Raw genomic sequence first — 72089 nt, 5'->3', positions numbered from 1 at the left:
TTTTCTCTAAAGAACCAGTGAGACAAGTCTTTGCTAACAAATCTGCACACACAAAAAATGCTAAAGGGAGTTTTAGTCTAAAAGAAAATGACCAGATGGACACTCAGATCCGTAAGAAGAAAAAAAAGGAACACTAAACATGGTAAATATACAGGGATGTGCACAAAGTAGAATTCCTGTATTTTAAAAATATAATGCTACTTTTAAGAAACAATTATTATATTGAATTATGAGGTTTTGCAATGTGTGTAGATATAACATATACAACAGTTAAAGTACTATGAAAGGGACATAATAAAATTGCTTTTACAATTTTACATTTTATGCAAGTTTCTTACATTTTATAGTGAAATAATACAGTGTTAACATTAAATAGTTGTGATAAATTAAGGATGCATATTATGATTCTGAGAGCAAATCTAAAAGAAATTGCTTAAATATAAAGCTAAGAAGCTAACAGAAATATTAAAATGGAATACCAAGATCATGTTGAGCTCAGAGTATGTTATAAAATATCTTCTTAATATCAAATAAATAATTGATTTATCATGCTTCACATTAGAATCTCATTAGTAATATTACGTATAATTCAGTGTGAGGCTCTTTCATTAATAATTAATTTCATTAATAATTTCAATAATAATTAATAATAATTTCCTAAATAACCAGGAAAAATTATAGAGAAATTTAAAGGACAATGATAACCTTCACACAAATATTTCATTTCTTTAAAAGTAAGTGTACTGTTTTATTTTAAAATTATATGATTGATAAAATTGTATAAAAATAAAATGAAAATTAGAAATTTTCTAATATTCTTCCCCAAACCTCCTCTAGGGAGGGTTCCTTATGAATACACAATACATGTGGTGGGAGAATCTGAGAAAAGATTGAGATAACACATTTAAGAAATCATGTGTGTTTATGAAGTGAGGGAAATATTGTAGAACAAGAAAAAGGAGACAGAGGTTGGCATTCAGGAAATGCCATGTCAGAAAATGTTGAAAGCTTGCCATTTAGCTCTTCAAACACCAGCCACTTGGGCCATTGAGGAAGTATGGTTCCTATTGGATTTTAAGAGATGGTGTACTTGCCAATAAAATGAAAGGAGAAGGCACCCATGGACTGATCCTAGGAATAGGTGAAACAACCAATATACTTTTATTTATGGTATATCTGCAGAACACAGATCCATGAATTGAGATTTGTCAGAATGGAAGCTAAATGCAAAGGCGTTATTCAAATGACCTACTGAATAAACTGGAATAATCTGACTTTGCCATACTTAACATTGCTTCTTCTTAGCTTATAAATATGAAAGATTTTAAAAAATAAAACAGGACAGGTTCAAGCCTCTTGACTATGTCTCATCTCTTTCTATTTGATTTTTATAGTGTTCTGTATAATTACAGTAATTCACTCTCATTATTACTAATATAAGAAATTTAAACTTAAAGATTTAACCCCCAGTAATTCTATTTCTTTCTCTTTTTACTTCTGTATAATATAAAAAAACCCTGCATTTTCAATTTAAATGTATATCTAGAAGAATATGTACAAAAATAAATTTATTACTTAAGAATCCAAGTAGCAACAGAAATGGAACAGAATATGATAATAACAAAAAAACTAGCAGATAGTCCCATATTTTTATCAGATATATGATCTCTTTATGTTTCAGTTTTTTATTTTGTAAGATAGAATGAGAAGTTTCAAAGGAGGGGCTTTTATGAGAGATGGGAATTGGTAAATCCACGCCACTTAACTCTCCCCATTCTGTGTCTAGAGCAGTCACTGTTAATTGATAATAACACTTTTCACTGATATGTCATAACTGTGACTCGAAATTTTTATACAATGTTCTGGGCCATCATTATCAATATTTAGAGCTTCCAATAAAGATGAAACTTACTTATTACTTATTGATGAGTTTTATAGTCTCTTTGTGGTATCTTCCAATTCAAACACATTATCCTTAATATATAAAAGTTATCATCACTCAATAAAAGCCATTTATTGAGATGTATACAATTGCCCAGTGTCACATAGGTAGTAAGTACCAAGACATGAAATCAATTTAAGTTAATTCACATTAAAAGTCTGTGCTTTGACTTATACTACCAATCTTATGTCTCAATTTGGTAGGGCTAAGGGACCCCAATAGCTGGTAGAACATTTCTAGGTATGTCTGGAAGGGTGTTTCTGGAAGAGACTAGCATTTGAATTAGTAGACTGAGTAAAGAAGGTGGCCCTCACCAATGTGGCTAGGCATGATATAACTCAATGAGGACTTGAATAAAACAAAAAGGCATTAGAAAAGGTAAATTAGCTTCCTAAGCAGAGACATTCTTCTTCTCCTGCCTTTAGACATTGGCACCCTTGGGTCCCAAGCCTTTGGACTCAGATTGAATATCACTGGCTTTCCCAGTTCTCTAGCTCATAGATGGCAGATAGGATATCTCCTCTGTCTCCATTATCGTGTGTGTCAATTCTTATCATAAATGAATACATTTATATTTATATGTGTATCCCCTATGGTTTTGTTTCTCTGGAAAATCCTAACAAATATACTATCCATTTTACCTTCTTTAATTATTATAAAGTTTTAAAATGACCCAAGATAAAATTAAAGTCATAATGCTCTATTTTTTCCTTAGGACCTCTAATTATGGAAGTTTTTATGGTAATCTTTGAGTATATATTCTCCGTAAAAGAATCCTCTAAAATAGAGGAGTATTTCTGTCTTTTTAGGAGGTCTTTTTTTCTTTTTTAATTCAAGGCTGTTGCCATCTGTACGCAGCATTCAAATATTTCCTCATCCTTTCTAATATTTCCATCTTTGCTATATGTCACTTGAGGGTTTGGAGAAATACACATTAATCCTCTTTTTTATTTTCTGCAAGTGTTTATAGGTAATAGCACTAAGAACCTCTATGCTTCATTAAGCGTTCTATTTAATTTTCTCTACAAATTCGGATGATCTGAGCATTAACTGTCTTCTGAGACTTTTATGATTGGGAGTTCAAACCATCAATAATAAGCTAATATGACTGATTTTCACAAAGCTGCCATCATAATTCAGAATTCAAAATTAGAAGAAACGATTGTTTTTAGTGACTTAATAATTAAATTTAATAACAACATTTTTGTTGGCTTCCCTGCTACAACTCCTTTCCTCTTGAAGTTTTTTCTATACCTTACACAGATATTGATACTTCATAATCACTACTCATTACTGAAGAAGTCAATTTTTAAACGACATGTCTATTTTAAAGCTTCCAGCCAGTTTTTCTGGCTCCTGCATTAATATTTTCTTTAGCTGAGTTTATGAATTCAACAAAACAACTTATTTCATTATTGTAGAGTTATAATTAGTATGTAGTTTTGGTTTTTGTTAACTTGAGTCTCCTTTGGCTTTTGGAAACTGTTCTTATTCTTTCCATTTTTATGGACCCCTCCCCCCTCAAAATTCTCTAAAATTTATTTAGAAGGATTTTGGTTTTCCCCCCTTCATGGGTTGCACAGTTAAGGGGATTCTAATTTGCAGGGAATTTTTGCATAATTTGCGATTCACACGATCATAATTTGTCTCAGTTCAACTTTGTATTAAAGAAAGAAAAAGTGGTTCGCAGTGGCATCTGAGTGATTCTTTTTCTTACTTGCTGTACAAAACTTGTTAAAAAAAAAGGGCGGGTAATTCTCAAACTGTATCTCCAGCAAGCAAAAAGGTAGAGACAAGGAGATACTAATTGATTTTCTATTTCTTTTTCTGTTTTTTTGTTTGTTTTTTTTTTAGGTTTTTTTTTGCAACCCATTATTCCATTTCAATAATGAACTTTTGCAGCCATTGTTTTTGGTGCAAAGGCTTCAAGTGTCCCCAGAAGTTTTCTGTAACTCCAAAAATAAAACTTAAATCCTAAAGGTAAGGATTGTAAAATATTTTTAACACTCTCAGTATTTGAAATATATAAAGGAAGGTATACTGAAGAAAACTTGTTGGATGATGAGGGTTTTAAAAATGCATGTATATTTATTTTATTCATATATGGCTAATACACTTTTATAATATTCTTCATAAGGGCTATAGCTTCTAAGTATATGTTTGAGCACATACATTTTAGAGTGGTTATGCACATGAACTAGGAATTAAAAGAAGTCTATTGGAACCAATAATATTCAGTTGGTATGCCATCTTGGGCAATTTACCTAAGAAGATGAGAAAACATCTAGAGAAAATAACACATGAGGCAAATTAATTCTACTCTAGTTAATGATTACCAGCTTCAACAAACTATCAAAATGGTGATTGTACTATATTTCTCATTTACTTTAATCTCCTATTTTTCACAACATGTATCTCAAATTTATCCATTAAATCTCTACCCCCTTTTCCATCCTCATTCTAGTAGATGTTCAAACTTCCAAAATTATGGAAAATGTAATTTGCATAAGCCTAATTTATGGAAGCAAAGATGAGGAATAGCTACCTATGATTGCACATATCTTAACATACTCCTCTCATGACTTGATAGCTGCCCTTCCTCCAACTAAATATAGAAAGTCCTTTAAGACAAATGACACATCTCATGTCCGCTTTTGGCTTTATACAATTATAAAGGCTCATCAAAGCCAAGACAAGAATGAGATTTTTCTCCTATAATACAGCAAAGAGTACAGGTTCAAGAGAAGTGGTGAGGCAGTATACTCTATAGATTAAGGGCTCCAAAAGAAAAACAAGACAAAACATGTGAGGTTTTTTCTTGTCAAATTTTACCTACAAATCTTATACAGAATAAATGCAGTAAAAATTTCCAGGACTTTATAATATTAGAAATTCTCAATTTGATGTATTTCAGCTTACTAATATCTCTCAATGAGTGTTATACAAAACTGAATTTACACATCTAACTAGGTTCTCAGAGGCTTAGACAAGATCTATACTCTACTTCTTCCTACTTACACCCAGCCAATTCAGTAGAGGAAAGAGTCCCCCACTTGTATGCTCAAGAACTGAGAATATTCCTCTCTTTCACTCTCTGAAAACATATATCCTGCATAGGCTTCAAACTTCCTAATGTTTTGCAAGAAATCGCCTTAGTTCTTCATGTACTATTTTGCATTTAAAAATATTTCCTTTAGGAGAGAATTATATAGGGGCGCCTGGGTGGCTCAGTGGGTTAAAGCCTCTGCCTTTGGCTCAGGTCATGATCCCAGAGTCCTGGGATCGAGCCCCGCATCGGGTTCTCTGCTCAGCGGGGAGCCTGCTTCCTCCTCTCTCTCTCTCTGTCTGCCTCTCTACCTATTTGTGATCTCTGTCTGTCAAATAAATAAATAAAACCTTTAAAATAAAAAAAAAAAGAGGAGAGAATTATATAATTATACAATTTCCTGGTTGCAATGATGACCCTGACAATTGTTAGGCATTGGCTCCCTGCCCCTTGTCAGTGGATTTGCTTTACAGATGACACTAACCTGAGTTCTGAATGCCTGAATAGTCCTGATCTTCTCCTTACTGAAAACAGAAACTTCAGTTCTTAGCAGTTTGGGTGAACTTGTCACAGTGAATTCTTGGATGGTGACACAACTTGCTTTCTTGGTAGGAAAAATCTCACATAGTGAGGGAGGTTTTGAGATAATGAAATTTTATTTGTTTTTATTTTCATTTTTTACTAACATGAAACATTATAAAAATTTTGAAAAAACTGATTTATGCTTATTTAACCTAATAAGTCACATAGATTTAAGAAAACTTTATTGATAAAAATCTTCTATGATTTCCTATAAACTCTGTTCTTCAATAATACCTTCTGCAAATTTAGTGAAAAATACTAGAAACACGAATCCTTATTTTATGGCCCATTTAATCCTTGACCTCTTCGCTTACACTGTCAAAAATGTCAGTTATAGTCAAATATGTCAGAGGCTTTTTTAAAGTTCTCCTTTTCAGTAAGGTTAGAAGAGATTATTACTTTATGTACATTGACCTTGTGCCAAACTGTCATACCTCCTGAATATGGAATGATTAACGATATGGCCCATTATAGCTTTCACTTTAAATAAAATGAAATGGAGATTATGGAGACAGATGTTTTCAGTTTTAAATGTGTTTACGCAATATATATAATCTAGTATTTACGTGTGTCTTACTTAAATTTAAATAAACCATTTATTTCTTAAAGACAATTGTGTACACAGGCACACTCAAGAGAACTAGATTGGTATTATTGGCAGTAACCTAAAAATGATCAGGAGGGTAGAGAATGAATTAGATTTAAGAGTACTGATACAACAGATGAAGGAAGTCAAGTTCTGTGTGTTCCTGTGTTAGAGGTAATTTCAAAGCAAATAATGGATCAACAACGACAGGGACATTATCACACTTGCTGAACCCTGAACAAAAGGCTCCCACCATTTTATGGACCCAGGAGTCAAGAGGAAGAGAAAGGTCAGGGGCGGGAGTGGAAACGCACCAAATGAGAGAAGTATCTTAGTCAAAGCCAATAAGGGGACCTCTGAAAGGAGGCACCAGGTCTGGGGATGCAGATATGCAGATGAGGATATCTGGTTCTGGAGGTGAGGCTGAGTTCTTGATTGCTGCTGCCTCAGAGACTGCAATGCCAGGGCCCTGCACTAAGCTGGGGTGGGATAGGCAGCTCCTCCCCTGATGTCTGCCAAGCAAAGTGCTTGTAATTACCTATGGCTAGGCCTGAACTAGGATGCAGGATTTTGGCCTCGTTACTTCTTTATAGATTTGAGATGGGTTTGGGGTCTCTTTCTTCAACTATGAAAAAGGATATTACCTACTGTGTAAATTGGATACGAGATTGAAATTAAGTGATGTATGTAACATTTCTTAGCATGGTATATATTCTAAACTAAATAAAGATTAGCTATTATTGGCTTCAAAAAGCTGGAACTTTTCAGAATACTTCACTAAATATTAAAGGAAAATATAATTTTATATAATTACATATGGATATTAAAAGAAAGAAAACAGCTGAAAGAGTAGAAGTTTGAGTACCATAATAGTTGGCTTTTGATTGGATATGACACTTTGTATCTTAGTATATTTATGTTGTTGTTATATTTGTACCCTAGGCTAGTGGTTAAATATAATTTTGCATGCCCCTTCTCTTATATCAGCTTTCTTCAATATGTATGTTTTATCTTTAGACCCAGAATTGAAGAACTGATTCCAAAGCATTTCAGGATTTTCATGGTCAAAGTAAGAGACAGATTTTTCTTTTCCACTTTAACCAGTGCCTACATTCTCACTCTTAAATCTCCTTATTTATTTTAAAAGACAAAACATTTCTCCCACATGATTACTATTGGGAATGGAGAAATTCTTTAGGAAAATGAAGCTATGAACAGGCTAGCTTCTATTCATAGGTTTGTGGTTTATCCTTACAGACATAGTAAGGTGATACTACCTTAATATGATAATAGAGCACTTACTATTAAAAAAAAAATACAATAGCACAAAGGTTTTGTTCTTTGTAGCATCTAACTCGACAAAGCAGATGATTGCTAGGATGTCTAAAAGCTTAGATTATTTTATAGAAAACAGTAGTTCTCACTAAATACTGAAAATCAAGTTTTTTTAATAGTATAGCATACTATTATTTTTGCATACAGAAATATAATATTGCTTACCTTCCATTAGAGATCAATTAACTACTTAAATTATATAATATATATCTTTCTGAGCACATTCTTTTTTTATTAACATACAATGTATTACTTGTTTCAGAAGTAAGGTCTGTGATTCGTCAGTTTTACACAATTCACATTCTTACATAAAATAATTGAGCATTTTTTTTTAAGAGGAATCCTTAACAAAATACTAGTGAGTGAAATTTAATTAGTAACTAAAAAGTTCATCATCATTAACTGAGGTTTATTTCAAGAAATCAAAGTTAGTTTAACATGTTAAAATTAATGAGTATGCCTTCCCAAATTCATAGATTAAGGGAAAGATCATGTAATCATTCGATACATACACAAATATCGTTTCTCCAAATTCAACACTAATATTGATTAAGAAATAAAACACAAAACTCTCAGAAAATTAGAGAAGGAGCATTAACCATCACACCTCATTTCACACTATACACAATAATTATATCAGAATAGATTACAGACTTAAATTTAAAGATTAAAATCTTAGGTTCTAGAAGAAAACATGGGAACAAATCTTCATAAACCCAAAAGGGGTGTGATTTTTTAGCCAAGACACAAAGTACATGAACTATTAGAATTTATCAAGTGAACAAAGATTGCTATTTGAAAAGCATTGTTGAGAAAATTTTAAAAAAATTACAAGTTATAGATTGAGAGAAAATATTTTCAATATATACAATCATTGATTGATATCTATAATATATAAGAAGACTTTTATAGATCCATAGTAAGAAAAAATGATCCAATAAATATGGAGAAAACTTTGAACAGACACTTCACAAAAAACATGCTACTAAGAAGACATTGTTAAAAAATAAAATGTTGATGTGTAAACCTAGCGATTCACAGACCTGTACCCCTGGGGATAAAAATACATTATATGTTTTTTAAAATAAAAAAAATAAAATAAAATGTCGGACAACAGGCTGGGAAAAATATTTGCAAAAAAGTATCTGACAAATGATTTTTATACTGAATGTATAATTAACTGACAACTCCATAATAAGAAGACATCCCAACTCAAAAAATAGAGTAAAAGATTTGAGCATATACTTCAAGTGAAAAGATATATGGATTACAATAAAAGAATATGATAATATATTCAACATTATAAGTCATTAGGGAAATAAAGCTTATAACCACAATAAAATAGATTTCACAGTCATTAGAGTACTTAAAGTTCAAAAGCTGACTATACTTTGACAATGCTGTGGAGCTAATAATATTCTATATATTGCTAGTGGAAATAGAAAATAGTAAAAACCCTTTAGAAAATACTTTGACAATTTATTTCTTGGTAATCATCTGAACAAAGAAACCCTAAGTTATTTATATATGCTAGTAGTTCAATTACTAGGTAATCAACTATAAGAATTAAAACCCCACATCAACAGAGTCTTATAACAATATATTCATAGTACACTTATTCATATCACCCAGCATTTTAAGAAGAGGCAAATCTAATCTTAGTGAAAAAGAAAGCACACCAGTGATTGCCCAATCATAGTGGATGAGGCAGATAACACATAGATGGGGACAAAGGAATATTTTAGGCTAATAAAACATTTTGACCCCATGGGTATAACATATGACTCAGAACTAATTCAAATGTCTATTTTAAATGTATTTTATTTTATGAAGTTATACCTCAATACAACTGATTTACAGAAGTATATTGTCTAGAATAAGAGCCAAATTATTGCCCATTAGAGGAATATTACGTTAGAAGCAATTTTCAACCGATTGCAATTAATATGTCTTAGTTGATTGTTCCACTTGAAATTAGAGATAATTTTTACAAATTATGTGGTCTTAGAAAAGAAACATGAATGCCATCACACTTATTATAAATAGAAATGATTTTATGAAAAGATAACTACATTTTCTAAGCAAAACTAATAGACAATTTGCATGTCCTAATTACTTGGACTTTTTGTGGTGAATGGATAACTTATGATGGCTTTGTTACACATATGGTCAGAATCCCAAGAAATAATGAACTAAAAACCAATAGAGATGCATTTTTTCCTTCTTTATTTGTGTAAAGCTGAGCTTCTGTTACAGGTACAATTGAATTACATAGTTATTCCTTCATTATCTCAACAATGTTTGTTTATAGACTGTCTATCATGCAAAGAGATTGCTAATAATGATGGTTTCAATGTAATAAGTAACAGTAGATGGGTTATATAAACATAAATATATTAATAATGAGTTCACATTCTTGTTTGGAGTTTCCAAATGAAGGTTTGTAGCTGGTTCCTGGTAGCTTGATGATGAAATCCCAATATACTCATTCAGTGTGAAATATAGCCCTCAAAAAAGTTGATTCAGGGACTTAAAAATGAAAAATGATTTGTGCCATCTTGCTACAGAAAGGGAAAATTTTCTTTGCATACAGTATAATGTAATACAGAGAACTTTGGATTTGGTGTCAGAAAGTTAGGTTTTGGGGCTCCTGGATGGCTCAGTGGGTTAAAGCCTCTGCCTTCGGCTCGGGTCGTGTTTCCAGGGTCCTGGGATGGAGCCTGCTTCTCCCTCTCTCTCTCTCCCTGCCTCTCTGCCTACTTGTGATCTCTGTGTCAAATAAATAAATAAAATCTTTAAAAAAAAAAAAAGAAAGATAGATTTTGTGTATGGTCCTTTCAGAATGGTAGCTGTTTAGATTTGAATGAATAAAATAAAATCAATTGTTTCATCTCTTTTGTTATACTCCCTCACTTTTAAATGTAGGCATAATAATGGAAATTTAACCTATCTTATAGAATTTATTCATAAATGAAAACCCTTTACGGTCTGTAAGACACTGTCAAATCCTTCTTGCATTTTCCCTGCTCAGGGTTGGTTTCTGCAATACATAGTCCTCAAGGCACACCTGATTCCACCAAGAACATGGTCCTTAAACTTGGGCAAGTTACCTAACCTCAGCAATGATGTCTGTGAAATAGTGATTATAATAGTATTAATTCAGAGGAGTATTTTGAAAATTATACAAGCTAATTCAAATAAATTTTTATCAGGGCATTTGGTGCATTATACATACTTATTAAACATTATTGACTATTATCCCCACTCATCATTACAAATATCAGAATTTTCATTTTAACTCTTCTGTTATCCAGCATACTTCCTTGCACACAAACATGGATTAAAGTTAATAAAAACCAGTTTGGTAGAGGAAATAATACTGATTTTTGAATTTGCATGTGTCTTTGATATATTGGAATGGATGAATATTTTAGTCTTGGGAATCAATTATCCCTCAATTTTATTAGCTGAAAGTTGTAGAGATTCTTCTTCATAATTTTATTTTGGAAGTTCACTTGCAACAGTCATTAAAACCATTTTATCAGGATAAAAACTCTTAAGGGAATAACTAACTTTAGCTAGTCTTTAAGATTCTTAGCAGTAGTACAGACTGATCAACAGTTAGAATTTGGAAACTTAAATCTTGAAAAACAAAACAAAACTATTTCATCAAATACCTCTGAACTCACATACTATCAGTTCACATAGAAATATCCTTTTCTCTTGATGATCATTTGCTCTATCAATATTGCAAGAGCTGCTAACTCAGTGGGTATGCATATATTTTTCAGTATTGAGACTTTTTTCTGATAATAATTTCTGAAAAAAATGAATTTATGCATTGTTAAGATAGAAATACTAGTGGATTTAATGTAACAAGAGTGTAAAATACTTGGGAAATAAATGTTAAAACCCTACATTTATATGCAGACAATTATACACTTTTTGGAATAAAATTTGATTCAAGACTATATATGCATACATGACATTCATCTTCCAGTGTAATTATTAAGAAAATGCTGAACTTCAGACAATTACTAGTTCAGCTTGTAAAGAAGAATTAATGACAGGCAGTTATTTAAGTGAAAATATGATAGACCAAATTGTATCATTATTTGGAGTTGTTCCTTTTAAGAAGGGCCTTGGATCTTTATGACCTTTTCAATCAGTGATAGGTAGCAATTTACTGCTGAATGTGCTACATTGCAGGTCTACTCATGTACAGCAATAATCACTGTATTGCCCCTGACACCAGAAATTGTAAGATGAACTATTGTAAGATGGTGCCAGTGATTGTAGGAACTCTTAGAATGTGAAAAGACTTGCATCTTGGAATCAATGTCATGGTTGGTACCAATAAGGTAGTTGTTGCTGCAATGTAGCTAAACAAGCAAAGTGGGGGATTTGTGAAATTTGTTTAAAGGAAGAGGAAAAAATAAAATAAAGCAAACAGAAACAAAAATGAACTACCGCCACCACAACTACACATAACAATTTCAAAGCATCTTATTAATTCTCTGGGATCTCAGATGTTTAGCTATGCCTTATATCTTATGGTTTACCTATTTCTGATAGGTATTACCTATTTCTGATATATATAGGTATTACCTATTTCTGATAGGTATTACCTATTTCTGATATGGTTCTAATTTGAGCTCAAAAGCAAAAATGGACTAATATTTTAGAAATAATATGACAAAAAATTGTAACCTGATTTATCTAAACTTTATATTACTCTTCTTTTTTTAATTTTTTCAATTTTGACATCCCTCCTGTCCCTTTTAGAAATGAATTTTACTTTTTTCTGAAATGGAATATTTTCTGTTTTTCTGATTTAAAATCAACTGATTTTCTTAATTAAAAGTTTTAATGGAAAGTTTTGAAAGAAAAAGTAGACATTCTCACTGACACTTTTACTACCAGACATCTCCTATTAACACATAGCTTAGTGTTTTTCATGCATATGCAGATATATACATATAAATACCTATATTTTCAACAAAATGAAAATCAAGTTTGACTACTCTAACAATCCTAAATTTTTGCATGTATATTTAAAAAACATTATTTTTTTTACAGTTATTATTCTGTAGATTTGAGTTTAGTCAGGAAAAATGGGTGTTTTAAGCTGATGGTTTGCAGCTCTTGGAGTAGGAGTTGGAAAAAATTCTAAACTTAAAATTTTATTACACATTGAATTATAGCATTTGCATATGAATCAGAATAAGTTTTCTATTGCTTCTATAGAGGCAATTTTCATGCATTTCTCATCAATTTATAACTTTAGAACTATAGATGGTATACTTTCATATATATCATTAGAGGAAATATTACATAATGATCAAAGTATTTCTAAGTATTTTAAGGCACATATTTTTATAACAGAGTTTTAAATAAAGTGAAAAAGTAATATTCTGTAACAATCTCATTTAATTTAAAATTAAAATAGATGGTTATTTCTAGGGCACCTGGGTGGCTAATTTGGTTAAGTGACTGCCTTTGGCTCAGGTCATGATCCCATGGTCCTGGGATGGAGGCCTGCATTAGGCTCCCTGTTCAGCAGGAGGCCTGCTTCTCCCTTTTCCTCTGCCTGCTATCTCCCTGTCAAATAAATAAATAAAATCCTCCCGCTTGTGCTATCTCTCTGTCAAATAAATAAATAAAATCTTAAAAAATATATATATATATGGTTATTTTTAGAATGTAATAAATAGGGCTTAATATTAGTAGTCCCATACATTATAATATGTATTTTACATACATTATGTGATATGTATTATACCATTATATACGTGTATGTACATGTGATGTCTTTTTTTTTTTTTTTTTTTGAGAGAGAGAGAGAGAGTGGAGGGGATGGGTGGCAGAAGGAAAGGGAGAGAGAGAGTCTTAAGCATACTCTGTGCTAGGTGTAGAGCCTGATACAGGGCTCAATCTCACGACCCTGATATCATGACTTGTGCAGAAATCAAGAGCTGGAGGGTTAACTGAGTGAACCACCCAGGTGCTCCACTTCTATGCATTTCTGAAATCATATTTTACAAATAATTTTGAAAGTTAGTACCTAACAACTTAACTGAGAAGGACCAATGGAAATCTCAAGGAAATTCTCAAAATCATCAGCCAGTTCAACAATCAGAACTAAACAACAAATATAATTGTTTGAAAATGATTATAAAAATAAAGCTTATTCTTAGGAAAGATTAGAAATCAAGGGGGAAAAGACAATAGAATGAAGGAAAATAAGAGAAGAAAGCAAGGTGTAAATAAGTGTAGTGTGGCAAATGCTGTGGGCAATTGTATCAGAAAGGGGCCCAGGCCATCAGAAAGGATGAATATCAAACATTTACATTGACGTGGATGGAACTGGAAGGTATTATGTTAAATGAAATAAGTCAATCAGAGAAACACAATTATCATATAGTTTCGCTCATATGTGGAACATAAGGAATCGTGCAGAGGACAATAGAGGTGTTGTGGGGGGGGAACTGAATGATAAGAAATCAGAGAGGGAGACAAACCATATGAGACTCTTGAGTCCGAAGGAAGCAACCTGAGGGTTGCAGAAAGGGAGGTGGGTGGGAAGATGGGGTAACCTGGTGAGAGGCATTAAGGAGGGCATGTGATGTGATGAGCACTGTATGTGATACAGAACTGATGAATCATTGAACATTATCTCTAAACCCAATAAAAAATAAATAAAAATAAAAGTAAATAAATAAATAGAGAAAGAAAGAGAGAGAGAGAAAGAAAGAGGACCATGTATAGAAATACTGAAGTTAAGGTCTGGAGTTCAAAGTCTGTGGAGAAAGTGAGAGCAGGAGCAGACACAGAGCTAGGAAATAAGTAGTAGTGCAAGTATAGGAAAGAGGTGAACTCTTTGTCCATTTAAGTTGAATGGAAGAGAAGAGAGAAATATGTTTTTCTGAGGAAGGTGTTCATGGGGACATTTCTTTATGAGCGTGTGTGGATGTTTAGGTAATTTAATGTGAGAGCGGTATGTAAAGAAACAACACATACTAAAATTTGTATAGTAAATAATTTGAGCTTCACAGTAACTTTTTGACTAGGTATAAAATTGTATTTTGGGTTTTTTATGATTATATTATGCCCAAAGGATTTGGGATATCTGAATCTGATATATAATATCCTGAGTTTCTAACAACCTGTCCAGTTTGCAAATAGCAGAAGTTTTTCTTACTGGGGCCATGAAATGTAGACTGTTATAGAATCAAGAGTATATGCAATGAAACTGTCTTTATTCGACATAGGGTACTATTTCCTCCTTGATGATGTTTGAAAAGGTGAACTTCTTGTTTGTTTCCTCCTCACCACTCAAATGGATGATCACCTGTTTGCATCCAGGTTCTGAGAAATTTGGATGACTGTAGCTTCAGTTTATTATCATGACTATCCAAATGGACATCTGCCTTCCACACCTTAATTTACTGAGAGAAGCAAAGGAGTTTTTGATTGTCTTTCAGTAATTCCAAAAAGAAAACAAAAGGACAGCAGCCCTTGAACTGATCTCCTATGTCTCATGTACCATTCAGAAATTGCACTGCAATCCTATGAAACTATACAGACTGCCAGCTGAAACTCAACTTTCTAGATATTGTAAAAGAAATTTCTGAGCCAGTGTAAGACTTTGGTCTGATTACAAACACCATGATTTTAGTCCACTAACTTTCTTTGCTCTCAGTAGACATACTATTAACTATGGACTTTTTTCTTAGTCATTATATGGTGAGGTGTATGATGGCTACCCTGGCTTGCTCTCCACGGTAACTAAGCTGGTTCTTAAGCCTCACCATAATTTGACCTCTTTTGATCAAGGAAAATCAAGAAAACAGAAATAGTGCAATACTCAGGATACTGGGATATCAGGCCAGATCTTTGGTATTATTAATTCTAAAGCTTTCAAAGTTTGGATTTTAGTTAGATTTAGGCCCAGACGTTTTTGATCTGACAAAAACAAAAACAAAAAAACTTGGAACAATTCTAGTTAAAGTAAGTGGAATTGGTGTTTTTTGTTCATTAAATTCTTTCTGAAAAAAAAACAACTTAAATCCTTTTCTCAAGTTTAAAAAGTAATAGAAATAGTGAAGATTTTCTAGAGTATAAGAAATTGATATGATTTTTTTTTAAGATTTCATTTATTTATTTGAGAAGGAGAGAGAGCATGAGTTGGGGCTGAGTGGCAGAGGGAGAGGGACAAGTAGATCCTCAAAGTGAGGCTCGATCCCAGAACTCTGGATCATGATCTGAAGTAAAGGCAGATGCTTAACTGACTGAGCCACCTGGGTGCCCCAAAATTGATACAATATCTGATTTAATAATGAACCGGGCAGAAGTTTTATGTTTCCTGACCAGGAAGTCACATTCGTGTTTGTGAATTAAAAGCAAGAAAGATAGATGAACAAGTCTTACTAGGGGATTTTTTTTTCAAAGAATATGAAATTCACAATTTATAGTATCTCCCCACTATCCCACAAAAGCCTTATTAACTCTGCAACAACATTCTAGCATAAAAGTGGAGTAATCATGAAAGACTAAATTAAGTTTCACAACATTGTTTAAGAAGCCAGGGAAGGCTAATAACTGAAAAATATTTCCCTCAGAATGTTTAAATTTAAGAAGTGCTACTTAAGTCATTGAACTTTAGTTGCCAAACAATTGAATTTTCTTATAGACCCAGGCCCTGACAAAAAATGGTTAAGGAAAAATAAAAGGCACCAGTGAATGGCTATGTGCTCAGTGTATTTATACTTTATATATGATATATACCCTGGGTAAAGTAGGTTCCAGAAATGGAAAGACAGAATTGAGAGTGAGAAAGATCAGAAATGTTTTTCTCAAATGGCCTGGCCTATAGGAATGACTATGGAGCATCTGTCTAGGAGAATCTGTATTTTTCCTTTTTGTCATTGAATAGAGCACAGTCTGCATAAAGACTATGGAATTCTGCTGGTGCTAATTGTGCTCCTCTTATTTGCAGTTTGACAAATTATTGGCATCAGTGGAAATGGCTAAAATTCTCTTCTTTTAATTAAAGCAATCTTATTATTTCTCTAGAGTTTCTTTTATTAACTTTCAGACATAGATAAATGTAAAGAATTAATCATGCAATGTGTCTTGGTTAGCACATATTCTTGATTTCAATAATTTTTTTAGGGAATCTAAATTATTTTAATAAATGCAGATTCTACAATGATTAAAAATCTATTTTTAATCATTTGCTACTTGATAGTTAATGTAATATTTTTTTATATCAAATTGTGCATGTCCCCAATTGACAAACAGCTAATGACAATGTGATAGATAAATATATTAAATAATGTTGAAACTAATATCTTAACCTGGATTTTTTTATTATCAATTAAAAATACCATGAAGACATATAAATTATACAGCTTTGAATCTAGTACATTTGAGTGTTTCTTGAGGCTAGATCAGCATCTATTCTGACCCTGATTTAATAACCATATGGACAAGAAAGCCAAATTATTTTACAGAACTGTTGAAGCAAGAAGTAAAGATGCTATGATAGAGTTTTTAACTCAGTGTGTGAACAAAATTTGAAATGTAGCAGAAAGATTTGAAGGAGCAATTTAAACATTTTAAGCATCCAGGAACAGTATCTAATTAGGGCACTACTAACATGCATGTTGAAATTTGGATAGTAATAATTTTCTAGGTGCTTCTTTCAAAAACATAATTTATTTCTTTTTTTCTGTGAAATAAACATTTTGAGACAACATGTTTTTTGAGTACTGTTTCTAACTTTTTTTTTTTTTTTTTTTTTTTTTAGAAGTAGTTGTATTTGGTTTTGTTAGAAGGTTTGGTATATTGCGGTTGTCTTTATTTATTTTTTCTTTTTAATTTCACTTATTTATTTGACAGACAGATCACAAGTAGGCAAAGAGGCAGGCAGAGAAAGAGAGAGGAGGAAGCAGGCTCCCCGCTGAGCAGAGAGCCTGATGCAGGGCTCGATCCCAGGACCCTGAGATCATGACCTGAGCTGAAGGCAGAGGCCTTAACCCACTGAGCCACCCAGGTGCTCCCTGTGGTTGTCTTTAAAGCATTATTAAAGTGTCAAGATATTTAAAAGTATATGTACTAACTCTTAATATAGCACATTAAGGGATATTTATAATCAGCTTGCTAGAAGGTGATAAAATTGGTGCAAATATTAAAATATGAGACACAACAGTGCAGAGGATGGCCTGCTTAAAAGAGTGAATATAGTTCTTTAAATGGATAAATAATATCCAGACAACAACTTGGAAAAGGATATTGCCTACTCCTTTTTATTTATGAACAAATTGATTTAGTAAAAAGAATGGATTCCACCTTAAGTAATGATTTCTACAAAATGAACATGAGGATTTTATATTATCTTGTATTATATATTGTGTTCCATTAATATTTGAGATCCACTTACTCAACACCACATGTGTCAGATATTTTACTAAGTACTAAAAAACAATAAGGGAGTCTCTTCCCTCAAGATGATTATATTCTTGTAGGAAAGGTAAAGGTAAATCATATAAATAAATACCTGTTTATAAATCCATATGACAAGTTCAAATTAAATATTTGGACTATTATAAATATTTAAGTCATAGAAATGCACACTAAAATAAATCAAAAGGCATCTGAATTTGCACAGTTAAATATGTACTTTATAGATTTATATTGCTTAATCAAATGCAAACCAAATAGCTACGTATGTAGCCATCATAGATACTTTTTTTTTTCTTTTGTATGGATTATCTATCTCCTTTTTTCTTCTCCTAGCCAAAAGTTACTGGGGACTATTTGAGCTGATGCTGGTGTATTGCTTCTTTTTCTCTGTTTGCTTTTGTGTTACAAGCCCGTGCACTGTCAATATTGATCTCTGAATATCTACGGGTGTGTGAAAGGCTTGAATCACAGCAGATATAATTCTTAATATGTTTAGAGTGCTTAAATGTCAATCTCTGCAGCACAAAATTTGTAACACACACTCACATTTCTCTTGTTCTGCCGTGTTGGTTTTAGGTTGGAAAAGTGGCCCAACCTCTTTTGGCCACAATGGCTAGATTGAAATTAGACATTATACTGGGGGGTGTGTGTGTGTGTGTGTGTGTGTATGTGTGTGTTTTAATTGAGTTATTGGATGTACTCTTGAGGATTTACATACTGAGGATACTATATTGAAGAGGAAATAGGATTAATTTCAAGTCCCATAGATCATTATAGAATAAAATTCTTTTGATACTGCTTTTCCAGGGACCAGTCAATCAATTGTTTTTGTTGTTGTTGTTGTTGTTGTTGTTACTTAATATCTTTCACATCTATATTATAATTAGTTTTAAGTTTATTAATTGAATTGATTATAATGGCGGCATCAAGAATATTCAGTTTAGAAAGAGGGATAAACTTGAATAGTACTTCCGAATCAAATGAAGACAACCTTCATTTAAAATTATCACTTTAAAATTATCACTATTTATTTTTTAGTATGGACCTCCCAGAGGGCTTTCATCATCTACTTGTGGAGTGCTTCTTATTTTTCTCTATTTCCTTAATACTTGTTTCAGTTGTGGTCTCATGGGATGATGTTATGGCGTTTCACAAATCTTGGTATTTTATGTCCATTTTATAGATGAGGTAGCAAAATGCTGTTGAGAGTGGACAAATTTACAACAGGAAAGAAAGTCACTAAAATGCCAGATTTACTAATATCCTTTTCACCATATATTTCAGATTTAAAACAGAACAATTTTCCTTCCTTCTTTTTTTTTTAAAGATTTTATTTATTTATTTGACAGATAGAGATCACAAGTATGCAGAGAGGCAGGCAGAGACGAGAAAGCAGGCTCCCTGCTGAGCAGAGAGCCTGATGCAGGGCTTGATCCCAGGACCCTGAGTTCATGACCTGAGCCGAAGGCAGAGGCTTAACCCACTGAGCCACTCAGGCGTCCCTCTTCCTTCTTTTTAAAAGCTAATCGTTCTTGATATCTTTGTACAAGCTGACTAAATAAAAATTGTTTTTTAAATTAAATATGATTTTAGCAAGGCCGAGTTCAAAAAGAGCATACTGATATCAGACCAAACCTAGTATTTTTAAGCACCTTTAACACTTGAAGAATTTTTATTGATTTTGTTGACTGTTCTTTAGGACTAATTTATTTGTGTTATATTGCATAAATTAACCAGTGCTATGAAATTAAAAGTGGAGAAATAGATAACATCTAACTTCTATCAAAAAATTCTTAAAATAGGGGTGCCTGGGTGGCTCAATGGGTTAAAGCCTCTGCCTTTGGCTCAGGTCATGATCTCAAGGTCCTGGAATCGAGCCCCACATGGGGAAATCTCTGCTCAGCAGGGAGCCTGCCTCCCCCTATCTCTCTGCCTGCCTCTCTTGCCTACTTGTGATCTCTGTCCATCAAATAAATAAATAAAATCTTTAAAAAAATTCTTAAAATAAAAATTAATGACCATTACAGTGCAAATTTAAATATATCATAGAAGTTTTACATCTGATAAATGTATAAGTACTCTCTAACAAAGAAAAAAAAGGAATATTAACCCATGAAAAAAATCTGTATATAATAGTCTTCAGATAAATGTAATAGGATTTGGGGCTAAAGTTTGGGAGCTTGGCTTATAAATCAGGGTCTATAATTGTGACCATAAGCAGTTTACTACCATCAGGGTCACATCCTTATGTTTTATAATTAAAACTAAGAGGTTGAAGTATACAAGCTGTATATTCTTCTGAGAATCTAAATTTCTCTCTTTGAATCTTCAAAATTGATTCTGGCTCTACTTCTAGATTTTCAAGCATACAATGTAACAGGAGCACTCTATATTTTTTAGCCTTGTTTATTTATTTTAAAATTTCTGCCATATCTTTAGAACAAGGTATATTTTTAAAGATAATCTAAGTTTTAAAAGATTTTATTTATTTATTTGACAAGGAAAGAGATAGCAAGAGAGGGAACCCAAGAAAGGGGCGTGGCGGGGGGGAGAAGCAAACTTCCCACTGAGTAGATAGAAGGATGCAGGTTTGATCCCAGGATCCTAAGATCGTGACCTGAGCCGAAGACAGATGCTTAACTGACTGAGCCACCAGGGTGCCCAAGATATATCATTTTAAAGTCCAAAAAATACATCTTGAAATAGTTGCAAAAGATATTTTCTTATTCTATCTCTTAAGTTTTGTGATTCAAAATTAAGTTAGGATGAGGGTAATATTACTACTTGATATACAAATTTTGCCTACAACTCACTGTGTGCAAACCCACTGTCAACAAATGTATCAGTAATAAGAAAGGAACAGTTAAAAGCATTTATTATGTATTTGTATGCACTAAGGAAAAAATGTTAGATTTCTTGGACAGAGCAAAAAAAACATGAAAATTAAAATGTCTTATAGTGTATTCTATCTCATGTGGGCTGCTATAACAAAGGTACTATAAACTGGAAATAATACAGAAGAAATTTATTTCTTTTGGTTCTGAGACTAGAAAGTCTAATATCAAGGTATCTGTACATTGGTGTCTGGTGAAGACCTGCTTCCTCATTCTTAGACAGCTGTCTTTTCATTGTGTACTCACATAATGAAGGGGACAAATGAGTTCTCCGCAGTGTCTTTCATAAGAGATCTGCCCTCATGAACTACCTACCTCTCAAGTCCCCATCTCTAAATACCATCACATTGGATATTAGGTTTCAACATATGAATTTTGGGGAACAAAAACATCCTGTCTATGGCATAGTGACTAAAGAATAACATAGGATATCTCTTCCATACCATTCTACTGAAAAAGTTATGATGCCAAGAAAAGGAAATCCTGGAAACTTTGAAGATATAGATTCTAGTCTTTGACTTGCACATACTGCTTTTGCTTTGTTGTGACAAAGCTGTGCACCCTCTATTAACCACAAAATCCTCATCTAGAAAATGTTCTTGTTAGCCCCAAGAATAATCCCTAAGTTCTCATCAAAGTCTAAAATATTACTTTGTTAATTTGACAATAGATCAAAGTAACATGAAATGAATGGTCAAAATAACATCCAAAGTTATGATAATGTGTATGAAGATTCATGGATTGTTCTTACCATGAAAAAATGTGTATTTTATATTTTAGTTATCCTTACTAGAATATCACCTAAAAGATATGTGTTGCTGTTTTTATGATTATTAATGTTAGGAAAAAGTAACAAAGCTTGAGTGCTTCACATAGTGATAAATTTTTAATATATTAAAAACCACATCCTGGTTTGGCAAACATTTTTTGGGGTATGTAATGAACCTGTAGCATTTTTCTTTCAAATTTCACTTCTGACTACATCATCTACAAATACATGTGCAAACATGCCTAATCTTTGTGTTTCCAGGAGTGATAAAGAATTTTAAAAATAAATCCCCTTACAATCTCTCATGCAGTGAATATGTGCTATAGAAACTTACTTGTGGTGAGAGAAAAGATATACCACATTGTGATTTCATTAATTCCATACTCTGCTAAAACATTGAAACAAAAGGAGCTGTTAGCGAATTTTACCATTGAAGGGCAAATAGTATTAAAGTATGTTAGCTAATATGGTCAGATATAATGACCTGATTTCCAACCTAGAAAAATTTTAATGAAAATTATGGATAGTTGTTCAGATAAGCCAGAGGAGGGATGAAGAGCCCAACTGTCCATCATTAGTACATTTCACTAAATTCAAGAATTTGAGCATTTAAGGTAAATCAGGATAAAGATAAAAACTGAAAGGCATATATCTTTCAATCAAAAACAGGATTAGGGGCTAATATTGAACTAGAGAGTCTAACTTAAACATGCTAGCATCCAAACTTTTGGGGTCCACTAAAAATGGAGCTTTATTAATATGGAAGCATTTCTGCATAATAGCCAGGCTCCATTAGCACATATTTCTAAAGAGTATAGCTTAGTCAGTCATCACTTCATTCCATTGCCTCCTTATAGATAATTAAATGTCTAGGGGCTGCTAATATTATTAACTCTTTGAAATAAGCCATTGTGTCTTCTGAATAGTTGTAAACTCAGTAAAGCATTTGGGTGGATTTTTACATCACTGGGAAGTAATCAGTCAAGAGATGGTAGTCCTGCTAAGCAGATGACTGACATTAAAGAGGTTTATTACTTCTGAAAATGCCAACTCCTTGTAACAGCTTACTGAATGTCCCTGCCACCTGAAAGGTCAGTGTGTAAGATGTGACTAATACTGTTGTCAGAAAGCTCATATATTTCAATGCCATTTTTTTATTGCACCTTTTGTTTGGTGAAAGTTGTATTACTTTTCATCCCCTTGAAAAAGTAGATAATAGAATTCGTTTACAATCACAGTGCTTGATTAAATACATTTTACATTAAATGAATCAAACTTATTGGTTTTCTCTCTGCAACTTTCTGTTGCAGTTTTTGAGGTTATGCTGTAAGTGATCAACAAATACTTCTTGAATAAGATGCTTTGCTGACACCTTTGCTAGATTTAAGAATTATTTATCTGATGAGTCTTCATCTAGATAAATGTCTTTGCTTCAGTAAGAAGGTTTCAATTCCTGGTTTGGATTAGAAGTGGGAAAATGGTGTTTTACTATTTCTTAAAGAGCCTTTTATAAGTAATTATATAAATGCAAGGGCACAGTTCTATATAAATGTCTATGGTGTTGACACAGTTCCTGGCATATGAGGATTATACAATACATATATAGTGAATAGGGGGATAGGCAAATGATGGCTGAAAAAATAGCACCAAGTAAGAGCTATGGGTTTTATTCATCCTCTAAATTCTGGACAATATTTGGCTCAAATATACTAAATTAATACCCTATTCAGTTTCTTCAGCTTCAAAATCCCCAATTCATACTAACCAGAGCACGATCATTGATGACATATGATCTTGAAATCCCTTAAAATGCCTGGAAGTGTTTCTGCAGGAGGAAAAATGGAAAATGATCTTATAATATTTCTCTGAAGTTGGTTTACATATTTGAATCATATTTAAGTGTATTGACTCTTGAAAAAAGTATAACATATTCTCTGGAAGAAAAATGGCTCTAAAATTCAGTACCCAAAATATGTTTCTTAAACTCTGTACTGGCGCTCAGATTTTTATATAAATATAACTTTAAAAACTTTGTAAAACATGATAGGATAACTACCTTAAAGTCTATTACACTGGCTTACTCTGAATGAAGTTTTCCTATCCCTTTTAAGAAACTCGCCTGACTCTGAAATCTGACATACTAAAGTACACCAGAATTATGGTGATCTATCTTCCTTCCTTCCTTCCTTCCTTCCTTCCTTCCTTCCTTTCTTTCTCTTTTTTTCTTTCTATTTTGGAGAGGAAAATTTTACACTGTGGGAACAGATATCTGCTACATTGATGCTGTTGACCTTTGGTCATAGACTGTCCTTAGATAGTTTCTACTGTATCGTTCATATGAAACAAAGACACATTTCAGAGATGGCAAGGGAGGTTAGTGGCATTTGTCACATGGTTGTGCAGGGACACCTCAGGTAATTTCTTGAGCATCTGATGTATTGTGCTATCAGTTTTAATTTTCTCTTGCCATTTCTGCATCGACTAAAAGAAACTATTTCCTTAAAATCTATAGGGAAATGTAAAAATAAGATCAAATAACCTATGTTTAGCAAAGAAAGTTAAAAAAAATGTGGTGGCTTTTAATTTTAGAAGATGCTTCTGGCATATTATAGGTCTTCTGTAACAGTTATTTTAGTATGTTAAATGTTTCCTCATCAGATTAGGTTTTCTGCTAACTTTTAGAGGATTCTGAGATGAAGTTTGATATCTATTAGATTGAAATGAACTAATTTATGTGAAGTATAATGCAAATAGCATGGAGCTTTAAGTAATCTTTTGCTTATATCACTGTATCAAGGCAACTAAGAAGCAACATTATTAAATTCTGAAGGTATATTATGGTAAACAGAGTATTTATTATTAAATCTTTCTAATACAGAAAATATGAAAAGAGAAGTGGGATTCAAACCCCAAGATTTCAGGGGTGCCTGGCTGGCTCAGTAAGAAGAGCATGAACTCTTGGTCTCGGGTTGTAAATTTAAGCCCCACGTTTGTTGTAGAGATTGCCAAAAAATAAAATCTTAAAAACGAAAACATAAAATTTCAATTGTATTCTGGTCTGCCAACATCTCATTATGAGATCACAGATGAGGGAACAGAACTAGTGTTTCTGGATGTCTGATAAATCTTTTCTTAACTAAACACACTATCTGAAATCCTGTTATCAATATCTTTAATTTTAATCCCTTGAGAACAAAACCAAAATATTGGCCAAAATCATATTTGGAAGTGATTTTTCATTATGCATACAAATGTTTTCTATTTCCTTTCTTTAAAGATTTCATTATTTATTATTTATTTATTTATTTAGAGATGGAGCGGGGGGTGGGGCGGAAGGAGAGAGAGGATCTCATGCAGACTCCCTGCTGAGCTCGGTGGCTGACACCAGGCTCAATCTCGGGACTCTGAGATCATGACCTGACCAGAAATCAAGAGTCTAACTCTTAACCGACTGAGGCACCGAGGTACCCCTGGTTTTCCTTATTTTTAATCCTAACTCCCCACTACTATAACCATATGTATTGGGAAGAGCTTTAAAAAGTCATATGTACACATATTTTATTGGTTAATGGGGTACATAAACCTGCCAAAATAATCATTGTTTTAAAATATTTAGTAAAAAAAAAAAATTGATCCAAATTAAGGAGATTTTTTACTTTCAATTAAATAAACAATATCATCATACCTTTTGGTATTAAAATGATGCTAGCATGCCTCCAGATTACTCAAATAAAAGATGTAAATAATAGAGTGAAGAGTAGAATAAAGAATTGATCCAGATTCCCTATTTAATAAGCCATAGGGATACTGAGTTACATTTTAAGGAAACATGTTCAGTGATAAAAGACTGGAATAGATACCAGTTTACAGTCCCTTTGCTCTAAACCCAACCTCATTTTCCCTGTTTTGAGAACCCTGTACACATGTCTGCTTGTGTGTGTTGTTAGGCTTTATTTTCAGTGTCAAGTGTCAGAGTGACATTGTGAGTTGACCACGGCAAAGCTGCACTTTCCTTCTGATGGAGTGCTGCTTCTGTATGTTGCTCCATAAGGGGTTGAGGCTTGGGAGCTCACGTTGGGAGCCCTTACAAACCAATTCTAGCCTCATTCAGTTCTAGCTTCTCTGTCTTTCATGGTAGCTACCCTCTTACTTGTAAGCCATACTCCTCCTATCTGTCTGGCTGCTTTTACAGGTGCACTTCATCTAACGTTAGACACTGACCCCCTAGTATATAGGACTTCTAGAGAAGGTCCAGCTTTGACCTCAAGCACCTGTCTAACTAATGGACAGTTTACTTCTGCAGATAGGCTCACATCTGCCCACATCCCTTGGCCATGGCAGACCATCACTGTGAATCAGCACTGGCCTACGTCCTCTGGAAAATTCTTTGCCACAGGCAGACTGCTTATCCCCATGTTGTCATGCCTTCTTCAAGAGTTTGAAATCTCAGCCTTGGATAGAGGAACCTCTCCTAAGCCCTCAATTCTTTTACTGTCTAATGTGTTCCAAATTAGTGGTAGTATAGTGAATTTATTTGCATTTGCTAGTTCTGGCCTTTTTAGAGTCCTCTTTACCTCTTATGGGACTTAAATGCTTTTTATAAGTTAATGATTCTTTAAAATAATTGTTCCTTGTTAAATTGCCTTTTTTTTTTTTTTTTGCCTCTTGAATGGACTCTGATTGATAGAAAGACATAATGGAAACCACTTGCTTTCATTAAGTCATTCAGTTTTCATATTTTTGGAAGTATATGTAAAAAAGACAAGAAAGTAATGAACATATGAATGTTAGGAAAAACATGTGAGCTAAAATATATGTTATTAAAATAGTATTCATCAGAGGAAGATTTTTGATACTGTTGAACACTCACATGTCTTCCTGAAGATTTAGCACGCCTTTCCCCTGCCAAGAACTAGGATATCTAAAGAGGACTTAGGCACTGGACAAATAAATTAACCATGTTGTCGATAGTGACAACTAATTTAATTTTTTCAAGAATAGTCAGTAATTGTGAGATTTTTGACAATTCCACTTAGTAACTTAGTAACATTTAGTTAGTTAACATTCCACTTAGTAACATTTTAATATTTTATTCTGTCAATGTATCTTGCCTCTTTTTATTTTTTATTTTTTATTTTATTTATTTATTTTTTTAAATTTATTTATTTGTTTGACAGATTACAAGTAGGCAGAGAGGCAGGCAGAGAAAGAGAGAGGAGGACAGGCTCCCCACTGAGCAGGGAGCCCAATGCGGGGCTCGATCCCAGGACCCTGGAACCATGACCTGAGCTGAAGGCAGAGGCCTTAATCCACTGAGCCACCCAGGTGCCCCTCTTGCCTCTTTTTAATGAAGGTAAGAAAACAGGGTAGAATGTTAGATTGAGCTGGTATAGTATATAAGAGAGAAAGAGAGGAAAAACTATTAAAATAAACCTTGGCCTTTATGATTCATTAACTGGCATACCTCCCAGCAAAATACCACAGAAAGTAAATTGAACAGAAATGAACTGACATGTGGTTATTCTGGAAGTTTTAATTGCATTTCTCTTCCTTGTTCTCAACTTGCTTTTCATTAATATTCTATCCAGTTTTACTTTATATCTAATCTATGCTCAATGTCAAAAGCTAGAATATCCCTAGTACATCAACATCTGAGCATACTGAATCAACAAGTTATGGTTAATAAGTAATAACCATTTAGAACTCAAAAGGACCTTAACCATGGTCTACTCAAATACTCAATTTCATGGAAAAGGAAAATGAAGCTAAGGAAGTTAACTAAGAAATAAACAATGATGATCTGACATGGAATGGATAATGGTCATTTGGATCCCTAGGGTGGTGTTCAATTCCATGAACTTAGTTCTCCATCTATCATATACTCGTGATGATATCAACCCATGTAACTCTCAAAGTATCTTAGGATTTTGCTCAGAAAGCAAAACTACTTAGATAAAATAACTTTTTGTTAATATTACATATATTCTTAACTCAAGCATACTTGAAAATGTTCTGAGATCAAAAGGATGCTCTTAGAGCTTTTTGGAAAACTTAAAATATTTGTCTTTTCCTTCATGTAACAAGTAACTACTAAATGACCTTAATGTGTTCTTGGTGTTGACAAGGCATTAGGGGAGGGCAAAGAAAACGAAAAGAGAGAAGGAAAAAACATTAATCCTTGATTTCAAAAATTCTAAACCTATATTACAAACAGCATAAGTATATTTGAAAGCCATTAGGACAATTTAAAATAAAAGTAAAATAGTATAATTTTAAGGAATAAATTAAATGGTTTATACAGTATTAACAGAAAGAAAATAAAGACAGTCATAGAAAGGTAAATTTAATCTGGAAGGTTTCTAAGAAGGCTGAATAGTATAATGAACACAAAGGTGAAGAGGAGAAAAATTAAGGAAAGGCTTTTCAAATGCTAGATTTTCCATAATTCAGGAAGAGTGAATTATAAGGAAAATGATAGGTGAACAAATATAGATGAAAGAGTAATTAATAATTTGAGAAAGTACTTAAAAAGTCAATATATGCAGTATAAGAGAAGAAACTTGGTTAAAATAGGTATGCGTGACACATAACTCTACTGACAGAGAGAGATTTAGCTACACCTGTATCTGTATATATAGGTACATCTATCTACTATGTACACTCTTTGAGGCCACCTGCATCATAAAGAGTAGTTACACTATTTCTAATGAGTGACTCCATGGTCCAGTTTTTAAATCCAGCATTTGGGGGAGAAACATTAAACTCCCAATGACTTAGTCTTCCCCAAAAGTAAAGGGAGGTGACAATGGCACTTACTTAAAATGCTATTGTGTAGATAAAATGAGGTGACTTCTATGAAGTTTTGTATAGTTGTGGTGACTCTAAGAATTCACTTAATGTTAATTGTTTTTAGTAAGATGCAGAGATAATTCATTAAAATATGAATTTGAAAGAATAGCTCAGTTTATTTAAATCAGTAACTAAGTTTTTGAAAGTGAAGGACTTAAAAACTCAAAGGCTATAAATAAAGGGGATGTCTATGCCACAAATAGACTTACTGGTATCACAAAGATTTTAAAAGCATATTTTTTCAGCATTTAAGAAACTCCCCTGAGGGGTGCCTGGGTGGCTCAGTGGGTTAAAGCCTCTGCTTTCAGCTTAGGTCATGATCCCAGGGTTCTGGGATCGAGCCCCACATCAAGCCCCACATCGGGCTCTCTGCTCAGCAGGGAGTCTGCTCCCCACCCCCACCCCCCGTCTGCCTCTCTGCCTACTTGTGATCTCTGTCTGTCAAATAAATAAATAAAATCTTAAAAAAAAAAAAAAAGAAAGAAAGAAACTCCGCTGAAAAACAAATGATATATTTAAAAAAAAAATCCAACATTCTTTGGTGACATCAAGTGGGACTAGGGCTGTCTTTGTTGTTTTCACATGTTACAAACCACTGCTAGCTTCCCCCCCCCACCCCCCCACTACTGAGTTTCTTCATTTATTTTTCATTACTGGCCTGAAACAATTTTTTTTTTTTTTTTAATTACCATCTCCTGTTATTCTAATACTGAAGACTCTACCAAGTTAAAGATTTGCATATTACTAGTAAGGGAAAATAAACACCAAAAGTATATCTCTTTTCTTTCTTTCTTTCTTTTTTTTTTTTTTTTTAAGATTTCTTTTATTCATTTGACAGAGAGAGATCACAAGCAGGCAGAGAGGCAGGCAGAGAGAGAGGAGGAAGCAGGCTCCCTGCTGAGCAGAGAGCCTGAAGCAGGGCTCAAACTCAGGACCCTGAGATCACGACCCGAGCCAAAGGCAGACCTTAATGCACTGAGCCACCCAGGTGTCCCACACAGAAAGTATATCTTAAAACAAGGGGGATCACTACAGAAGCCTTGAAACTACATTTATATTTGAAAACAGCATCTCCAGAGGTAACCTTTAGTTCTCTTATTTAATATGTTGCTTATAAAGTATGCATTTCAATCAGGATATAAGATGATGTTACCATAAATAATTCAAGTCAGTAATCCACTGTACAGCATTTACTATAAAAAACTAACTAATGAAATATGTAGAATGATCATTTACATTTTGGACAGCAGACGAGCATGGAGCCAGTCATGCAATGATGCTTATTTTCAGCAGAATATTACTGTATGCCTCTGACTACACTGATTAGCACAAAGAAAGTCATTGCTTCTTAAGCCTATAAACTTTTGGATGGACTTAATTTTCTAGTGAGGTGAAACAAGGCAAATAATTCTTGTGATTGTATGTTTTCTGATAATTATACCTCTTCTAATTGGTCAGTTACATAGGGACATCTAAGTATACCCAAATCCAGAAGTTACAAATTGGTGGTTCTAAGGATTTAATTATGGAAAAGTATGGAGTTAGGAACTTATTCCAAAATCAGCTACTGATTTATTCTATAGCTTCATTTCCATATATTAAAAAAAATCTGAACTGTTTGCGGGCCAAGTGCACTGAGCATTTGCTCCAATAACGTGTATCAATCCAGGGAATATTTTTCCATAAATACCATTTATATTCTCATAACCATGATATCAATGTTAGAAAAGAAAATTAAATGGCTGACTAGATACTATTCTGGAGGGGTGGAATGCATGAAATACATGGGAATATTACACAAATTAAAAAGTTAGTGAAACAGAATCCACAGACATATATATATATATATATATATATATATACTGTTATAGGCGCTAATGCTAATGGTTTTTACCACTTTTACAGACTGCAGTCACAACGAGCATCATTTAAATATTAAAAACATGTTTATATGAATCAGAAAAATCTATAAAATTACTTCTGTGGCACACACACACACGATTACATTTTCTTTTGGTTGTAAACTTAGAAAGATAATATACTTTAAGTGCTAGCAGTATTAAAACTCATTTGTGTCTAATATAATCTCATATGTTTTTTGATAGAAAGTGTTTTATGTTGGTGAAAAGACATCAGGGAAATATGTTTTTGATAGGTAAGGCAGTATTTTTTAAATGTCTAAGAAGAACTCAAAGAAAATTCTACAATAAAAATTCTAAAAGAAAACTAGTTTTCCCCTTAAATAATCTTCCATTCTTTATCTCATTGAATGATCCAATCCCAAATATCCAACAGAATGTGCTAGTAGTCAGAGAAAGTTAGTTCAAGTGTTACCGGTTTAGATCTGTCATCTACAACACAGATATTCAATGTATGCTTGGTCCATAGACTACCAGGTTGGGCATCATCAGAAAATTTGTGAAAAATGTGGAATCTCAGACTCTCTAAATCAGAACCTACATTTTAACATGTCATGAATTTTGATTAAATATCAAGGCTGCAGGAGCTCTGTTCTCCATAGCATTTAATCTGAGAGTCTGTTTACATATTCCCATTAATTTGGTAATTTCTAATCTATTTCCTTCCTATCTTTTTTCTCTCTACCTAGTCAAAGCTTCTACATCTAGTTAAATCCCCATAAAATTCTATGGCATTGTCCCCTTTCTATTTTTACATCTTTCTCTAGTTAAATATCTCTTTGAAGAGCAGAAATTGTCTTTCAATTACTCTTCTTGCTGTAATCCTTTTGTCTCCATGTTGTTTTCCATGCTTAAATAACCCTCACCCTATTTTATCTCATATTTATCCTTCAGATCTTAACTCTAGTCATCAAACCTTCTCAAACCTGCAGAATGGGTTACGTCTTCCATTTAAATATTTTGATAGTGTCCTATAAATTTTATTCCTATTTTAAGTTCATACATATGTTTTTGTGTTTTCTAATTTATAAATTTGATCTCAAATAACTAAGAAATATTAACTAAGACTTAGTATTTATCAAGAAGAGTTAATGATTTTGGCCAGCTGCCTTTTCAGAATTTATAAAGATAATCACACAGTTTTATTCTTTAAGTCTATAAACTTGATGTTTTATATAAAAAGAATTTCTAATATTGAAGCATCTTTGAAATCTTAAAGTGATTTCTATTTGGTAGGATTCAATTAATGTGGATCTTTTTGTAGGATTTCTTTATTAATATCTATAATGTAGAATATTTTTATTGTTAAATTATGGTATAATTAACTAGTATGGAATAAGCAATTAGAGGTTTGCTAGAATTTGCCTATGAAGTAATTTACTCCTACTGTTTTGTTATTTTTTAAATCTACTTATTTAGTTATCTATTTTTATAATGTAGGGTGCAGCACATTTACAAATTTTTCTCTTCTTATGGAAATTAGATAATTTGAAATTTATATTTTCTCTGAGATCAGTTTCATAAACTTTGTTATCATATAAAATTATTTAGCTAATCTAGGTTTTAAAATTTTTATTCAAGTATTATCAGAAAGGAGGCTCCTGGGTGGCTCGTTGAATTAAGTGTCCCACTCTTGGTTTCAGCTCAGGTCATGATTCCTGGGTAGTGAGATTGAGCCCCTCACTGGACTCTGCATTGAGCAAGGAGTCTACTTCTCTCTCTCTCTCCCTCAACTTCTGCCCCTTTCACTACTCACACTCTTTTTCTCTCTCTCTCAAAACCAAAAACCAAAAACCAAAAACCAAAAACCAAAACAAATCCCCCCAAAACAAATATTTTCAGGAAAAATATTCTTTTTTGTGTGTGTGTGAAGTTTCTTTTTACATGTGAATTTTGTTCATTAATCTTTATTCCATGCATTTTCTTTCAATAATTTTCTTTGATTTAAATAGTTTTTTATGTTCTTTTATTAAAAAAAAAGTTTTATAAATTTATATTAATTCTGTTGGATTTGCTTTCTAATTAATTTAATATTGATTTAATAATTAAGTACATTCTTCTCCTTTATCTTTATTTCATTTATTCAACTTCTAAAATTTAAAGCTTAATTATTTTATTTTATTTTAAAATTGATAAAAGTCTTTAATGCTTTGAATTTTTTTCTCTGAAGACTAAGTCAGGTGCATCATATGTGTTCCTCTATATGCTACTTTCATTTTTATGGTTTTCTAAAAATTCTTCAATTGTGCTTTGTATTTTCCTTTTTAAGATTTGCTAGTTTTTTATTTAAATTCAATTTTTTAAATTTTTATTAAAATTATTTTAAATTCAAATTTAAATTTTTATTTAAATTCAGTTAGTTAACATATGGTGTTATATTAGCTTCAGGAGTAGAATTTATTGATTCATCACCTACATAAAACACCCGGTACTCAACACAAGTGCCTTCCTAAGATTTGTTTTAATTAAGAGATTTTTTTCTGAGTAGTTTTAGCTTTACAAAAAAACCCAAAAACCAAACAACAAAAACAACAACAAAAACAACAAAAAACCAAACCAAAACAAAACAAAACAAAAACCTGAGCACAAAGAACAGAATTCTTGTATACCTTCCCCCACAACTCCCAATGTTTCTTATTATTAACATCTTGTATGGGTGGTTATAGTCATTATAATAGACAAACCAACATGGGTACATTATTATTATTAACTAAAGTCCATACTTCACATAAGAGTTCTTTCTGTGATGTACAGTTCAATGGTTTTTGACGAGTGTCTAATGGCATGTATCTACCATTCTAGTGTCATATATAGTGTGACTGCCCTAAAAATCTCCTATACTTTACTTCTTCAACCTTCCTCTTTCTTCACAAACCTCTAGGAATGACTGATCTTTCTTCTGTCACTATTGTTTTGTCTTTTTCCAGAATGTCATATAGTTGCAATCATAGAGCATTTGCTTTTTCAGATGGACTTTTTTCACTTAGCAATATCCATTTAAAGTTATTGCATGTCTTTTAGTGGATTTGATAGTTCATTTCTTTTTATTGCTGAATACTATTCCATCTATGAATGTACCACAGTTTGATTATCACTTATCTATTAAAGGACATCTTAGTTGCTTCCAAATTTTGGCAATTTTAATGAAGTTGCTAGAAATTGGGGCAGCTGGGTGGCTCAGTCAGTTAAGAGCCCAACTCTTCATTTTGGTTCAAGTTTTGATCTCAGAATTGTGAGATCAAGTCCCTCATTGGGCTCCACACCCAATACAGAGTCAGCTCAGGATTGTATTTCTCCCTCTCTCTATGTCCCTCCCCCTGCTTTCTCTCTCAAATAAATAAATAAATAAATAAAATATTACATTTAAAAAAAGGTTGCCATAAATATTTGTGTGCATATTTATGCAAGGACCTAAGTTTTCAACTTACTTGTGTAAACACCTATGAGTCTGATTGCTAGATCTTATGGTAAGACTATGTTTAGCTTTGTAAGAAGCTGTCAAACTGTTTTCCAAAGTGGCTGTACAATTTTTCATTGTCACCAGCATTAAACAAGAGTTCTTGTTGCTCCACATTCTTGGCAGCATTTGGTGATGTCAATGTTTGGGATTTGGGCCATTCTAATAAGTGTATAGTGATATTTCATTGTTTTAATTTGCATTTACCTAAGGACATATGATTTGTAACATCCTTCCATATACTTTTACCACCTGTGTATCTTTTCTGTGAGGTGTCTGTTTAGATCTGTAGTTTGTTTTTCAATTGGGTTGTTTGTTTCTCATTGTTCAGTTCTAAGAATTCTTTGTATATTTTAGATACAACTGTCCTAACAAATATTTGTGATTTGCAAATATTTTTTTCCAATTTTTGGCTGTCTTTGAATTGTCTTCATTTATTCCATTGATTCAAAATTTATTTAGTATCTATCACAATGTCTGGTCTGTCAAAAGTTCTTAATGGATGCTTCTGGAATTAATTAGTACTGATTCATATATGCCGAAATAGGTACAAAATATATGGTCTTAAACACCAAATTATTTCTTTCCTATGCAGAAGTAGGAAAATTAAAAAAAAAAGGAAAAGGAAAATTATAGTTCAGTAGAATGCTATTGACATATAGAACAATAATTTTAATGAATAAGATAATGGAAATAAGGAGAGGAGTAAAGATGGCGGAGAAGTAGCAGGCTGAGACGACATCGGGTAGCAGGAGATCAGCTAGATTGCTTATCTAACCATTGTGAACACCTACAAATCCAACGGGAAATCGAAGAGAAGAAGAGCAACAATCCCAGAAACAGAAAATCGATCACTTTCTGAAAGGTAGGACCTGCGGAGAAGTGAATCCAAAGCGACGGGAAGATAGACCCCGGGGGGAGGGGCCGGCACCCGGCAAGCGGCGGAGCGACGGAGCACAAAATCGGGACTTTTAAAAGTCGGCTCCACTGGGAGACATCGCTCCAGAGGCTAAACTGGGGGGAAACCCAGGCGGGGTCAGCATAACCCCAGGACCCGCGGGGTCACAGAAGGACTGGGGGTGTCTGAGTGCCGCAGAGCTCGCAGGTATTAGAGTGGGGAAGCCGGCTATAGCGACAAAGCCGAGGAGTGAGCTCTAAGCCCAGGGTTGCCTTGTGCCGGTCGCAGGCTGGGTGGGCTTGGAGCGCGGCCGGAGGGCACGGAGACAAAAGCGACCCGGCGCTTTTCTCCAGCTCCAACAATTGACTGCTTTCCTCGAGGCGCAACCGCAAGCCAGGGAGGCGGGGCTGTTGGGCGCTTTGCTCTGAGAGGGCACTGAGGAGCGGAACCCCAAGCTCTCGGCTTCTCCGGGCCGAGAGATTGGGAGGCCGCCATCTTCATTCCCGTCCTCCGGAACTCTACGGAAAGCGCTCAGGGAACAAAAGCTCCCGAAAGCAAACCCGAGCGGATTCCTTAGCCTGGCCCCTGGCAAGGGCGGTGCAATTCCGCCTGCGGCAAGGACACTTGAGAATCACTACAACAGGCCCCTCCCCTAGAAGATCAACAAGAAACCGATCCAAAACCAACTTCAGTCACCAAGAACAGCAGAATTCCACAGGAGGAGAAAGCAAATCCTACCTGGACAAAATGACAAGGCGGAAAAACTCACCTCAAAAAAAAGAACAAGAGGCCGTACCGAAGGCTGGAGACCTAATCAATACAGACATAGGTAGCATGACAGATCTAGAGTTCAGAATGACAATTCTCAAGGTTCTAGCCGGGCTCGAAAAAGGCATAGAAGATATTAGAGAAACCCTCTCCGGAGAGATAAAAGCCCTTTCTGGAGAAATAAAAGAACTAAAATCTAACCAAGTTGAAATCAAAAAAGCTATTCATGAGGTGCAATCAAAAATGGAAGCTCTCACTGCCAGGATAAATGAGGCAGAAGAAAGAATTAGTGACATAGAAGACCAAATGACAGAGAATAAAGAAGCTGAGCAAAAGAGAGACAAACAACTACTGGAACACGAGGAGAGGATTCGAGAGATAAGTGACACCATAAGACGACACAACATTAGAATAATTGGGATTCCAGAAGAAGAAGAAAGAGAGAGGGGAGCAGAAGGTATATTGGAGACAATTATTGGAGAGAATTTCCCTAATATGGCAAAGGGAACTAACATCAAAATCCAGGAGATGCTAAGAACGCCCCTCAAAATCAATAAAAATAGGTCCACACCTCGTCACCTGATAGTAAAATTTACAAGTCTTAGTGACAAAGAGAAAATCCTGAAAGCAGCCCGGGAAAAGAAGTCTGTAACATACAAGGGTAAAAACATTAGATTGGCAGCGGACCTATCCACAGAGACCTGGCAGGCCAGAAAGAACTGGCATGATATATTCAGAGCACTAAACGAGAAAAACATGCAGCCAAGAATACTATATCCGGCTAGGCTATCATTGAAAATAGAAGGAGAGATAAAGAGCTTCCAGGACAAACAAAAGCTGAAAGAATTTGCAAACACCAAACCAGCTCTACAGGAAATATTGAAAGGGGTCCTCTAAGCAAAGAGAGACCCTAAAAGTAGTAGATCAGAAAGAAACAGAAACAATATACAGTAACAATCACCTTACAGGCGATACAATGGCACTAAATTCATATCTCTCAATAGTTACCCTGAATGTTAATGGGCTAAATGCCCCAATCAAAAGACACAGGGTATCAGAATGGATAAAAAAACAAAACCCATCAATATGCTGCCTACAAGAAACTCATTTTAGACCCGAAGACACCTCCAGATTTAAAGTGAGGGGGTGGAAAACAATGTACCATGCTAATGGACATCAGAAGAAAGCTGGGGTGGCAATCCTTATATCAGATCAATTAGACTTTAAGCCAAAGACTATAATAAGAGATGAGGAAGGACACTATATCATACTCAAAGGGTCTGTCCAACAAGAAGATCTAACAATCTTAAATATCTATGCCCCTAACATGGGAGCAGCCAACTATATAAACCAATTAATAACAAAATCAAAGAAATACATCGACAGTAATACAATAATAGCAGGGGACTTTAACACTCCCCTCACTGAAATGGACAGATCATCTAAGCAAAAGTTCCACAAGGAAATAAAGGCCTTAAATGACACACTGGACCAGATGGACATCACAGATATCTTCAGAACATTCCATCCCAAAGCAACAGAATATACATTCTTCTCTAGTGCACATGGAACATTCTCCAGAATAGACCACATCCTGGGTCATAAATCAGGTCTCAATCGGTACCAAAAGATTGAGATCATTCCCTGCATATTTTCAGACCACAATGCTCTGAAGCTCGAACTCAATCACAAGAGGAAATTTGGAAAGAATGCAAATACATGGAGACTAAACAGCATCCTTCTAAAAAATGAATGGGTCAACCAGGAAATTAAAGAAGAATTGAAAAAATTCATGGAAACAAATGATAATGAAAACACAACAGTTCAAAATTTGTGGGACACAACAAAGGCAGTCCTGAGAGGAAAATATATAGCAGTGCAAGCCTTTCTCAAGAAACAAGAAAGGTCTCAAATACACAACCTAACCCTACACCTAAAGGAGCTGGAGAGAGAACAACAAAGAAAGCCTAAACCCAGCAGGAGAAGAGAAATCATAAAGATCAGAGCAGAAATCAATGAAATAGAAACTAAAAAAACAATAGAACAAATCAACAAAACTAGGAGCTGGTTCTTTGAAAGAATTAATAAGATTGATAAGCCCCTGGCCAGACTTATCAAAAAGAAAAGAGAAAGGACGCAAATAAATAAAATCATGAATGAAAGAGGAGAGATCACAACCAACACCAAAGAAATACAAACAATTATAAGAACATACTACGAGCAACTCTATGGCAACAAATTTGACAACCTGGAAGAAATGGATACATTTCTAGAGATGTATAAACAACCACAACTGAACCAGGAAGAAATAGATAACCTGAACAGACCCATAACCAGTAAGGAGATTGAAACAGTCATCAAAAATCTCCAAACAAACAAAAGTCCAGGACCAGATGGCTTCCCAGGGGAATTCTACCAAACATTTAAAGAAGAATTTACTTAATTCCTATTCTCCTGAAACTGTTCCAAAAAATAGAAATGGAAGGAAAACTTCCAAACTCATTCTATGAGGCCAGCATCACCTTGATCCCAAAACCAGACAAGGATCCCACCAAAAAAGAGAATTACAGACCAATATCCTTGATGAACACAGATGCGAAAATTATCACCAAAATACTGGCCAATAGGATCCAACAGTACATTAAAAGGATTATTCACCACGACCAAGTGGGATTTATTCCAGGGCTGCAAGGTTGGTTCAACATCCGCAAATCTATCAATGTGATACAATACATTAATAAAAGAAAGAGTAAGAACCATATGATACTCTCAATAGATGCTGAAAAAGCATTTGACAAAGTGCAGCATCCCTTCCTGATTAAAACTCTTCAAAGTGTAGGGATAGAAGGCACATACCTCAATATTATCAAAGCCATCTATGAAAAACCCACCGCAAATATCATTCTCAATGGAGAAAAACTGAAAGCTTTTCCGCTAAGGTCAGGAACACGGCAGGGATGTCCGTTATCACCACTGCTGTTCAATATAGTACTAGAAGTCCTAGCCTCAGCAATCAGACAACAAAAAGAAATTAAAGGCATCCAAATCGGCAAAGAAGAAGTCAAACTATCACTCTTTGCAGATGATATGATACTATATGTGGAAAACCCAAAAGGCTCCACTCCAAAACTGCTAGAACTTATACAGGAATTCAGTAAAGTGTCAGGATATAAAGTCAATGCACAGAAATCAGTCGCATTTCTTTACACTAACAACATGACAGAAGAAAGAGAAATTGAGGAGTCAGTCCCATTTACAATCGTACCCAAAACCATAAGATACCTAGGAATAAATCTAACCAAAGAAGCAAAGAATCTATACTCAGAAAACTATAAAGTACTCATGAAAGAAATTGAGGAAGACACAAAGAAATGGAAAAATATTCCATGCTCATGGATTGGAAGAACAAATATTGTGAAAATGTCTATTCTACCTAAAGCAATCTACACATTTAATGCAATCCCTATCAAAATCCCATCCATTTTTTTTAAAGAAATAGAACAAATAATCCTAAAATTTATATGGAACCAGAAAAGACCTCGAATAGCCAAAGGTATATTGAAAAAGAAAGCCAAAGTCGGTGGCATCACAATTCCAGACTTCAAGCTCTATTACAAAGCTGTCATCATCAAGACAGTATGGTACTGGCACAAAAACAGACATATAGACCAATGGAACAGAATAGAGAGCCCAGAAATAGACCCTCAACTCTATGGTCAACTAATCTTCAACAAAGCAGGAAAGAATATCCAATGGAAAAAAGACAGCCTCTTCAAGAAATAGTGCTGGGAAAATTGGACAGCCACATGCAGAAAAATGAAATTGGACTATTTCCTTACACCACACACGAAAATAGACTCAAAGTGGATGAAGGACCTCAATGTGCGAAAGGAATCTGTCAAAATCCTTGAGGACAATGCAGGCAGCAACCTCTTTGACCTCAACCGCAGCAACTTCTTCCTAGGAACATCGCCAAAGGCAACAGAAGCAAGGGCAAAAATGAACTATTGGGATTTCATCAAGATCAAAAGCTTTTGCACAGCAAAGGAAACAGTTAACAAAACCAAAAGACAACGGACAGAATGGGAGAAGATATTTGCAAACGACATATCAGATAAAGGGCTCGTATCCAAAATCTATAAAGAGCTTATCAAACTCAATACCCAAAGAACAAATAATCCAGTCAAGAAATGGGCAGAGGACATGAACAGACATTTCTGCAAGGAAGACATCCAGATGGCCAACAGACACATGAAAAAATGCTCCACATCACTCGGCATCAGGGAAATACAAATCAAAACCACAATGAGATACCACCTCACACCAGTCAGAATGGCTAAAATTAACAAGTCAAGAAATGACAGATGCTGGCGAGGATGCGGAGAGAGGGGAACCCTCCTACACTGTTGGTGGGAATGCAAGCTGGTGCAACCACTCTGGAAAACAGTGTGGAGGTTCCTCAAAAAACTGAAAATAGAGCTACCCTACGACCCAGCAATTGCACTCCTGGGTATATATCCTAAAGATACAAACGTGGTGCTCCGAAGGGGCACGTGCACCCGAATGTTTATAGCAGCAATGTCCACAATAGCCAAACTGTGGAAAGAGCCTAGATGTCCATCAACAGATGAATGGATAAAGAAGATGTGGTATATATACACAATGGAATACTATGCAGCCATCAAAAGACATGAAATCTTGCCATTTGCGACGACGTGGATGGAACTAGAGGGTATCATGCTTAGCGAAATAAGTCAATTGGAGAAAGACAACTATCATATGATCTCTTTGATATGAGGAAGTGGAGATGCAAGGTGGGGGGGTTTGGGAGGAGGTAGGAAAAGAAAAAATGAAAAGATGGGATTGGGAGGGAGACAAACCATAAAAGACTCAATCTCAAGAAACAGACTGAGGGTTGCGGGGGGGAGGGGGGACGGGAGAGGGTGGTGGGGAAATGGACATTGTCGAGGGTATGGGCTATGATGAGTGCTGTGAAATGTGTAAACCAGACAATTCACAGACCTGTACCCCTGGGGATAAAAATACATTATATGTTTATTAAAATAAAAATTTAAAAACAAAAAAAAATAAATAAATAAAAATAAAAAAAAAAGATAATGGAAATAAGAATACTATTAAATCCCTTTCCAAAATTAATGTTGTAGTGAAAACTATGTTGATACTTAATATTTTTAAAAAGAGACCCTTGAGAGGCACCTGGGTGACACAGTTAAGTGTCCCAACTCTTAGTTTTGGCTCAGGTCGTGATCTCAGGGTCATGATCTTAGGATTTTGAGTTCGAGTCCCATGTCAGGCTCCCCACTCAGCATGCAGTCTGCTTAAGATTGTCTCTCCCTCTTCCCTTTCCCCTCCCCCACCACATGTGTACACACTTGCATGCACACATTCTCTCTCTCTCTCTCTAAAATAAATAAATAAATATATAAAAAATAAAAGGAGACCCTTGAATAAAGTTGTAAATTTTAAATTCAAACAAAAATGTATGCAGCATTTTCGGTATATATAACCTTCTATATTGTGTCCCCAAACAACCTGTTTATCACTGGAGTCTTGGAGCTCCTCTTATTTTTCATTGCAATCCATTGACCTGGGACAAAGACTAGAATATAAAACGTTCTCAATAAATATTAATTGAACATATAATTCAATGAAAAATATTGTACGTGAAATACATTTTTCTCTTAATATAGTTAAGAAAACTTTTAAACAATTTTTTAATTAAAGGAAATATAATAAGATATAAATCTCATGACTGGATTTTTAAAATCTTTTGTGTTTAGATATTCCTTTAATTCTTATGGCTTCATACTGAAACCTAACAACAAATGCATAAGAATGATTACATGTTACCATTAAACTCAGTAGTATTTTTATATAGGGAATCAAAACTGGTAAATTGTAATGACAAATGTATGTTTCACTTTAATGTGTTGATGAAAGTTATATATATATCAGCAATATTTTATGTCAGGTACTATTCTAAGAGTAAAACATTTACTTTGCACAGCAAATAATGTTGAGCATTATAATCACTATACACAAGAAGATTCAGGCTCCACAACAAAAGATGACTTGCTTAGGGCACCATTCATGTAGAAAGATTCAAAACTAGGTCTCTCAGACTATAGACTTTTGTTTCCAAACTGCTTTCATAAATATTGTCTTTACTTAATCTTCCATTTAAGAAGATTGCATTTCATAGAGGAAGAGATTTAGTCAATATCATTATAACTCAAATTAATAAAACTCAATTCCTTTCATTTAACAGCTTTTGGTTGTTCCATATGCTCATTGTCAAAATAAGAGGAATATAAAAACATGGAAAACAATACAATGATGATACACCTCTACTGATGGCAGGGTAAGGGAAGTATTTCTGTTTGTACGTGTGTATGTGTGTGTGTGTGTGTGTGTGTGTATACATTTCTGGAAACGCTGTTAAATGATTAATTTGTACCCTTGTTCATGTTTACTAGCTGTGCTTATGGAAAAAAAAAAATATGTGAAGTCTTGACCAAAAGCAAAGAAAAACTCAGCAGACGTTAGCGAGATCAAATGTTTCTCAGAAGCTCATAAGTGAACAAGTCAGATCATTGTGGTCATTTATCTAGAGCTGATTGCATCCATTTATCAAACCTCTTTTGCTTCCCCTACTTTTTTTTTCCAGTGTAAGTCAACTTCCTTACCCAGTCAATGATAAAGTAACTTTACATGATGCTATTTTTCTTTAAATAATTATCTTCTCTGACCAATATTACTTTATTAATTTCCTGTGTCATTGTTTCTGATCATTCTTTAAGCAGTTTTAATGATGGAAAAAAAAATAAAAACTAAAACCAGGGAAGAAGGCAAAAAATGAAGGAAATTTGCATTGTAGTAAACTCATTAATTTTATTCCATGTCTGTCATATGAAAATGGAAAATTTCTTAAAACACGTTAGAATGTTACCCATAAAATCACTTGCCAGTTTTTCTAGAATAATAATAGTCTTATCTATATATTCATAAACAGGGTTGGACTATAACTGCATAAAGGTTAATCACTCAATTTTTATTATGAAAAAGGATTTGATTTAGAATATATATTTATGTCAATATAGATATTTGATATTAGAGCTGATTTTTCTATTGCTATTATTGTATATTTATGATGAATTACTATAGGTTGAATGTGAAACTTTAGGGATTAACATAGTGTCATTTTGGAAAATTATGGACATTTGATTATCTTCATTTAAAAAGCAAAATTTCATATCTTAGGGTTTAGACATTGAAGATAGTCTTACTTGCTTTACAGAATATGAAACTATGCACTTTACTTAAAAAAGAGTAAATGCTACTAAGAATAAGACTTTACTGAATTAGGAAGACAGACTACTTATAAGTGACCAAGTAATGCAAAAGAAATTAAAACACATGCAGTAAGTAGTATTGTTTCTATAATTGTGTTAAACTGTTTCTAAAATTTCTAATATACACGGTGAGTTGACTATAAAAATGAACAATATTTATGTCACAAGTAAAAATCAGTGTATATCACAAAAAATAATTTGAAATATTGTGACTCAGATGTAAATTTCTACAGAGATTTCTAACCTTAAATCTGATGTAATTTTCAAAATTGTTTTTAGTATTATTTTCCAGAATTTTCATAGGGTAGGCCTAACAGTAGCATGATATAGATGTTAGAGCATACCTGAGTAAAGCTTTCAATTTGTTCAAGTAGAAATAAATATATAAATTTATACTTTATAAACATTAGAATTGAGGTGATTCTATGTAACTAAAAGGTTGAATGATTTTACATTCATGTGTACACCAGTTTTTTAAAATGCTAGAACAATACTGGAATCAGTGTCACAATTTTGGGTTTCCTTTCTTGGCCTTTCCACTCAGAAGCTTTTTACTTTAGAAAAAGGTTACTGTAACTCTGTGAGAAATTATTTTTTATGTTGTAAACGCTTCCCCTAAAGTCCATTCCCTTCATTCTGAACATGTAGTTATATGTCCCATCTTTAGGAAAGCAAAACAAAACAGCAACAATTATATCTACATGTCATAAAAATAAAACCTTTATCAGTTTCCCCATTGACATCTGTTGGGGAACCTGGGTGACTCAGTCCTACCCTTGATTTTGACTCAGGTCATGATCCCAGGGTTGTGAAATTGAGCCCCACATCTGGCTCCGTGCTTAGGAGAAAGTCTGCTTGAGATTCTTTCTCTCTCTCTGTCCCTACCCCTACTTGCATATGCTCATTCTATCTCTTTCTAAAATAAATAATTAAATCTTAAAACAACAGCAACAACAACAACAACAAAACCTTGCTCTTTTGTTCCTTTCCTTCTTCTCGATCTTCCTTCCTTCATTTAGTTTCAGGTCACAGATGAAAAATATTAAGTTGTTGAGACCGATTATTTTCATTAATGCAAAGCACATTATAATCATCAGTGGTATGACACTCTTAATGTTAATATTAACTGTATTTCTTTCATGTACATACTCCATTCCCTCTACTAATACTTACGCAAACACATATGTATGTGTGTATGTATCTGAAAAAATAATGTCATTCTAAAACATGTAGTATTGTTTTATGTGTGTATTGCAGATGTTTAAATATACATGCATGGTAGTTTGCTGTTCTGACCTCGTTTCTCATTTGACATCACGGTGTTAATAAGTAGCTTTGTTGCTAATTACATCTACTTTGTTGCTTCTAACTATTGTATAGAATTCTGTAATGACATTTACCACGTTTTCCTTAACCAGTTGTTAAGAGACAAGCATCTAGTTTGGCTTCTCTTCCCTGCTACCACAAACGACATTATACTCAGCAGTCTCCCACCTATCCTTTCATGATTCAGTGCAAGGCATGCCCTGGAATGTATATTCCAAAGTAGGATTTCTAGGCCATATTTTACTTACAACAGTGCATAAGTGTCTTCTATTTTCCCACATCCTGTTTATATAACATTCTTTATTTTTGCCATTTTGGGTGTGGAGTGGCATCTCAGTTTAGTATTGCCTTGAATAATAGGTGTTATCATTTCTTGAAACTTTCTGTCACATTAAGTACCACTTTCAAACATGTTCTATTAAATAATTCCTTAATTCTAATAACACCATGGGTAGATTTCAGACTTTCCAGCTGAGAAGTCAAAGTCACCTATCTGAATACCATCCATTCTCTTAAACAGGGGGAGTTTCTCTTTCTCCAGAGGAGAAAATACATAAAACAGGTGATCCAGACATTTCCTGTCACCTGCATTCTCAGGTAAATGGCAAAAATGATACCTGTTAGAGAGCTTATCATTAAAATATCTTCAATAAGGTGTTTCTTCCTAGGAATAATGTGTGCTAAATTGAATCTTGGATTTCTGAAACATAATACCCTTGAAAATTCTGTTACCTATGCAGGCTCCAATATAAAATACAGATGTGTCAAAATAAAATGTTTGCCACTGTGTGACACTGCCTACAAACCTCATTATAGGGATCTCATCTTTCCTGTGCCAGGAATTTGCATCTGGTATGAAAAGGTGGGGACCTGGGGAGCCGCCTCAGTTTCCCAGATTTCTTTTTGCTTCACTGAACCTCTTGCTACCTTTTTGCTTGAAATTATTTAGAAAAACTTGACATTCAGTGCATTCTCTAATTTTAGTTGACTGGATGGTTTGATCCTGTGTTTAGGTCATTAGTCACTTTCTGTTGTTAAATCAGTCTCTTTTGATAATTAAGTGCATTTTCAAGCATTATAAAAGACATCAATCTAATATTCAGCCCAAAGCCTCCAAATCCAGTGTTAGACCTAATTTTGGATTTGAGGACTTGCAGTAGGGAAGAGAAACACCACTGCTCTTTCCTTGGTCTGTCATCTCCCATTGCCATCCATTCCTGCACTGGTAACTCTTCCATAATTGGGGCAAGAGGATAACTGATTAGTGTAAAGATATAAAATTCTTTTGACTGCCACCCTGTGAATTCAAACTTCAATGACAACTCCACTGTAAGTATTTAAATGCTGCTGTTTCTAGGCTCTCCTTCTTTTATTTACATTCTTAGAGGACTTGAAGGCATGGAAAGATACCAGAGGTGGGCAATGTATTTTCATGAAAGCTGACATCTTGTGATCCTGTCTTCCATGGTTCCTGCTACTGGCACCTGAGGCCTTGTGAAGGGTCTGCAGAAGAGCCCCTTGGTGGAGACTGGCATGCCCATAAAGAGGGGAGGCTCTTCACTGATTATCTGCTAACCCTGAAGGATTATAAGAATTAGCCCTCAAAATGTATTGCACAGGACATTGTGTTTCCTGTTCACAAAAAGCATTGATATCCAAGAAGGAACTACTACCTTTATCACATAATGAAATACATTTGCCCATTTTCTCCTCACTATACCCATTCTACAACTTGTGGGAATCAGGAGCTGTGGGGTAGAGAAAGAAAGACAAAAAAGAGTACAAAGAAGTAGAAGAATAGATCATGCTCCCAGACCTTTCCCTGTGAATGATGCTGAGCTCTGGTTCTGATGTGAACCCAGAAAAAATAAATAATTGTATTTTTTGTGAAAGTCAAGTTTGATTCATTTCTGGACAGGACTTTATAATATCTGAACTGCAATCAGCAGAATGAGACTAACTGCATTAAAAACAAAAATAAAAACAAAACAAAACAAAATAATAAACTAAAAGAAACTCTCCGAAATATACAGAGATTATAAAAGGGTAGATGTGAGAGATTTGGCAGAGTCTAAGTGAACATAGGTGTTGAATAACAATCTGTTTCTTATTTGTGCCTCCTTAAGTTCAGCTCATTCAATGAGTCATTTTGCCTAAATTGTCTTTTTATAGTTTCTCTGCATTTTTCCTTTAGGTTTCCTGGCTTTTTTTTACTTCTCTCTCAGTCAAGTATTGTAAAAATTTGCTTTACTCTTCATTTCCCATTTCAAATATATTAACACAGCTTCTATTTCTTCCATTCCATTAAAGCTGTTATCCTAAAATAAATTCCTCAGTATTTAGCCTACTGAGACCTACTAATGTTGTCAGTTTTCAAACTCTGTTCCTTCTAGTTTACATGATACTATTTTGTCTGGTCTTTCTTTCCCAGTCCTTTGTATTCGCTGGTATGGATCTTGATTTTTATACATGATTCTTAAACATTGGCTCTACCAAGCAGTTGCAAACTAGTCCATTGTACTTCTTTTTCAGCACCCCCTCCTTGGTTGATTTAATTTACTCTTCTGATTAAAAATTCCATTAATATGTTAATGATTCTCAAGGCCTCTCTTTAGCTCTGACCTCACCCTGCATTTCCATCTCATTTATTTTGTACTTATAAGTCAGTTCTGTATGTCTCAAAGTTATCTTAAGCTTGTAATTTTCATAATATAAATGAACATTTGTTATCATAGGTCTGTTAAGTTTTACATATGTGTATAAATGTATATAATATGTATATATATTATCTAACTTAGTGGCAAAAATTTATCTACAGGAATTATTAAACACCTCTGTGGTGTATTCATTACTAAAGTAGAGTGTACAACCAAAAATGTATATATTCCATACATATTTTCTGCCTTGAACTGACTTTTAGTATCCTCTTTCAAAATAATTTTTTCTTTATTCTTACATTGGTAAGATTTCACTAGATCAAGATAATCATTTATGTAAAATACTTTCTAAACAGAAATGTGATGTGCAAATATTAGCAGTGGCTAACCATTTCAATTGCTTTGTAGGATGAGGCATAATATGAATAAACAACAATGGATGATCACTAAATTTAATTTATACATCATTTTTCCTTGCTGTTTGGCCATATGCAATAACAGTTTTAGTAAAATGATTGACTCAATTAGGAGCGTGCCCCTTTATAGAGAATACAATAAAAGTACAAGAATGCTTCAGCAAACTGCCATAAAAACACATTTAACAGGTTGTATCTGTTTTTACTCTTACTGAGTATTGTGCTGTTTCTTTTCTTTTGCATAAAACTAAGTCTTTCCTTTTCAAACAAACCTATTTGTCCTTTTTTTATACTGAGTTTCTGAAACCAGTTTTAAAAAATTAAGATTTATTCATTTATTTGACAGAAAGCACAAGCAGGGGGAGTAGCAGAGGGAGAGGGAGAAGCAGGCTCCCTGATCAGCAGGGAGCCTGATGTAGGGCCCTATCCCAGGACCCTGGGATCATGACCTGAGTTGAAGGCAGTTGCTTAACCAACCGAGCCACCCAGGTACCCTGCTGTAACCAGTTTTTTACTTCTATTTCTTGCAAGATACACTAATTTATTTTTTACACCTATTACTGCTCTTCCTTCAGCTTGCTTTCACATCCTTTCTCATTACAATCTGGCTGCTACATCCTCTTGGTCTTTTTCTCCTTAACCTTTTTTGCAGAACTTGGCAATGTTGACCAGTTCCTTTGGGGCACATTTCTTATCCAAATATTGTTCTACCCAACTGCTCATTCTGTCTCTCTTTCTTTTTATGATAGAGAAGGCCATACATTTTTATTGATTTATTCAGTCAGAAATACATATTAAATGTGTCCTGTGTGTTAGCATTTTGCAAATGATAACACATCACCTGTTCCCAAAGAAATTACTCTTTTGATGGGAAGGCAGATACATAATAAACGCAAACATAAGATCATTTTCATGGTAGCAAGGTCAGTGAAGACATGGAAAGGAAGGTTTTCTGAGTAACATGTGAGCATCCAGTGAGTTATTATTTGTTTTTGATCCAAAAAGTGTTAAGGGAAAAATTAGATACGATATATCAATATTTGGTGAGAATTTTCCTATCTAAAGTTTCTTCCCTTGGAAAACAAAGGAAGAATAAATTCAGCTATAGTCACTGATAGATTCATCAGAAAATACAATTCAATAATAGCTTTACATTCTCAAATGATGTTGCTTTAGACATTCCTTACTAATTTCCCACTTTCCAAAATTAATTTATCCTTAAAAAATGATCTCATTGGGCATGAAGCTATATAATACCTTTATAATATTTTTCTCCTTCTGGTACAATGTATACCTAATTCAAGTGCAGTAGTCTGCCATAGCACAAAGTTTTTATCATGCCTTTTGTGATATTTCATACTGATAGGAGATCTCCTGTCACTCAGAAGGGTCTTGCACAGTCTTGTGAAGACTCATGCATATGAAAAATAATCCTTCATGACAGTTTCCTCCAATTTAAGACAGCAATTTTTCCATATCTCCTTGTATTATTGATAACAGTCATTGGTAAAAGGGAATTGTCTGTAACCCACTATAGATGAAAATGAATAGTGTTGGAGATTAACTATAAATGTAACCTTGCTAGAGAAATTATATCAATTTAAGACATACCATCTCCTGAAGATATACAAATGCTAAAGGGCTGACCGTATAGTTTATGGGAAAATGTTGTTTTTTCATCTCCCTTAATAACACAAACTATTTTTTCTTTTTTCCTTTCCTCCCTCCTTCCTTCATCTTTCCTTCTCTCTCTTTTCTTTCTCCCTTTCTTCTTCGCATGTTATACATTAATTAATCAATGACTCAGTTTCCTCTTGTGTAGAAGTGAGACACCAGCCATAATTGCTTCATGCAACTGTTGTGAAGACTAATTACGAAATGTTTAAAACATTACTTGTCACATAAGGGCTATTTGTGTGTGGTAATGCTATTTTATCAGATCTGTATCACTTTCTTATGGAACATCCAAGTATAAACTTTTGTACCTTCTGTTGTGAATCAAAGGCTATCATTCCCTCTATTACATTGTGTGGAATGGGGAGACTTGCCATCAGAGCTGTCCATTCCCTAATTGCTGGAAGCTATGAATATGTTATCTTATGTTTTAAAATGAACTTTGCAGATATGATTAAGTTGAATACCTCAAAATAGAATTATCAGGGTGAGTTCAATATATGTATATGGGCCCTTAAGCCAGAGGTACATTTTTTCTGCCTGGAATCAAGTGAGATGCAGCAGGAGGAAAAAGAGAGATCCCAGTCATGAGAATACATCCACTAAGACAGTTAAATGCTTTCTTTCAATATTGCTACTGAATCTCAGAGGCAATCAGATAAGAAAGACAGAGATGGAAAGAGAGAGAAATAGGGAAAGGAGTAGGAGTAGCAATAAGGAAGAGGAGGACACCAGAAAAGGATATGTAAGAAGCAATAATAACTAAATAGAAAATAAAATATGACTATAGATACACCATTAGAAATAGTAACAAATTTATAGATCTTGGATATCAGCCCTTAGTCTGTAGTGTCATTTGTAAATACTTTTCTCATTCTGAGGGTTGCCTCTTTGTTTTGTTGACTCTTTCCTTAGCTGTGCAGAAGCTATTGATCTTGATGAAGTCCCAAGAGTTCATTTTCGCTCTTGTTTCCCTTACCTTTGGAGACATGTCTTGAAAGAAGTTGCTGTGGCCAATGTCAAAGAAGTTATTGCCCATGTTCTCCTCTAGGATTTTGATAGATTCCTACCTCATGCCGAGGTCATTCAACCATTTCGATTTTATCTTTGTGCATGGTGTAAGAAAATGGTCCAGTTTCATTCTTCCATACATAGCTGTCCAATTTTCCCAGCACCATGTAGTGAAGAGACTGTCTTTTTTCCATTGTTTATTTTATCCTGCTTTGTCAAAGATTAGTTGACCATAGAGTTGAGGATCCATATCTGGGCTCTCTATTCTGTTCCATTGATCTATGTGTTTGTTTTTTTGCCAATACCATGTCGTCTTAGTGATCACAGCTTTGTAATATAGCATGAAATCAGGCAACGTGATGCCCCAAGTTTTATTTTTATTTTTCAACATTTCCTTGGAAATTCAGGGTCTTTTCTTTTCCATATAAATTTTAAGATTGTTTGTTCCAACACTTTGAAAAATGTGGGGAAATTTTGATCAGGATGGCATTGGAATTATAGTTTTCTCTGGGCAGTATAGATATTTTAACAATGTTTATTCTTCTGATCCATGAGCATGGAATGCTTGTCCAACTTTTTGTGACTTCAGTTTTTTTCATGAGTGTTCTGTAGTTCCTCAAGTGCAGATCCTTTATGTCTTTGGTTAAGTTTATTCCAAGGTAACTTTTGGTTCTTGGTGCTATAGTAAATGGAATTAATTCTCTAATTTCCCTTTCTATATTTTCATTTTTAGTGTATAAGAAAGCAACTGATTTCTGTGTATGATTTTGTATCTTGCCACATTACTGAATCGCTGTATGAGTTCTAGTAGTTTAGGTGTGGACTGGGTGTTTAACCCAAAAATACAGATGTAGTGAAAAGAAGGGCCATCTGTACCCCAATGTTCATAGCAGCAAAGGCCACAATCACCAAACTGTGGAAAGAACCAAGGTGTCCTTCAATGGGTGAATGGATAAAGAATATATGGTCCATATATACAATGGAATATTACACAGCCATCAGAAAGGGTGAATACCCAACTTTTGTATTAACATGGACAGGACTAGAGGAGATTATGCTGAGTGAAATAAGTCAAGCAGAGAATGTCAATTATCACATGGTTTCACTTACTTGTGGAGCATAAGGAATAACATGGAAGACATTAGGAAAAGGAAAGGAAAAGTGAATTGGGATAATTTGGAGGGGGAGATGAAGCATGAGAGTCTGTTGACTCTGGGAAACAAATTGAGGATTTTGGAGGGGGGATGGGAGGATGGCTGAGCCTGGTGGTGGGTATTAAGGAGGGCACATACTGCATGGAGCACTGGTTGTGGTGCATAAACAATGAATCTTGTAACACTGAAAAAATAAATAAAATAAAATAAAATAAAAAATAGCAACAAATTCTAAAATATTTAAGAATTAATTTAACAAAAATCACACAAAACATGATTAAAAGAACAAAATGAAAACATGATTGAAACACATGATGAAAACATGATGAAAGATTTTCATTTGAAACAAAACAATAGCAATATGATGAATGGTCTTCAAAGCAAAGATTATTCTGAGAAAAATAAAGGAGGACAATTTTTACTAGACGTTAAGACATATTGTAAAAATATACCAATTAAAACCTAGTAGTTTTGGACAAAATGATAGAAATGATAGAATGATAGAAAGCTTTGTTTAGAGAAAATCTTTTTTCCTTGATATATGGAAATATATCTTAAAAAACAGGAATCAGAGGGGCGGTGTGCACCTGGGTGGCTCAGTTGATTAAGCAACCAGCTGTTGGTTCCAGCTCATGTGATGCTCTCATTGGTCCTTAGATGGAGCCCAACATAGGGCTCCATGCTCAGTGGAGAGTCTGCTTGAAGATTCTTTTCCACATGTGATGATGAGCACTGGGTGTTATACACAACTAATGAATCATTGAACACTATATCAAAAACTAATGATGTACTATATGCTGGCTAATTGAACTTAAAAAAAAAAAACGGAAAGCAAGAATCTTTAAGAACTGAGAAATTTTACCATATTTAAAATAAATATTTTGTAAAACAAAGACACTCTAAATGTTCAAATAAGCAAAAGACAAATGGATATAATATTAATCATTATAAAATTATGAAAAGAAATTTGTGAAAAAATAAATCAGACTATCCAAAGATTTAAGGAAGAATTCTTCATAATTATATAGAGCAATAACAAATGCATAAATACATAAATAAATAAGTTTACATCTATTAATGTGGGTGCATTTTCAAAATGTTGTGTTAAGGGATGCCTGGGTGGCTCAGTGGGTTAAAGCCTCTGCCTTCAGCTCAGGTCATGACCCCAGAGTCCTGGGATTGAGCCCTGCATCAGGCTTTCTGCTCAGCGGGGAGCCGGCTTCCTCCTCTCTCTCTGCCTGCTTCTCTGCCAACTTGCAATCTCCGTCTGTCAAATAAATAAAATCTTTAAAAAAAAAGTTGTGTTAAAAACACTCAGTTGCTATGAGAAGGATAAGACACAACCTACATGAACTATAAATTTGTTCATAAAAGGTATTATTATAAAGTTTGTGTTATGAATATATTCAATATATGGAAATATGGACTGGAATAATAGACACCATTTTGGGAGGGGATGTCTTTTTTTTTAAGATTTTATTTATTTATTTGACAGACAGAGATCACAAGTAGGCAGAGAGGCAGGCAGAGAGAGGAGGAAAGAGGCTCCCTGCTGAGCAGAGAGTCCGATGCAGGGCTCGATCCCAGGACCCTGGGATCTTGACCTGAGCCAAAGGCAGAGGCTTTAACCCACTGAGCCACCCAGGCGCCCTGGGGGGGGGGGGTGTCTACTGGGCAATGGAGCAGGGAAAAATATTCACACATATCAGTTTTGAGTGTTGTGCCCAACGTGTATCTAAAATACTAATCTCTGTGATTTTTATGTTCAAAAGAAGTAAAAACTTGGGGAAAAATCGGTCAGGCATTTTGGCCCATTTTACAACAATACATTTTCAAAAAATAATAGTGTAAAAGTTTCAGTTTTTACCATAAATTGTAAAAAAAATTTGGAACTAAACACTTTGCCTTGGTTTTTGTGAGAATATTTGTATTTCCAAATTGGCACAGAATTAAGTATTCTTATTAACCACTCCAAACATTACATAAAGCAAGCAAAACTGTAGTCTGCACTTAAAATACATAATGCATTATTCAATTTAACTCTGCTTTACATTTCTAGAACCACAACAGGTGGCGGGAGCCTTATTTTATTCTCAAATAAAAATATAAAAATTATTTTAGCTTTGAGAATTTTTCATTCATTGTTTCATTTTTTTTTTCATCTAGGCAGTGCACATATATTAAGCACAGTGCTATTCTTTGAAAATAAAACAGTATTTAAAAAGGCACTAGAATCTTAGTTATTTGGAATTTTTTCTTTCTACTTTACATAAGCATAGACAATTATTATTTTGACTAATGTTGAATACCTTCTTGGAAAAGACCAAATAAATTTTTATTCTACCAGATGACAGAGTTTGAGGAGGAGAGATATGTGAGTAACAGCATGACAGCTAAAGAGGTTGGCAGATCTATTGAATAAACACATCCCTGTTGATTATCAGAGTAATCTGTCTTTTGTTTCTCAGGTACTCCATGTAATGCCATCAAAATGACTTTTTACAGAAGTTTGAATGAAATAATATATGTAGGTAGTTACACTTAATTATGATGAAAATAACTACAGCATGTATATTTCTGTAAGTGGATGAGTAGTACATTTTTTAAAGTGTAAAATTTCAAACTTTTTATTCTTTTATTTTACAATAACTAGAAACCTGACTCATCCTAGTTGACAAAATTGCAAAAATGTTATATATGTGTGCATGATTCAGAATGTTAAAGTCATACTTAAAACAATTGTAATCATTTGTTCTTGACAATAAAAAGTCAGTCACTCACTTTGACAACACAATGATGGGTTCTTTTTATAGTTCACTCAGATGTTCTAAGAACTTAAGGTATTGCAGTTAAATTGCTTACATTTAAATACCATTTCTAAATCATGGACCTGTTCAGATTTTTTTATCAGCCTCAACAATGAAGCCCTAATACATATTTTAGATATTTAAAATGTCTCAATTTAAAAAACTGAACAGAAATGCTATTTAGAAATCACACAAATCTTTCTTACATAAAGTTGGTGAAAAAATCTTCTACAATGTCTTTAAATATGTTATTATATGTTAATATAGTTTTATTTGCTATGAATTTTTCTTTTATTGAATTATGTTTCAAATAAATAGAAATGTATTAATTATAGGCTCAGTTAAATTCTCTAATGGTATGATATTGTATTTTAAATCCCTGTCAATTAATTGCCAATTAATCTTTCTAGAAAATTTGAATATTCTTATGGGCTAAGAAGAAGATTGTCCATCTTTTATGGACAATGGACTATTAGGGGACCAGGAATTACTATAATGTCTTAATCTGTATAATTAAAAATTTCCTGTATATTCTGAATAATCTTACAGATATTTGTTTTGCTATTATTCATATGTAGAGGTAGTTGTGATTATTCATATTTTCAAAGTAAATTTATATTTTTTGATTAAATTAAGTACATTTTCAATTGATGAATACTAAGAACATAAGCTCTAGTGGTAGTCTGAAAATACTTAGACATAAAAAGAGTTTCTTTTATTGGATCAGTTAGAAGATAGTTCTGTCATTGTTTGCTCACTTTAAGAAGTATTAAAGTGGTTTAAGTTTTTCAATGTGCTCTAACTTTTCATGAAACATTTTAATATAAGGTCTCCATTAAAATTATTTTCCTATTGAAAAACCTGGAAAAATTGATATTGGAATTTTCTTTCAAGACAACAAACATCTAATAAATAAAATTTATTTTGATTGGAAATAATAAATTATATTTTAAAAAGAGAGTTTGTGAGGGAGAAAGGATATTAATACTATGATTTAATAGTAGATATACAAATTTATATATAATTATTTGTATATTACATATGTTTTATATATTACATAATTATATATGTAGTCATTATCTAAACAATTTTCTCCTGTATTCCAAATATATATCACATTTAGACCAGACAAAAATGTGTACACACTACATTTTAGTTACCTGCAATTGCAATGATTGTATTTTGCCAAAAGATTACATTAATGAACAGCATATGATGTTAATGACCTGGCTGAGCAGAGTTTTATAACTGATGTATAGCAGTAGGATCCATTCTATTAAATGACTTGCTCTGCATATGTAATGTCTAAAGTTTATGAATATAAATTAAAAATAAGAAGAATTCTAAAATAAAATATCCTCTTAATATTTAGTCAACTTTTATGATAATTACCTTGTGGCTGTTACCTCACACAGTGCATTTTTATGTCAGGGATAATATATTTTGTGTGGTGTAGTAATATAGCAGTCAATGATATATTTTTAGTGTTATGTTGATAAGTGGTATAATGTGGTAAGAATGGTTCACCTGTCTGTTTTAATGCTTTCAGGTTTTTTATGTTATATCCATGACACATTATAGTACAGTCTGATAACCTGATTTTTGTTAACATTTTTTTCAAAGTGTGTGTGTGTGTGTGTGCATGTGTTATTAACCTGTTTATGGTATTTTATCATTGATATAATCCATAAACAATTATGATGTCTCAATACAATTATCTTCCAGCTACTAGATTAAAATTGTTTTATCTGGGAAAGCCTTTCTAAATTAATAGAGCTAATGTTTTCAATATTTATTATTCTACCAAATGAGGATCTGTTTCTCATGAAAAGAAACTCACATAATGTGTGTGTGCATGCATGTGTGTGTAAGGTGTGTGTGTGTGCACTATGGTGTGATTTCTAAATTTGAAATCTTTCCAATTGTGAGACATATAGCCATTTCATAAATGATTCACATGGTGCCCAGAGGTACAGTTAAAGAGGGCAAACTGATGTCATGAATACATGTTTGTATAAAGGTCTATAAATAATAAATTAGTTATAGTGCCTATGTCTAATAAATGGTGTACATGAAATTATGCAACTCTTTATTAAGGAAATGGGTCTTCTAGAAAGATAATATGTTTCTTTCTGCTATTTGTAATTATTGCTTCTGAAGAATAACAATGAAAATATAGTGAAATGTTTAAAATAAATTTTCTACTATATATTTTTGGAAAATAAATAGGGAGCCTCCATTAATTTCTAATTAAGTACATTGTCCCTTTGTATGTATGCTGGTCAGATACTACTACAAATTGTGCTAAAAATATGTTATGAAAGGAAACACAAGAAAGTAATTTTATGATTAATCTCTCGTGTAGCAGACTTCTTAAAATTTGGTAAGCTTATAATGTATTTGAGAGTCGGCTTCATGATGTACTTCTTAATATGAAGATATAGATCAATTATAGTGGTAGTCATAAAGTGTTGCACTTTTTTTAACCAATTTTGAATTATTTTACCTAGTGCAACATGAAAACTGGACGTACTTAAGAAAACAAAAACTTCTGATTAATACCAGTGAATTGAACAGTAAGTTCTACTATGTCTGCAAATCACTAAAATGACCATAATGGAATTTTTTTTTAAAGATTTTATTTATTTATTGACAGAGAGAGAGAGAGAGTGATCACAAGTAAGCAGAGAGACAGGCAGAGAGAGAGGGGAAGCAGGCTCCCTGCTGAGCAGAGAGCCCAATGCAGGACTTGATCCCAGAACCCTGAGATCATGACCTGAGCCAAAGGCGGAGGCTTAACCCACTGAGCCACCCAGGCACCAGACCATAACGGAATTTTTAAAGGTATTTCCCATGAGAACAAAACAAAGGAGAGAACAGCAATATATACGATGAGATCTAGTAGGGAGATAGATGAATGGGAACTGGCTTATTTGAGTAAAAGTCTCTGAGTCTAAGACAAGAAGGAAATAGAGAAAAGAAGGAAGTGAGGGAGAAGGAGGGGAGGAAGGGAGGAAGGAAAGAAAGAAGAAAGAAAGAAAGAAAAAAGAAAGAAAGAAAGATAGAAAAGGAGAGAGAAAAGGAAAGAGGAAAAGGAAGGAAGAGAGATGGAGCGAGAGAGGGAGGGGAATGGAGGGAGGGAAAGGAGAGAAGATGAAAGGAGAGGAGAGGAGAGGAAGATACCAGTTATATTATAAATATGCCAAACACGGAAGATGGTATGGGTGGGGAGACATGATGGATTTAGAAAAATGAGAGGATTTTGTGACAGTCTTTCTGAAGAAAGAAACCAGTGGATCTATTCAACAACTATGAATTTTCCACTGCCTTCTAGAAGTGGATGCTTAATTCCTCCAAAGGGTAAGAGAGAAGGTTTCTGGATGTCAGGACTAGTAGAGTACTCAGGTACCACTCAGACTGTGCATTGGAAAAAAACACTTCCCATCACCCAACACACACACACACACACACACACACACACACTATCAGAGTATCTTTTTCAATTTTTTTTTACATTAATCACATTTCAGAGAAAGGGGACTATTCCAATACCCTAAATGGATTATAAGCCACCTGGTTATCAATGTTAACACATGACAGAAGTATGTAATGGTCTTTTTCATTTCAATCAGCTTCTTGGTTTTCTTTCTTTCTTTCTTTTCTTTTTTTTTTTTTTTAAGACTTTATTTATTTGAGAGAGAGAGAGAGAGGGAAAGAGAGTGGGGGGCAGTGAGGGTACCGACGAAGGGAGAAAGAGAAGCAGGCTCCCCACTGAGCAGGGAGCTCAAGATGGGGCTCTATCCTAGGACCCTGGGATCATAACCTGAGGCAAAATCAATAGTCCACAGGTTAATTGACTGAGCCATCCAAGTGTCTCAGTTTCTTAGTTTCTATCACTGGGTACAAAGTGGCAAGTACAGATCACCATATATTTAAGTTAAAGAAAAAAAAAAGGCATTCTAAAGAAAATATCTTAAGGAAATATATCTGAAATTAAAAGCAGAAACAATAGAAAACAAAGGAAAATTACAAATTGAAGGAAACAGGTAGACCTGGGGTAATAAAACTAAAAAGATCTCCACTAATATTTTTGGTGTTCTGAGTATCCATAATAAAAGAATGTTGTAATAACACTTATTCAACAAAATGTGAGAGTTGAAAGTATGATAGCAGAAACTAAAATTTTGTAGGAAGACTGGAAGATAAAGATGCTGGGGAAAAAGAAAAAATCACCAGGAAAGAAAACATATGAAAACTGGACTTGGCCTAGAGAGCTGATAAATGTTATTTTTCAGAAGAGCAAACTCAGGAAGTTAATAAACCGATACACTTTCTACTAATTTTTCAACTATTTTTGTATGTGTAAGAGAGATATAAGGGATAAACTTGTGAAATGCTGATTTTTAGAACCTATAGTTTCATCCTTCACTTGGAGCAAATTGAAATCATTTACTCCTAGAGGGCTGAATCATCTTATCTTAAACCCAACCTCCACGTCTCTGGATGGGATTAAATTTTGTCAGCATCCAAAGACACCAAGAATACCTTCCAGAGCTTTTACTTCAAGAGAGGCTCTAGAAGAACAAAAGGCATGCCAGGCTTGGTAAAAGGGGTGCTGTCTTTACAGTCCGTGCCTTGAAACTGCTCAGAATCAAAGGTCAAAGGGGAACCTTCCTGGCTAGCCTGGCAAGATCTCATCTATTGCTGGTGGTGTTGTAATTCTTCTGACTTTTTCCTTTTTAACCTATTTTGCTTTGAAGGCTGAAAAAAAAAATCTCTTAAAATTTGGATCACCCTGCCAGGCACTAAGAATATCATTGGACTCATTTTTGACAGGTTGTGATGTATATATTTTTATAATTTTGCCTTGCAGTCAACAGTTACCTTCCTATCTTTCAATGCTCCCAGACTCATATATACATGTGTTTTATGTAAATTCTTATTCCCAACCTTGGCAAGATCATGTGCAAGGGAATTAGTGCTAAGTTTTCATGCTACACAAAACCCATCTATTGTTTTGTTTTATTCTGTTTTCTTTGGCACCAGTGAAAGGAATTTTAAAATGTTATTTAGGAAATAATTCCAAACTATCTACTAGTCTCTAAAAAGTGAAAGTTTATATTTCAGCAAAACTTTAAAGTAGAGCAATAACAAGAACCACTTTAGTTTCGATCTTGTAAAATTATGTGTTTTCTTTGCTTCTGTGATATAAAATCCCTTGGTATGTACATAATACATTGAGTGTAGTTTTAAAGTAACATGTAACACAGGTGGAAAAGTACTATGAAATTTACTCTAAAACTTCCTAAATCTCCCATATCATTTTAAGACAAGGTAGAGGACAGCAACTTTCAGCCATCATGAAGTAATAGTTTCTGCCTGAAATAAATGAAAATCCAGGAAGAAATATATGGAAAAAGTTTTTGTCAGACATGAGATGACAGGCAACACAGGGTAGTGATGGTGAGAGAGGGGGAGGTAAACAAGGGGAGCCCTGTGCTAGTCCTAGTTTATTGCCTGGAAGAGTTTCAAACCTTCCCAATGAAAGTGCAGGGAGTTGACCCAGCAGTTTTACCCTGGGCTTGTTGGAATCTCCCCTGTACATACTCAGCTCACCAATCAGCCAAGGATTTGAAGGCGTTTATATGTGGAGTCTCTGTATTCATGTTACAAGTCACTCTCCTTTCTGGGTTTCTCCCCTCAGCAACAGCCCTGACAACCTCTGACACATTTAGCCAGTGACAATGGAGATTTCCCTATGAGTTCTTACCACCTCTAATCACTAGAGAGTGGTGTTTGGGGCCAAGCCACATAAATATGGATTCCACCCTCTGCAGGGTCACTTCAATTTCATCAAATAATCATTGCATTATGTTTTTGTCCAGAATTTATAATGGCTATCTGAGTCCATTAGTCTAAAATAAATCATCTGAAATTATTTTCCCCATAATTGTTTACACATTTCAGGACTTGAACTAGAGCATACATGTCAAAATATAAGTATTTACTTATATATTCATTAGAAATCAGCAATGCTTAGCAGTCTAGTGTCTAGTACTCATTATATTGAAAATATGCATGATTTACATAATAATCTGGAATTCCAAATATTTCATTTTTTGATGATTTTTATGCCCAAGTACATTACTGATAAGTATATAGTTTTGAATTAAAAATTTTTAAAAAAAGTATATAGTTTTGATCTTATTTTGTAATGTTTCATAATTATACTGCTTAAAAACATAAAAGATACCACATAGAATAGGTCACAGTTCCTTCTAGAAGGAATGCTTGGCCAGGCTGATTCCCTGTCTTGTTTGTTTACTTTGAATCTAAATATTATTACTAGTCAACAGTTTTAGGACTCCAGTTTGGGGCACAAACAAAAAACCAAAAAAACAAAAGAGAAGAAATGGGAAGATGTACACAGTACAGATTGAGATGAATGTCATAAGGGAAATACACAGTGTAATGAAAGGTATGCCCTTCCTTCATGCAGTGTTCAGACACAGTGCTTGAGAGGGTGACATTTAAGTGGAGATATGGAAGATTCAAAGAAATCACCTTGCAATATGTTAATGAAATGTTTTCCACGCTGAATGAACAAACCATGGAAAGACTTTGACATGGGAAGTTCTCCATAAGAGATCTACAGAGAACACTGTGGCCAGATTATGATGAGAAAGTAGTATAAGATGAAAAGGGGAAGGCCAACAGAAACTAGATCATAAAGATCCCCATAAGACATTGCATGGAATTTCAATTTTTTTTTTTTTTTTTTTTTTTAAGAAAGAGAGAGTTGGATGGTGACAAGGGGCAGATGGAGAGAGAGAATCTTAGGCTCCACACTCAGTGGGAAGTCCAACAAAGGGTTTGATCCCACAACCCAAAGACCTGAGACAGATCATGACCTGAACTGAAATCAAGGATCAGACTGACTGAGCCACCCAGGTGCTCCTTAGATTTTTTTAAGTTAGAAAAACAAACAAACAAAAAAAAAACCAAACAAAAACACTAGATATTTTGTAAAGATTGTTTGCTTCTTAACAAAGTCACTCTGTGCTAAAAGGAACAGTGATAGTGAACCCAGAAGTAGGTAAGCATGAAAAAGTTGTTTGTTTGTTTGTTTGTTTTAAGTTGCTTTTTTAGATTAAGTGAGAAATGATGGTTGCTTGGAATTTTGTGGTTCGGGATATGGAGAGAAAGTAGTAGATTCAAAGTACAATCTGAGAGTACAAGAGAGAGATTTCAAACTTATAGACAGTGTACATGGCTGATGGATAAGATAATTCTTTGTTCTCTTTGGAATGCAATGATTATAATATAATTATTACTGTTATGATTTGAGAATCACTACAATAGGCCCCTCTTCCCAGAAGATCAGCAAGAAATCCAGCCAAGACCAAGCTCACTGGTCAAGGAGAAGAGAGGAATTCCAGAGGAAGGGAAAGCAAAGCACAACATTCATGGCTTTCTTCCCATGATTCTTTAGTCTTGCAAAGTTAATTAAATTTTTTAATTAAAATTTTCTATTCTAATTTTTTTAACTGTTACTCTTTCCTCTTTTAACATTTTCTAACTAGTTTATCTTAACAATACCTTTCTGAAAAAATCTTTTTGAACCTTTATTATTATAGTAATATTTTATCCTTCATTGTATCTAACTTTATCTTTTGTACACACATAGGTTTTTTTCTTCTAAAAAATTTTGGGTTACAACTTCTTCTAATAGATCAAAATATACCCTACATCTAGCACAGGGTTTGTTCTACTCTCCAGCCTGAGAAAATTCTCTCCACTTTCTTTTTCTTTCTGTTCCCAGTCAACTTATCTTATCAACCCTTTAACTCTTTTTTTAGAATTTTTTTAATTTTCATCTTTACAGTCATATTCCATCTCTTCATTGTGTTTACCCTCATTTTTGTGTGTGTGTCTATATATATATATAGACACACACATAAATATATATATATATATATATATATATATATATATATATATATATTTCTTTCTTTCTTTCTTTAAAGTTTGTGGAGGTTGTTTCTTCTATGAGACCAAAATACTCCCTAAATTAAGTGGGTGCTCTGTTCTATTCACCAGTCTAATGTATATATATTCCTTTTTTTTTAATGTTCCTTTTTTAAATTTCTTTTTACCCCCTATCCCCCCTACAATTTGGGGTCTCTTCTGATTTGGTTAATGCACATTTTTCTGGGGTCGTTCCCACCCTTTTAGTATTTTATTCTCTCATTCTTATATTCTTATCTGGATAAAATGACAAGGCAGACTCACCACAAAAAAAAAGAACAAGAGGCAGTACCAAAGGGTAGGGACCTAATCACTACAGACGTTGGTAATACGTCAGATCTAGAGTTCAGAATGACAATTCTCAAGGTGCCAGTTGGGCTTGAAAAAGGCATAGAAGATATTAGAGAAACCCTATCTGAAGAAATAACAGCCCTTTCTGGAGAAATAAAAGAACTAAAATCTAACCAAGCTGAAATTAAAAAAGCTATTAATGAGGTGCAATAAAGTGGAGGCTCTGAATGCTAGGATAAATAAGGCAGAAGAGAGAATTGGTGATATAGAAGACCAAATGATGGAGAATAAAGAAGCTGAGCAAAAGAGAGACAAACAACTACTGGACCACAGGGGAAGAATTCGAGAGATAAGTGATAGCATAAGATGAAACAATATTAGAATAATTGGGATTCCAGAAGAAGAAAGAGAGAGGGGAGCAGAAGTTATATTGGAGTGAATTATTGTAGAGAATTTCCCTAATATGGCAAAGGGAACAAGCACCAAAATCCAGGAGACACAGACAACCCCCCTCAAAATACATAAGAATAGGTCCACACCCTGTCATCTAATAGTAAAACTTACAAGTCTTAGTGACAAAGAGAAAAATCCTGAAAGCAACCCGGGGCCAAGAAGTCTATAATATGCAATGGTAAAAATATTAGATTGGCAGCAGACTTATCCACAGAGACCTGACGGGCCAGAAGGACTGGTATGATATATTCAGAACACTAAATGAGAAAAACATGCAGCCAAGAATACTATATTCAGCTAGGTTATAATTGAAAATAGAAAGAGAGATAAAAAGCTTCCAGGGCAAACAAAAACTAAAAGAGTTTGTAAACACCAAACTAGCTCTATAGGAAATATTGAAAGGGTCCTCTAAGCAAAGAGGTATTTCTGGTATTAGACCAGAAAGGAACAAAGACAATATACAGTAACAGTCACCTTACAAGCAATACAATGACACTAAATTCACATCTTTCAATAGTTACCCTGAATGTAAATGGGCTAAATGTCCCAATCAAAAGACACAGGGTATCAGAATGGATAAAAAAAACAAAACTCATCAATATGCTGTCTACAAGAAACTCATTTTAGACCCAAAGACACCTCCAGATTTAAAATGGGGGGGGGGATAATTTACCATGCTAATGGACACCAAAAGAAAGCTGGGGTGGTAATCCTTATATTAGATCAATTAGATTTTAAGCCAAAGACTGTAATAAGAGATGAGGAAGGACAATATATTATACTCAAAGGTTCTGTCCAACAAGAAGATCTAACAATTTTAAATACCTATGCCCCTAACATGGGTGCAGCTAACTACATAAATCAATTAATAACAAAATCAAAGAAACATATTCATAATAATGCAATAATGTTAGGGGACTTTAACACCCCCCCTCACTGAAATGGACAGATCATCCAAGCAAAAGATCAACAAGGAAATAAAAGCCTTAAATGATGCACAGACCAGGTGGACATCACAGATATATTCAGAACATTCCATCCCAAAGTAAAAGAATACACATTCTTCTCTAGTGCACATGGAACATTCTCCAGAATAGATTATGTTCTGGGTCACAAACCAGCTCTCAACTGGTACCAAAAGGTTGGGATCAATCCTTGCATATTTTCAGATCACAATGCTCTAAAGCTAGAACTCAATAACAAGAGGAAATTTGGAAAGAACCCAAATACAAATGATAATGAAAACAGAACTGTTCAAAATCTGTGGGACACAGCAAAGGCAATCCTGAGAGGAAAATAAATAGCGATATAAGACTTTCTCAAGAAACAAGAAAGGTCTCAAATACACAAACTAACCCTATACCTAAAGGAGCTGGAGAAAGAACAACAAAGAAAGCCTAAACCCAGCAGGAGAAGAGAAATCATAAAGATCAGAGAAGAAATCAATGGAGTAGAAACCAAAAACAAACAAACAAACAAAACAAAGCAATAGCACAAATCATTGAAATTAGGAGCTGGTTCTTTGAAAGAATTAATAAGATTAATAAACCCCGGCCAGACTTATCAAAAAGAGAAAGGGCCAAAATAAATAAAATCATGAATGAAAGAGGAGAGATCACAACCAACACCAAAGAAGTACAAGCATTTATAAGAACATATTATGAGCAACTATACACCAGTAAACTTGACAATCTCAAGAAATGGATGCATTTCTAGAGACATATAAACTACCACAACTGAACCAGGAAGAAATAGAAAACCTGAACAGACACAAAACCAGTAAGGAGATTGAAGCTGTCATCAAAAATCTCCCAACAAAGAAGAGCCCAGGACCAGATGGCTTTGGAGGGGAATTCTACCAAGCATTTAAAGAAGAATTAATTCCTATTCTTCTGAAACTGTTCCAAAAAATAGAAATGGAAGGAAAGCTTCCAAATTCAATTTATGAGGCCAACATTACCTTGATCCCAAAACCAAACAAAGACCCCATCAAAAAAGAGAATTACAGACCAATATCCTTGATGAACACAGATGCAAAAATTATCACCAAAATACTAGCAAGTAGGATCTAACAGTACATTAAAAGGATTATTCACCATGACAAAGTGGTAGGTTTATTCCAGGGCTGCAAGATTGGTTCAACACCTGCAAATCAATCAATGTGATACAATAAATTAATAAAAGAAAGAACGAGAACCATGGGATACTCTCAATAGATGCTGAAAAAGCATTTGACAAAGTACAGCACCCTTTTTTGATCAAAACTTCTCAAAGTGTAGGGATAGAGGGTACATAACTCATTATCATCAAAGCCATCTACGAAAAACCCACCATGAATATCATTCTCAATGGGAAAAAACTGAGAGCTTTTCTACTAAGGTCAGGAACTCAGAAGGGATGTCCATTATCACCACTGCTATTCAACATAGTACTAGAAGTCCTAGCTTCAGAAATCAGACAACAAAAAGAAATTAAAGGCATCCAAATCATCAAAAAAGAAGTCAAACTATCACTCTTTGCAGATGATATGACACTTTATGTGGAAACCCCAAAAGACTCCACTCCAATCTGCTAGAACTTGTATAGGAATTCAATAAAGTGTCAGGATATAAAATCAATGCACAGAAATCTGTTGCATTTCTATACACCAATGACAAGAGAGAATAAAGAGAAATTAAGGAGTCAATCCCATTTACAATTGCACCCAAAACCATAAGATACCTAGGAATAAACTTAACCAAAAAGGCAAAGAATCTGTACTCAGGAAAGTACAAAGTACTCATGAAAGATTGAGGAAGACACAAAGAAATGGAAAAATGTTCCATGCTCATGGATTGGAAGAACAAATATTGTGAAAATGTCTATGCTACCTAAAGTAATCTACACGTTTAATGCAATCCCTATCAAAATCCCATCCATTTTTTTCAAAGGAATGGAACATATAATCCTAAAATTTATGGAATTTTATGGAACCAGAAAATCCCTTGAATAGCCAGAAGAATACCTTTCTTGAAAAAGAAAGCCAAAGTTGGTAGCATCACAATTCCAGACTTCAAGCTCTATTACAGAGCTATCATCATCGAGATAATAAGTCACTGGCACAAAAACAGACACATAGATGAGCGGAACAGAATAGAGAGGCCAGAAATAGACCCTCAACTTTATGGTCAACTAATCTTTGACAAAGCAGGAAAGAATGTCTAATGGAAACAAGACAGTCTCTTCAACAAATGGTGTTGGGAAAATTGGACAGCCACATGCAGAAAAATGAAACTGGACCATTTCCTTACACCACACTTGAAAATAGACACAAAATGGATGAAGGACCTCAGTGTGAGAAAGGAATCTGTTAAAATCCTTGAGGAGAACACAGGCAGTAACCTCTTCAACCTCAGCCTCAGTGACTTCTTTTTAGGAACATCTCCAAAGGCAAGAGAAGCAAGGGCAAAAATGAACTATTGGGACTTCATCAAGATCAAAAGCTTTTGCACAGCAAAGTAAACAGTTAACAAAACCAAAAGACAACTGACAGAGTGGGAGAAGATATTTGCAAACAACATATCAGATAAAGGGCTAGTACCCAAAATCTATAAAGAACTTATCAAACTCAACATCCTTAGAACAAATAATCCAATCAAGAAATGGGCAGAGGACATGAACAGACATTTCTGCAAAGAAGACATCCAGATGGCCAACAGACACATGAAAAAATGCTCCACATCACTCAGCATCAGGGAAATACAAATCAAAACCACAATGAGATACCACCTCACACCAGTCAGAATGGCTAAAATTAACAAGTCAGGAAATGACAGATGCTGGCAAGGATGTGGAGAAAGGGGAACCCTCCTACACTGTTGGTGGGAATTCAAGCTGGTGCAACCAGTCTGGAAAACAGCATGGAGGTTCCTCAAAAAGTTGAAAATAGAGCTACCTTCCAACCCAGCAATTGCACTACTGGGTATTTACCCTAAAGATACAGATGTAGTGATCCAATAGAGCATCTGAACCTGAATGTTTATAGCAGGAATGTCCACAATAGCCAAACTGTGGAAAGAACCTAGATGTCCATCAACAGATGAATGGATAAAGAAGAAGTGGTATATATATACAATGGAATACTATGCAGCCATCAAAAGAAATGAAATCTTGCCATTTGTGACAACGTGGATGGAACTAGAGGGTATTATGCTTAGTGAAATAAGTCAATCAGAGAAAGACAATTATATGATCTCCCTGATATGAGGAAGTTGAGAGGCAGAGTTGGGAGTTTGGGAGGGTAGGGAAGGAAAAAATGAAACATGATGGGATTGGGAGGGAGACAAACCATAAGAGACTCTTAATCTCACAAAACAAGAAGGGTTGCAGGAGGGATGGGGGTAGGGAGACAATGGGGAAGATATGTGCTATGTTGAGTGCTGTGGACTATTGGGAAGGTATGTGCTATGATGAGTGCTGTGAAGTATGTAAACCTGGTGATTCACAGACCTGTACCCTTGGGGCTAATAATACATTATATGTTAATATAAAATTAAAAATTATAAAAAAATAAAAAATAATGATTTTTATACTTCTGAACATGGAATATCTTTCCATACGTTTGTGTCATCTTCAGTTTCTTTTATCAGTGTTTTATTGTTTTCAGAGGGCTTTCCCCCCTTTGTTAATTTTATCACTATAATTTTATCCCTATAATATTAAATGAGATTATTTTCTTAATTTCTCTTTCTGCCACTTCATTATTAACATAAAGAAATGCAACTGATTTCTGTATATTAATTTTGCATCCTGCAACTTTACTAAATTCATTTATCAGTCCTAGTAGTTCCTTAATGAAATATTTAGGGTTCTCTATGTATAGTATCATGTCATTTGCAAGTAGTGAAAGTTTTACTTCTTCCTTACCTATTTAGTAGATTTTTATTTATTTTTCTTGTCTGATTTCTATGGCTATGACTTCCAGTGCAATGCCGAGTAGAAGCAGTGAGAGTGGACATTGTTTTCTTTTTCCTAATATTAGAGGAAAAGCTCTCAGGTTTTCACCATTGAGTATGATGTTAGCTATGGTTTTTTTCTGAAATGGCATTTATTATGTTGTGGTATGTTTTCTCTAAACCTCCTTCACTGAAAGTAGGTTTGTCACATGCTTTTTCTCCATCTATTGAGAAGGACAATAGGTTTTTGTGTATCAAGTTGATTGATTTGTGAATATTGAACTACTCTTGTATCTGTAATAAATCCCTCTATACCATGGTGAATGAATTTTTTGTAATGTATTGTTGGATTCAGTCTGCTAATAATTTTGTTGAGGATCTTTTTTAAAGATTTATATATTTATATCAGAAAGAAAGAATGAGCATGAGCAGAAGGGGCAGAGGAAGAGAGAGAGAGTCTGAGGCTCACTTCATACTGAGCTCATGGCCCTGAAATCATGACCTGAGCCAAAACCAAGAATCAGATGCTTAACTGACTGGCCACCCGGGTGCTCCTTGTATAGGATTTTTGCAAATATATTCATCAGAGATAGTGGCCTGTTGTTTTGTTTTGTTTTCTTTTCTTTTCTTCTTTTTTTTAAGTTTATATCTGGTTATTGAGGTAATGCTACCACATAGAATTAATTTGGACGTTTTCTTCCCTCTTCTATTTTTTGGAACAGTTTGAGAAGAACAGGTATTAATTCTTCTTTAAATATTTGGTAGAATTCATCTGTGATGACATCTGGCCCTAGACTTTTGTTTTGGGATATTTTTGATTACCGATACAATTTCATTGCTAGAAATCAGTCTGTTCAAATTTTCTACTTCTTTCTGATTCAGTTTTGGAACATTATATGGTTCTATGAATTTATCCATTTCTTCTAGCTTGTCTGATTTGTTGACATAATTTTTCATAATAGTGTTTTAAAATCCTTTGTATTTCTGTGGTGTCAGTTGTTATTTCTTCATTTCTAATTTTATTTATTTGAGTCTTTTTTTTTAATGAGTCTGGCTAAAGGTTTATCAACTTTGTTTATCTTTTCAAAGCAAGTGATGCTGTTTTTCCTTATCTGTTTTATTGTTTTTAGTCTGTATTTATTTCTGATATCATCTTATTATATCCTTTTTCTATTGGCTTTGGGCCTTATTTGTTCTTTTTCTAGCTCCTTTAGTTACAAAATTAAGTGTTTATATGAGATTTTTCTTGTTTTTTGAAGTAAGCCTGCTTTGTTATAAACTTCCCTCTTAGAACAGCTTTTATGGCATCCCAAAGATTTTGGACCACTGTGCTTTCATTTTAATTTGTCTCCATGTTGTTTTTTAAAATTCTTCTTTGATTTTTTGGTTGACCTTCATGTTTAGTAGCATGTTTTTTGGCTTTCTTATATTTATATTCTTTCCAGATATTAAAATAATTTAATAGATTTTCATACTTTTAAGTAAATTCCTCCTTACACTTTCAATCTGGCATCAAAACCACATTTAGAGATGGTATTTAGCTATTATCTTGTATATCTAAACCATTTGTTAAAATGTTGAATTTGAATATTTCTACATTGGTTAGTAAATAGTCACTGCGCCAAGTCCTGATTTGCTCCTTTCCCTTTATCAGGACTTCTGGACTTTCTTGTAGTCCAAAAATTAGAGAACATAGCCTAGAATAATTGGGAATAGACACAACTCTGTTCTAGTTTTATGGTTTAGTGCCTGTATGGTTTAGTGCCTGTATCTACTCAAAATGTTAATGCCCAAACACACATTTTTCATAACATATAAAACCAAATCTTCATACTTATTCAGTTTTTCTCCAGCTAAGATTTCCTGGCAAGACTCATTACACTTTTTCTTCATCATTTCTGAGAGGTAGTGTTATAAAGTTTTGTATTATGATTACATTAAATATATAGAAAGATTTAGAGACATTGAACATTTTTACAAGATTGTAAATTTATAGTTAACAACACAGTTCCTCCATATAGATCATTTTCCCCCTGGATCTCAAAATAGACTTATAATTTCTTTTGCATAAATTCTATGCATTTCTAAAAATGTTTACATTTCTAGATTTTATGTTTAAACATTTTGGTTGGGAATTTTTTAAATTGTACTTAGTAAATGCTATTAAAGTTTAAGAAATATTTATTTTTTAACATTTGCTTATACACCTGACCCCCTTACTGAAATTTCAGAATTTTCCAGTGGGTTTTATTTCTTTACACATTATGCTTAGTAAATTCAAATAATTTTATTGATGAATAATGATCATTTTCATTCCTTCTTTCCTATATTTATATTTCTTGTGTATGCATTATACACATCAACATTTTCATTAAATATATATGGTTTCTTTCTGGGCAGATGTAGAATTATACTCCCTTACTCCTTCAAATTGGGTATGACACAGTGGGTTGCCTTGAACCATATTTATGCATGTCATTTCCAGGTGGAATCTTTAACAGCCAGGTATAATTGACCATCATTCTTATTCTCTGACCCATAACCAAATAGAGGTGAGTGTTACACCAGCCTGGGAACTTGGGTGATTATGTCATATGTTCAAAAAAAAAAAAACAAAAAAAACATTAGGTCAGTAGCATAAGATACTCACTTTTTTTTAAAGAACATTAACTCTTTTTTTTTAAACAAATGAAATTTGAGGATTATGTGCACATTATTTCCTCTTTGTATCTATGGATATTGACAAGGACTCTAGAATGGGTAGAAATAGTTAACTGTAGGTGTCCCACCTAATCAACACTATATAATCATACCCTGCATCTTATATTCAGTATACATCTACCTAGAAGAAATTTTATAAAATATACTAAATAAGGTTAATATCAATCTGTACTTTCAGATCAAAGTGAATTTCCTTTTCCCTTTTTATAATTTTTCTAGGAATAAATTTAAAGTATTCCATTCAGAAAATAAATGGTCATGTCAATTTTTGCATGTAATAATGTGCATATATACCTACATATATTTTTATTTACAAAAACAGTATTGGTTAAAATTAGGCAAGGTTAAATCAAACAAATTGTATAAATCATATATATGTTTTATATATAATATTTTATATACATACACAGCACACATATGTACTTATCTATTGTATAAAGAGCTCCTTGAGTGGAGAGGACAATTGCTTATTTTTTATATTTTTATTTACATTATCACATGCCTAGAATTATATCAAGTTCAAGAAATATATTTTGACTGAAGTTCTAACTGTAAATGCTACCATGTCTTACTGTTTCTGTACTCTTCATGTAGTCAAATAATTTGTGTACTTACATTATGAAAGGTTGTAAAACTTGGCTTTCTTTGTTTAAAAAAGAAAAAAAAATAATATTCTTTTCCACTACAATAAAATGCTGATATAAGCAGAGCTTTAAATGACTACATGTGTGTGCGTGTGTGTGTATGTGTGTGTGTGTGTGTGTAATGCTCTGCTTATAGTTTAATAATGTCAATTATTATTTCATGAGGCACCATTAACTTTTATGGTAGTTTTTCTACACATATAAAGTCACTGCTCATTTGATGTCCTGGATAGTCTTAATTTAAGATTGGTATAAATAATTGCATGCACAGGGCTCCAGTTACCTTTTTAAAGAGCATATTTTAATTGAGTTTGAATGCCTAGTCAAGGAGACAATAATTACGATGCCAAACATAAAATCAATCATCCTTATCTAAGACTCTTCATTTATGCTAACCTTTAAGACTGGAGTAATTAACAAATATAATATATATCTTGTGCATACAAACCTGAAGGCAATGGATTTATCCAAAATCAAGTGATCTTACTTCTTATTTAAATTTTAATCATTAAAACATTGCACAAAATCTGAAGGTTTGCTTGTTGTCTTAACTGTTCTACCTCCAACCTAACTGTTTTTCCTAGTCATCTTTAAAGACAAAATATTCTTTACAAGAGTTACCAATTTGAAGTATAAAGTAAATTTCTTCCTACTCTGTGAATTATGATTAATGGGTATAGTAAATGATTTTTTAAATATGATATTTCAAATAAAAGAGTGAAATAACAAATGAGATATAAGGTAACAATAGATGAAATGTGGTGATAAATATAACTTGTATGACAAAATAGCTAAATATCACAGACACTAAAAATTGCAGTTAAATTATGAGTTAAAGTAGTGTTTATTCATTTATATAAATATATCATATCTAGAAGACATCACTTCTGTCTTTCTGGAAGAGACAAGAAGTGAATATTAAGATGGAAAATGTACTCATTCTTAGATGTCTTGCAGATTATTATGGTCTCATTAAAAACAACTGGAGACTCTGTTGATAATTTTCAGTTTAGAGGTTTTTGGAAGGGATATTACTTACCATGTTTTTTTTCCTACCTTCCTTTTAATTCCTAAAATTCCAAAATTAT

The sequence above is a fragment of the Martes martes genome (genome assembly GCF_963455335.1).
Source record: "Martes martes genome assembly, chromosome: 2".
Classification (NCBI taxonomy): Eukaryota; Metazoa; Chordata; class Mammalia; order Carnivora; family Mustelidae; genus Martes; species Martes martes.
Note: the sequence above shows the minus strand (reverse complement) of the source record.